At 57.3% G+C, this 53083-nt stretch overlaps 2 protein-coding genes across 2 annotated transcripts; both read right to left on the reverse strand.

The window, feature by feature from the left end:
- Window positions 1–665: 665 nt before the first annotated feature.
- On the reverse strand, window positions 666–30057 carry LOC306957752 (cyclic AMP-dependent transcription factor ATF-7; the record flags this gene model as incomplete). The annotated part of the gene is made up of 9 exons (XM_079551220.1): window positions 666–863; window positions 1640–1786; window positions 2591–2704; window positions 3796–3895; window positions 5941–6098; window positions 7003–7137; window positions 9324–9442; window positions 11113–11209; window positions 30010–30057. Coding segments are annotated over 9 exons (1116 nt in total), but the record flags the coding sequence as incomplete, so codon positions are not given.
- A 19625-nt stretch (window positions 30058–49682) lies between these two features.
- On the reverse strand, window positions 49683–51573 carry LOC306957753 (ATP synthase F(0) complex subunit C1, mitochondrial-like; the record flags this gene model as incomplete). Its single annotated transcript, XM_079551221.1, is given in 7 exon segments — window positions 49683–49925; window positions 50001–50161; window positions 50352–50429; window positions 50686–50758; window positions 51498–51502; window positions 51506–51528; window positions 51531–51573. Coding segments are annotated over 7 exon segments (498 nt in total). The 3' UTR covers window positions 49683–49810.
- Window positions 51574–53083: the final 1510 nt, after the last annotated feature.

A 53083-nucleotide genomic window follows, 5' to 3' on the forward strand; every position in this document is an offset into this window, starting at 1 on the left:
CCCAGATGGACACGAGTTTGGTTTTTGCAGACCAATCCCAGGCCAACGCTGAGGGCATTGATGAGGGGGATAACTGCAAAAGGAGAAAGGTTCCGTTCAGCTGTTTTTAGATCTGCTGCACTTCTGCAGGCAGGAGGGGAGCAGCCAGAACGGCCCAATTCTTCACAAAAATCTGTGGCTGCAGCTGCAAAACCTCCTTGCTCAGCCCTCTGCCCCATGAAGGGAACTGGGACTGCTGTGCTGTGCTGACCCTGTGCCAGCAGAGAGCTCCCACCTACGGAAAGGACATTTCCATCCTATAAACATGGCTGCTTTCATCCCGTCCCCAGCAGGCAGTGCTCTGTGCAGCTCCCCAAGGGAATCATTGGCCTTCTTGGCCACTGGAGCACACTGCTGGCTCATGGCTGATCACCGGTCAGCTGTTGGTCGACCTTTGGCCAACCAGGGCACTGCTGGCCTTCAGGGCACACAGCCCACCAGGACCTCCAGGTCCTTCTCCACAAGGCTCCTTTCCAACAGCTCAGCCCCTGACCTGCACTGATATGTTTGGAGTTCACAGCAGCACCCAAAGGCATTTTCTCTGCAGCACGGGGGACGACGTTCCCTCCGTGGTGACCGACCCGGAGCGGCCGGGCTGAGCTCAGCCTTAATGGTTACATACTCACGCTCAGCTGGATGTTCTGGGTTGTGAGCTCCTCGGCTTTCTTCTCTAAGGAAGACACCCACAGCTTGCGTTTCTGCCGGCAGCGCGAGGCAGCAGCTCTGTTCCTCTCCAGGAACCGCTGCCGGCGCTCGTCGGGATCCTCATCGACCGTCCGCCTCCGCCGACCACCGGTGCTGGGAGTGGGTTGTGCAGGGGAAACCTGGAGATGGGGAAAAGAGATGCTGAAAGGGAGCACGCAGCTAACAGAGCGCGGAGCAAGCGCTTGCCACCAGGTCTGGAGGAGAAGATGCGGCATCTTGGGGCCAGGGGAAAGAGGGATCTGCTTTGCAGAGCGGGCTGGGGAGGAACGGAACCACGCTCTGTCTCCGCTCGGGGTCCATAACCACAGGCAGAGCACAAACAGTGGTTTCTGAGTGGGCAATTTGCTTTCGAGATTAATTTGCTTTCCATTTTCTCCAAATGCCTTCAGCCAGACGCGCTCTCGGAGGCAACGGGAAGGTTTTGCAGCTCCACACCACATCCCAGGCTCATTTCAGAACAAAGGAAACGGTGGGGAGGGTGCGGGGTCCCAACCTGGTGGGCTCTGCCACTGCGGCTGCTGGGCTGTCAGGCAGCAGATGGACATTAAAACTTTTGGAAGGCGCTGCAACTGACAGAGCAGGTGGCGGTGCTGATGGAGGGCTGGCATTTGGTGAGCTGGCAGGAGCTGCCGGAGCTGATTGCCTGAGAGGGGAGCGTTTAACCCTCGTAATCGAACGGGGAGAAGGGAGCAAAATATTCTTTCAGAACTCCAGCCCCTGTCAAGCAGATGAACGCCTCGGTGGAGTTTTCTGCCTGGTGGCGTTCGAGAGCGTCAGTGCCGAAGCAGTGCTGGAAAAACAAAGCTTTTAAACTGTTTCTGCAAACCAGGAAGGTGTGAGGTTTGCTCCCCCGAGGCTCAGTAACCCCCAGCACCGGGGCTGGGCAGCAGCAGACCTGAGGCTGAGCTGGCGATGGAGCGTCGGGGTGCTGGACGAGGATCTGGCTCTGCTCTGGGCGCGCCGTCACCATCGTGCTGGCTGAGCCCACCACCAGGCCGCTGCCGTTCAGCGAGGAAGACGCCGTCAAGCTGGCCTTCAGCCTCTGCCAGTGGAGAACAAAGGACATCAGTCACCCCTTCCCTGCTCTGCTGAGGCTTAATGCGGCTCCTTTCCCACCCAGGGAACCCAGGTGACTGAGGAGTGACAGCAGCCGTTCCAAACCCAAGTGAAGCCACCACCACCGCCTGGTTTGGCTCGAGGCAGGCAGCAGCTTCCAGCTCAGACAGGTGCCTGCATCCCCAAAGTGACACAGTGCCCACATGGGGTGGGATGGGGATGGTGGAGGGCCTCCTTTCATCCCTTGAGCGTTCTGAGGTATCTCAGCCATGGTGCAGCTCTGCCCGTGAGCCTGCACACACTTGGTGGTGGCATGGAGAGGTGGCAGCGTGGAACAGCACAGCGCTGCCAGGAGGCAGATCTGTACCCCCTCCCCCGTTCTGACCAAAAAACAACGGGGTTTTGCTGCCCTTTGTTCTAAAATTGAGGTGTTTTTTTCCTCACAGACCTTCAGCCGAAGGCTCTGCACAAAACCCATTACCCAGACCCTCGGATTGCAGCACAGCATCCCCGCTCTTGGCTCCGCCATCCCCAAGCCCACCTCCAGCCCATCTGTTACCTTGGATGCAGGCAGCAGCTCTGCACAGACGACGCCAGGCTGAGCTGCGTCCCACCAGCACCGAGTGCCCACCCTGCAGGCCAGAGCCGCAGCCCCTCCAACACCTGATCCCAGCACAGAGCAGCACTGCGACCTGATTTCAGAGTGGCTCTTTGCAAAAACCAAGGGGAAAAAGCCTTCCTGGAGGGGCCAGCGCAGACGGAACGCTGCGGGCACGCGTTGCACACTCACCATTTTGGCTTCTGAGTGCACGGGGAGACCCGACGGGGAAACGGAGCCACTGCTGCTGATGGGCGGCCCGGGAATGCCAGGAATGTTGGGCACGATGGACACGGGCCGTGCCAGCTGACGGGGAGGAACCGACGCAGCGTTAGGAGCCGCGGTGCCAACGAGCTCCGCAATCATTCCCCGACCGAGCGCATTTATCAGCCCTGACAAATCTCGGCGTTTAACTGCCGCCGTTTATCAGCGCTGCTGTCAGCCCAGGGCAGCAGCCGCCCCTTTGGTGGCCACGGTTGCTGGTGAAGGATTGCCCGGCCGCAGCAGCCCCACACCTCCCTCCTCTCCCCATCCCTGGGTGGCGAGGGAGGGAACGGAGCTCCGGTTCTCGGCAGCGCTGCAGAGCTGCAGCAGCACCGGGGCGCATCGAAGCGTCTCCTGCTAAGCGAGGAGAGCTCTGCCCTCACCACGGGGAAAACAGAACCTGCACTTGCGTTAGCACGCCGCTCAGGTCCGCTGTTGCAAAGCACTGCAGCCCCAAAGCCGTGCTTGCAGGCAGCAGCACGGTGCAGAGAGCTGCGTGCCCACGAGCAGCGCGGCACTGCCTGCTCTGACAGCGACCTCCCCTCAACCTGGGGCAGCTTTGGCTGCGATTCGCTCCAAAGCCAAAACACACAGCGGGATCCGTGCCTGGGGAGGGGTGGGAGGAAGCTGAGGCTCTCAGGGGGGCTCAGAGCTGCTCCTGAGCTCTGCACCACGGGTAATTCCTCGCATGCAAAAAGGCCAACACGTGAGGAGAACATTTGCACGGCACTCTGGTGATGCTGGGGCAGGTGGGGCGGCTTTGCTGGCCTGCAAAGAGCAACACGTTAACTGCAAGCTCGGATGGTTCCGACTGCAGCACGCAGCTCCAAATGGGAGCGGTAAATCAGTGCCCCTGCAGCTCCCAGCCTCCATCCACGGCGTGAGCCATCTGTCTGGGCACGGCTTTGTTTCTTCTCCAGACTGATTGCCCTCTAGTGTGATCGCCGCGTTATTGCTGCCTTGCCAGAGCCGCCCCCCCCCACCAAACCCGCCCTCCCCTCCTGCTCAAGCCTTATCGTGCGCAGGGCGGGGAGATGCACTTTAATTTCTGCAGCATGGAAGCGCCTTGGCAGGGGCAAAGCGCCGGCCCTCCCTCCCCTCCGCCTCGCAGAGCCGTGCTGCGTTTCCCTTACCGATATCACAGACGGCATCTGCATGGGGGGGCCGGGCAGGACAGGCATGGTCTGCCCGTTTGGCAGCTGCACGACGAGCGGAAGGGAACCTGTGGGTGACCTGCAAAGACAGCGCAGGGCTCGGGGGTTATTTGGGGCCGACGTCGTCCAGGCAGCACGAATGAACTGCGGGTTTTCCCCTTTCCGAAGGGCGCTTTGTGAACTGAGGAGTGTGGAAGGTGGGGTGGAGGCGATGGGGACGGAGCCTCGTTGCTACAAATGAAAACAACCAAGCATTTTTTTTTTTTTTCCGCTGCAGATTTAGCTTGGCTAAACGGGCACGAACGGCTCTGCCTCCATTTCACTCCTCTCACTCCATTTCAGAGCGCTGCGCTCAGGCGGTGACCGTCCTGCACAGGGAAAGGGGGGGTGGAATGGAGCAACCGATGGGGAGAGGAAGGAAAACGTCCCTGGAGCTCCTCCTGCTCGGTGCAGCCGGGAGCAGAACGGTGCAGAGAGCAGCAGGGAGGAGAGCAGAGCTGCCCCCTCCTCCCAGCACAGCCCAGGGGATGGGGGATGGATGGAGCCAGCGTGGAGCGACGGCGGCGTGGGGGGAGCGGGGTCAGAGAGGGGGGCTCCGCGTGCCCATAACTCAGGCTGGAATTTTTAAGGCTGCCCTGGGAACGCCAACGCTCGGCTCTCATTCATTTCTATTGGGCATCCCAAATCCTCCAGGCTGCTTTGAAAATCCCAGGCTAACAAGGCGAGCTGTGGGGAGGTCACAGCCCTCCCCTCCATCTCTGTCACACTGACAACCCCCCCGCGGCCGCTGCGGCCCCATTATGGCTGCAGCCAAACCCCCCCCCCCCCCCCTGTGGAGCTCTGGGATGGATCCATCCCTGAGAGCTGCAGAGGACACAAAACCCCATTGAAGCCCAGATTGCTCCAGTTTGATTTTCTCATGTCTCCAAGCGAGGGGGGACTCTGCACCAAACAGCCTGGGTTACAGGCAGAATGCAGGCAGAACAAGGGCAGAATAAAGGTGGAATACAGGTAGAATGCAGGTGGAACACAGGCAGAATAAAGGTGGAATACAGGCAGAATGCATGCAGAACAAGGGCAGAATAAAGGTGGAACACAGGCAGAATAAAGGTGGAACACAGGCAGAATAAAGGTGGAACAAGGGCAGAATAAAGGTGGAACACAGGCAGAATAAAGGTGGAACAAGGGCAGAATAAAGGTGGAACACAGGCAGAATAAGGGCATCTCCCGAGGGCTGCAGCCAGCAGTGAGCTCTGTGCTGATGCTGGATGGATCAAGGGACAAAAAGGGGCAGTCGATTGCTGGGCTGAAACGAACGGCTCCCACAGCAGATGCTGAGCGTGCAGGAGGGCAGAGGGTGGAGAAGAGGCTCTGCTGCAGAGGCAGCGGCTGTCTGAGAAAATCCCAAAGCCACGAAAGACACAGACAGCTTCCTACAGATGGCTTTGCTGAGCTCTCTGCTCCGCACCAGGCTGCAAAGGCAGCTTGGGAGTCCCCAGACACCATCAGAGCTTTGGTGTGCATCAGGGCTGGGCTCATGGAAAGGAGCTCTGCAGAGAAAGACCTGGGGGCAACAAGGGAGACCGTGAGCCAAAAGTGTGCCCTGGTGGCTGAGAACACCAATGGTGTCCTGGTTGACCAACGATCGACCACAACCAGCTGTGTGCCCTGGTGGCCAAGGAGGCCAATGGCTCCCTGGGGTCACTGCACAGAGCGTGGCCAGCAGGGCAGGGGAGGTGCTCCCCACTCTGCTCCGTGCTGGGGAGGCCCCATGAGGAGCACTGGGCCTCCAGTTCAGACTGGGAAGTGCTGGGAGAGCCCCACGGAGCGTGCAGAGCTGTGGGAGCCCAGAGCACCTCCTGGTGGAAGCTTCTATGATTCTGTGTTCGGGGATTAATTTCTCCCTGCAGTGAGATCCGCCTCGTTTCATTACACTGCAACAATTAGTTCCTGCCTCCTGCACTTCCACCCCATTCTGCTTTCGCAATGAGGCCCTTATGCCCAAGCAGCCGCAGCACCTCGGATCTTCTGCCAATCAAGGAACTTCTCTGGGTCCCTAATTACTGCTCGGGAAGCATAACAGGAGGGAAGCCTCGGGGCAAGGACTCCGTGCTACAAACTCACCCGAGCTGCCTGTTGGATGGCGGGGCCTGGGTGATGACAGAGGTTGGGGAAGGCAGCGTGGGGTGCAGGGGGTCGTAGCCCAGGTGCAGGGGCAGCGATCCGGGGCGCACGATGGTTGGTGTTGGCGTGGAAATGATCACAGGCTTGGGAGTGATCTCCTAAAGGTGGCCAACAGATAAAAGGAGACACGAGGTTACTGTTCAGTTATCAGCTGGAGCTGTGAGATCCTTTCCAGCTCAACCATCCTACGGTTCTATGATCTGTAAGGACTCTTCCAGCCCAAACGCTCCACGATCCCATGATTTACCTTCACCCAAACCTGGCTGCCTGTTACAATCTGACAGATCAACGCGGTGGAAGGGCAAACCAGGAGTACAGCAGCAAAGGGACCAGAGAGAATGGGATGGCATTACAAAGGGAAGGCGCTCACTCATCTCTGAGCTGCACAAAGGAGGGATCCCCAAACAGAGACCCCTCCCCAGCCGCAGTCAGCCCTTAAATGGGGTCTAAGAGTGGCGCAGCCAGGCTCCACCTCTTCTGCTTGCACAGCTGCACTGCCTTCACCTGTGCTCCCAGGGCTGCCCGCTTCCTTTCCCCAGGTGCTCAACCCGTGGGTCAGGCAAGGACTCAGCAGTTCCCATACTTTGCCCCTTCTGGTTTCCCTCTGGTGGCTCTGAAACTTAAGGCACAGAACCTGAGGCACAGAGGGGCACCGCTTACCCAAACTGACTGTATGTCACTGCAGGGAATGGGGCACAGAGATTCTGGCTCTGGGAAGTCGTCCCCTCTGTGATTCACTGCTCCTCTCCTGCTCTGACCACCTGCTGCCCACCCTGGGGGTGAAGCTGCACCGCTGCACTTCATCCCCACCTGAAGAGCATTCCTGGGATAGGCAGGAAGCTTCTCTTCACCTCCACGTGGAGATTTAAGCGTGTTTGAAGAGCGGCGGGGAGGGAAGAAGCGATTCTCTCTCTTTCACAAACAACATGAGCCACAGTGGTACCCAAACGGGGGGAAGCTCTGCTCTGTGCAGCCTCTGCCAGGGCTGGGGGTCGGACGTACCTTCTCCTTGCTCTGCGGTGACCGTGGGTTGGAGGCAGGGCTGTCAGGGGGGGACGAGTCCACCTCCACCGGCTCCTCCTCCTTTATTTTGATGTCTGGGGTGGAGGGCAGCGACATGTCCAGGGCTGCGTTGCTCTGCGGAAAAACCAGCGATGGATTGAGAGGACAATGAGCTCACATCGCCTGCCGAACGGCCGCCCGTTCCCAAAGGAAGAGCTGCAGCTCTGAGCTGCCAAATTATTATTATTTATTGGTCCTGAAACAGCAGCTGGGAGCCCGAGGCGGAGAGCGAAGCCGCGCCGGCCCCGTGAGCGCACAGCCCCAATGGCACCTCGTGCTGAGAACACAGACCTGATTCTTTGCATCCCAGGGCTCTGCGGAGGAAAGCAGGTAACAAAGCCCTGAGCCACAGAGGGCACCTTCATCCGCAGAAAGAGCTGCAAAGCGTTGTATAAATCAGCCTGAATTATTTTACTGCCCGATTATCGAAAGCAAACAAAGAGCCATGCAAGTTATTAAACATCCACGGGCTCCCCATTAAAATGAAACCCGACTGCATGCCCACAGATGGCAACACGCCGCCAGCCTGGGCTCCTGCAGTGCCACGTGCCCCATTTCAGCTGATGGGGAGCTGGTGGGGATGGGAAGAAGGTGACAATGGGGGGGGGGGACACGAGAGAGCGGCTGCTTCTGTGGGGCTGGGAGGGAACGGAGTGGGATGGAGCTGTGGGGTGGATTCGGATGGAGAAGCCCCTGCACTGAGCGTCAGATTAAGGGCAGAAATGCCCGTAACTCAGAGCTGCTCTCCATCCCCCATCCCTGCTCGGCAGCCCGGCCCGGCCCCTAACCCACACCTCCTCCTCTGCTGCATCTGAAGTCCTCTCCAGGGAGGGAAAATTGAGGCAAAAAGGTAAATCTGTGCCTCTGGGGCTGCTCTGGCGCTGATTTACACCGGAGCTTGTGGCCACGTACCTGCCCTGCTAAGCAGAGATGGGAAGCACAAAGGAGAAGGGATTAACATGCAGGCAAATTTCGAACCACTTAAAGTGCCTCCGGGGAAGCTCCCGCTGCTCCCATGGTTTTAATTAAGGCGCTGCTGTCGGACCACCCTTGGAAACAGAGGACAAAACCCTGCAGCAGCCGTGGGGCCGCCGGCAGCCAACGCTCTGAGCGTCGCAGCGATGCAGCAGCAGCTCAGGGGGGGCACACAGAGCCGGCGGGGCTGGGGGCTGAGGGGTGCACAGAGCTTTTTGGGGAGGCTCAACGCGTCCCCTCCACCCAAACCGCCCCCTGAGCTCGGAGCCGCCGCCGTTCTCCCGACTGCTGGCGGAAATATTTTGCCTGCGGCCGCCCTGAAGAGCCAAACAAAAATCAAAAGGCAAATATCCGAGAGCTGAAGGCTGCAGAGCAACGGGAGCTGGGTGGTCTCCCCATAAAGCGAGCGGCGAGACTGCGGGCGGCTGAGCCACGCCGACCCGAAACCGCAAACGGGGCGCAGCCTCCAGTCTGAGCTGCGGAGAACAAAAGGTGGAGAGGGGAGGAAGGCCCGCACGGCCCCGCAGCGCTGAGCGGAGATGGATGGGTGCTGCCAGGAGCAGAGAGAGGCACTTTGCAGCGCTCGTTCCCAATTCCTCCGTCCCCCATCTCGGGGAAGATTTACGCCGCTCTGCTCCCGCGGTTTATTTCCGAGCAGCGCCGCTGACTGCGGGCGGACGGACGTCCATCCATCAACCCCGTAAATGTATGTGGCAGCCTAAGAGCCCCGCACGCAGCTGTGCTCCTCCGATCCCTGAGAAGGGAAGGGGGGGAGTCGTCCTTAATGAGCTGCTGGCTGATGAGATCCCGCCGTCCTTCAGCCCCGGGGTGGCGGGGGCAGCCCGGATCGATGCCGCCGGCAGCCGAGGGGCTCTTTGTTAGCGCAGCCCCTCCTGCTTGCAGCCCCCCTCCCCACCGCAATGCACCGTGCACGTGGATGGTGCTGCGTGAGCCCTGCCCTGCTCCTTTGTCGGGGGGACCCCAGAACTGCACCTTTGGGGATCTGACACCCGGAGAGGTTCAGAAAGGATTCTGCTCAGATCCCGGAGCCCCCAGGGTTGGTTCTTTCCACCCCGATCCGCACGGTATTTGGGATTACCGCCTCTTTGCCCTTTGGAATAAGGGAATAAGAAACCCTTCCAACCCGCTCTAAACGGGGCTCCCATCACACGACTGGCAGCCAGAGTCACCCCACAGGAAAACCCCAACATGGGCACAGCAGGACGTTCTGCCCTCCAGCACAGCCCCCCCAGCCCGGGCTCCCAGCGCTGCCTTTCTCCTCTTGCCTTTTTCTCCTCATCCTCGGAGGCTTTCTTGAACTCGTGCTCGAAGGAGCTCGCCAGCTCGTTGAACAGCCCCACCTCCTCGCAGTTCTTCAGGAACCGAGTCGGCGTCGGGGTCTGATCTGGGGGGGCAGCACAACGACACCAATTCACACCGTACCCCCCTGTGCCCCTCCTGCACCCCCCCGGCTCAGCACAAAACCTGATGATGTTTTCCTGGCCTGTCCCTCCCAACCCGGGGCTCTGCCCGTCCTCGGGGGCAACACCGGAGGGCAGGAGTGGGGCTGGTGTCCCCAAAAGGAGCAGATCCCAAAAGCACAGAGGGATCAGAGGAGGAGGAGGAGAAACCCACCAGCAGCAACCCGCCTGCAAGGGACCCTCCTGCACTTTCCAGCACAAAGGGGGTCCTTGGGATGCTTCCCTTGAGCCGTGGTGTATTCCACCCTCCCTGCCTCATTAAGGTTTGTTCATTAAGCACGCTTTGCTCGCCCACACCTCTCCCCATTAAGCCCACGACCAGCTCTGGCTGCAGATCTCAGTGGGATGCTGCTTCTGCAGCATTTTCAGGGCTCTGTTTGGACCATTCCCCGCTCAGCATCGCTCACCTGATGCCACAGAGCACCAGGACTGCTCCCAGCCCACCACCTCTCCCATCCCAACCTCCAGGAACTGCCCAGAAGCTCCCAATTCCCATTTCAATCAGTCCTCGCGTGGGGAGAGCTCTGTTCCTTATGACCCTCCGCATCCTCACTGCAGTGTTTTGGTGTGGGTGAATCCTGCCGCTCGTTAGCACAAAGCTAATGAGGGAAAGAGGAAGAAAACCCCGGGACAAAGCAGTTCGTGAAGCGTTTTGTGCTGGCGTCTCACCCACGACTGTGTGCACCTTTGGGAGCTGCAGAGATGAGGATTTGGGAATGGAACCACCTCATCTGTGCTGCCATCCCCTCCCAGCCAACATGGATGGGAGTTCATAGAGGAAAAGCCACCCCCCCCCCCCATTTAGCAAAGGGCTCACTGAAGGAAAACTGACCTTCAGGAAACTGAGCCTGCCTGCAGCCCCCACCCCAATGCCTTCCCCATCAACTCCCATGAGGCTGAACCCCAACCCCAACCCTACATCCCTTACACCTGAACCCTAACCCTAACACTAACCCTGGCTCACAGGCTCACAGCAATCTGAATTGCTGCTTCCCCGTCAGCCCCAGAATGGGGCTGGAGATGGAGCTGGGGTGAGCGCGTCCTTCCCAAGGGCTGCAGAAGGGATTTCCCTGCTCTCAGCCCTACACAAAGCCCCCAACCCATGGGAGACCCAAAAGAGGATCCCAAGGAAGCAGGAGAGCATCAGTAAGCAGCGATGCTTTGCTGCCAGACCCCGATCTGTGCTTTCTTTTCCCCGTTCCACACGGGCTGTGCTGACCCTGCAGCACTCGGAGCTGTTTGGGTTTACAAAACAAAAACCCCAAAAAAGGAAAAGCCGACGCCTGCGCTGGGGAAGGAGCTTCGCTGTCACATCCTGCACCAGAGAGGAACCTCCGTCCACCCATCACCCCCCCCCAGATGACAAAAAGGGGGGGAAAACAAAAGAGAGAAGGAGAAAAAACCCAACACCGCCGTAAAGAAAGCGGGGAAAAAAAACGAGCAGAAAGTCAGCAGCCTCCGGCTCCGCTCTCCTCCTGATTAAATGCAGATCACAGGGCTTTTTATGGGAGGCAGAGACGTGGCTCGCTGCATCTGCTCCCCAGCATTAATCTTGCAGCCGTGGGCATTAACGCGGCGCGGGGCTGAGCCGTACCTGCCATGATGACCGAGTCGGTGCGCGCCGGGCCGAATTTCAATGTCATCTCATGTTTGTGTTTATGAACTGCCAGGTGGTCCTCGTTTGTAAACCTCTGAAATGAAACGGTTCAGAAAAGGGTGAATAAATGCGGGTTGCGTTTTATGGGACTGGGGATGGGGTGGGGGATGGAGATGGGATGGGGATGGGGTGGGATGGGGATGGAGACTGGATGGGATGGGGTGGGGTTGGGATGGGATGGGGTTGGGATGGGGATGGAAATGGGGATGGGATGGGATGGGGTGGGGATGGGATGGGATTGGGACTGGGATTGGGATTGGGATGGGATGGGGATGTTATGGGGTGGGGATGGGATGGGATGGGGTTGGGATGGGGATGGAAATGGGGATGGGATGGAGATGGTGATAGGATGGAATGGGGTGGGGATGGGGTGAGGATGGGGTTGGGATGGGATGGGATTGGGATTGGGATGGGATGGGGTGGGGATGTGGTGAGGATGGGGATGGAGATGGGGATGGGGTGGGGTTGGGATGGGATGGGATGGTGATGGGGATGGGGATGAAGATGAAGATAGGGATGGGATGGGGTTGGGATGGGGTTGGGATGAGGATGGAGATGGGGATGGGATGGAGATGGGGTTGGGATGGGGTTGGGATGGGGATGGGATGGGGATGGGATGGGGATGGGGTTGGGATGGGATGGTGATGGATGGAGATGGGGTTGGACATGGAATGGCGTTGCGGTTGGGGATGGTGTTGGGGCTGGGACGAGGTTGGGGCACAGTGTGGTGTTTGCACACTGCTCAGATGGAAAACAGCACTGTGTGCAGTGAATGGGGCACAGAGATGGCCGAGAACCCGTTTCTGAAGACTGCAGCTGAGATAGGAAACTCAGCTTGATGCCGGCCCTAATTAGAGGCCGTAATTAGGGGCTGCTCGGCTCTTTGGGATGGGGCAGATGAGGCTCTTTGTGCCGTGCAATTCGCAGCCGGTCCAACATCCACCAGAGGCAGAACAGTGGGGAAAAAACCAAGGGATTTCTGTGGGGCCGGGGGGCTCACGGCCGCCCCACGGAACTCCGCAATGGGGCCGCGATGCTGCCAGAACACAGACAAAGGCAGAAAGGGCAGAGGGGAGGACAGGGTTAAAGCAAACCCTCCTGCAGAGGAGGACGGAGCTCCTGCTCCTCGTGGGCTGCAACAAAGCACGGCTGCAGGGCGGGCGCATCGCAGCCATGGGGATGGGGGTCAGCATGGGACGGGGTTGTTTTCGTTTTGCCATTATCTCCCACTCCCAATTCCCCATTCCCCATTATTTCCCCTTCCCCACCCCTTCTTTCCCATTCCTGGGTTCCCCTTTTCCCATTATTTCTCATTCCCTTTCCCCATTCCTTATCTCCCATCCCCACTTCCCATGATTTCCCATTCCCTGCAGTTCACCATCCCCACTCCCCATTATTTGTCCCTATTTCCATTATTCCCCATTATTCCCCACTATTTCCCACTATTCCCCACTCCCCATATTCCCCATTTTCCCCCCCCCATCGTTCCCAAGTTCCCTCCCCCCATTCCCAACCTGCACCGTTCCCACCTGCAACGCAACACAACCAAACCAAGGACAAAAGCTGCACTTTTTACCCCATTTTTCCATTAAGGGAAACTGAAATCTGCAGCACATAAACCCTCTGCAGAGATCTGGGGGGGGGGGGGGGGGGAAGGGGAGGGACCCACACAGCATTTCCAAATGCTGAAAAAAGGGGAAAAGGCAGAAAATGCTCCATTCTGCAGCTCGCTTTCTGCTGGGCGCTTTGGCACCAACCTCTTCCTCCCCCCCCGCCCCCCAACCCCATGCAGCAAAGAAACCCCGAGACGGAGCCCAGCACTTCAGCCCTAAATCATGTCATGTTACACTGAGAGCAGCGCCGGGGGGACGCGGAGGGGGGGGGAGAAGGAGGGATGAAAAAATGGGATGAGTTACGGCCGCGGCGCTGCCTTTCGTATCCAATCCCCTCCAGCAGCAGTTGAAGAGCTGCCGTGGCTGCAGCCCATTTTTGGAGGGGTTGAAGGATTCGGGGTGGGATGTCATGCATTGCAGCCCCCCAAGTGCCACGTGCAGCCCCGATTTTGCCTTTTTTCGGCTCGTTTTTGGGGCTCTGGGTAAACACGGGGCTGGGTGTCTGCATCCCAAAGGAATCTTGTTTGGAGAGAACCGAGGAGGGCTGCGGCAGCGCGGGGATGAGAGCTGTGCGTTGTGCAAACCTTTGTCTGCAGGACACAGGGATGTGCTGCTCTCCAAAATGAGCCAGACAGTAAACGCAGCTGATGCCTCACTGCAGGGCAAAACTGATTCCCAGCACCCATTTACCAAACAGCGTGCAAAAGAGGAAAACAGGAGCGTGTCCAGAGCTCCTCTGGGGCTGTGCATCTGCATGGGCTGCAGCACGGCAGGAAAAGGAGCTGGAGCTGAGTGGGGAGCAGTGCTGGGTGCAGGGCAGAGCAATGCTGGGTGCAGGGCAGAGCAATGCTGGGTGCAGGACAGAGCAATGCTGGGTGCAGGGCAGAGCAGTGCTGAGTGCAGCACAGAGCAATGCTGGGTGCAGGGCAGAGCAGTGCTGGGTGCAGGGCAGAGCAGTGCTGGGTGCAGCACAGAGCAATGCTGGGTGCAGGGCAGAGCAGTGCTGGGTGCAGGACAGAGCAGTGCTGGGTGCAGGGCAGAGCAGTGCTGGGTGCAGGGCAGAGCAATGCTGGGTGCAGGGCAGAGCAGTGCTGGGTGCAGGGCAGAGCAATGCTGGGTGCAGGGCAGAGCAATGCTGGGTGCAGGGCAGAGCAGTGCTGGGTGCAGGACAGAGCAATGCTGGGTGCAGGGCAGAGCAGTGCTGGGTGCAGGGCAGAGCAATGCTGGGTGCAGGGCAGAGCAATGCTGGGTGCAGGGCAGAGCAATGCTGGGTGCAGGGCAGAGCAATGCTGGGTGCAGGGCAGAGCAGTGCTGGGTGCAGCGCAGAGCAGTGCTGGGTGCAGGGCAGAGCAATGCTGGGTGCAGGGCAGAGCAATGCTGGGTGCAGGGCAGAGCAGTGCTGGGTGCAGGGCAGAGCAATGCTGGGTGCAGGGCAGAGCAATGCTGGGTGCAGGGCAGAGCAATGCTGGGTGCAGGGCAGAGCAATGCTGGGTGCAGGGCAGAGCAGTGCTGGGTGCAGCGCAGAGCAGTGCTGGGTGCAGGGCAGAGCAATGCTGGGTGCAGGGCAGAGCAGTGCTGGGTGCAGGACAGAGCAATGCTGGGTGCAGGGCAGAGCAATGCTGGGTGCAGGGCAGAGCAATGCTGGGTGCAGGACAGAGCAATGCTGGGTGCAGCACAGAGCAATGCTGGGTGCAGGGCAGAGCAATGCTGGGTGCAGGGCAGAGCAATGCTGGGTGCAGGGCAGAGCAGTGCTGGGTGCAGCGCAGAGCAGTGCTGGGTGCAGGGCAGAGCAATGCTGGGTGCAGGGCAGAGCAATGCTGGGTGCAGGGCAGAGCAGTGCTGGGTGCAGGGCAGAGCAATGCTGGGTGCAGGGCAGAGCAATGCTGGGTGCAGGGCAGAGCAATGCTGGGTGCAGGGCAGAGCAGTGCTGGGTGCAGGGCAGAGCAATGCTGGGTGCAGGGCAGAGCAATGCTGGGTGCAGGGCAGAGCAGTGCTGGGTGCAGCGCAGAGCAGTGCTGGGTGCAGGGCAGAGCAATGCTGGGTGCAGGGCAGAGCAGTGCTGGGTGCAGGACAGAGCAATGCTGGGTGCAGGGCAGAGCAATGCTGGGTGCAGGGCAGAGCAATGCTGGGTGCAGGACATAGCAATGCTGGGTGCAGCACAGAGCAATGCTGGGTGCAGCACAGAGCAATGCTGGGTGCAGGGCAGAGCAATGCTGGGTGCAGCACAGAGCAATGCTGGGTGCAGCACAGAGCAATGCTGGGTGCAGCACAGAGCAATGCTGGGTGCAGCACAGAGCAATGCTGGGTGCAGGACAGAGCAATGCTGGGTGCAGCACAGAGCAATGCTGGGTGCAGCACAGAGCAGTGCTGGGTGCAGGACAGAGCAATGCTGGGTGCAGCACAGAGCAATGCTGGGTGCAGCACAGAGCAGTGCTGGGTGCAGCACAGAGCAGTGCTGGGTGCAGCACAGAGCAATGCTGGGTGCAGCACAGAGCAGTGCTGGGTGCAGGACAGAGCAATGCTGGGTGCAGCACAGAGCAGTGCTGGGTGCAGCACAGAGCAATGCTGGGTGCAGCACAGAGCAGTGCTGGGTGCAGCACAGAGCAATGCTGGGTGCAGCACAGAGCAATGCTGGGTGCAGCACAGAGCAATGCTGGGTGCAGCACAGAGCAATGCTGGGTGCAGCACAGAGCAGTGCTGGGTGCAGGACAGAGCAATGCTGGGTGCAGGACAGAGCAATGCTGGGTGCAGGGCAGAGCAGTGCTGGGTGCAGCACAGAGCAATGCTGGGTGCAGGGCAGAGCAATGCTGGGTGCAGGACAGAGCAATGCTGGGTGCAGGGCAGAGCAATGCTGGGTGCAGCACAGAGCAATGCTGGGTGCAATGCTACCTGCACCCCCTGCACGGTGCAGAGCCCACTGCTCTGAGCTCGATGGGTTTTAACCTCGCTCAGGGCATTCAGAGCACACAAAGTGCTGGCTGAGCACTGAGCCAGAATTCAGCTTCAATGCAGATGAGCCTGCAATGGCACGGAGCTCCCTGCAGCAGGGAGATTTCACATCCAGGGAAGCACAAGCCCTGGTGCAGCCTTAGCAGAGCTGGGGGGGAGCTGAACCTGCTGCCCCACGCTCATCACAGAGCCCAATTAACAAAGCTGTTGTTAAGTTGGAAAGGCAGAACGGTTCTCTGCCCCAATGCGATACAGACAACACGGGAGACAAAGCAGAACGGTGACAGCACTGCAGCTGAGCAAAAAGGGCTCAGGGAGGAACCACAGCTCAGTGCCAGCACTGGTGTTGGGGGCTGCATGGCCTCTGCCCCCCGCAGTGCCCAGATACCCCTACTTCAGTGGGGACCCATGAGGGTGAGAGCCCCAGGAGCCTGGAGGTGAGCGGCGCGGTACACTGCTGCCCATCAGAGACCCTTCAGCTGCCCACTGTCACAACAACATTGCCCACTTTGTTGCCCGTTGTCACACTGAAGTTGATCACTGTTGCCCGTTGTAACACTGCCCACTGTTACACAGCCCACTTTTTGCCCACTGTTGACAACTGTCACGCTTAAGTTGCCCATTGTCTCCCACTGCTGCTCATTGTCTCCCATCGTCTCCCATTGCTGCCCATCGTCTCCCATTGCTGCTCATAGTCTCCCACTGCTGCCCATCATCTCCCATCATCTCCCATTGTGCCCCATTGTCTCCCATTGTTGCCCATCATCTCCCACTGCTGCTCATTTTCCCCCATTGTCTCCCATCATCTCCTATTGCTGCTCAGTCTCCCATTGCTGCTCATAGTCTCCCACTGCTGCCCATTGTGCCCCATCATCTCCCACTGCTGCCCATTTTCTCCCATTGTCTCCCATCATCTCCCATTGCTGCTCAGTCTCCCATCATCTCCCATTGTGCCCCATCGTCTCCCACTGTTGCCCACTGTCTCCCATTGCTGCTCATTGTCTCCCACTGTCTCCCATCATCTCCCATTGCTGCCCACTGTCTCCCACTGTTGCCCATTTCCCCCCATTGTCTCCCATCATCTCCCATTGCTGCCCATTTTCCCCCATTGTCTCCCATCATCTCCCATTGCTGCCCATTTTCCCCCATTGTCTCCCATTGCCCATTGCTGCCCATTGCTGCTCACTGCCACTCCTGCCACTCCACAATTCCAGCCCCGTTTTCTCTCTGCTGCCATTCCCTTCTCTCAGGTGGGTTTTCTCACCAGGACTGCTCATTGGGGATGCCTGCACTCCCAAAACCACCCCATGTCCAGCAGAGCCCTTCCACCAGAGGAAGGGAGAGACCACAGCTCCGTGCATCCCAGTGAGGACGAATGCAAAGAGCAGCTTTTGGGGCACTGCACCCACATAGCACATCCAGCTGTGGGTCGGGGGGCAGCCCCACACTCACAGGGCAATGGGAACACCTCTAACTTTGCTCCAGCACTTTGTCACGGAGCTCCTGGAGCCCATTCCATCCCATCCCATCCCATCCCACCCCATTCCTCCTTGGCCAGAAGGGCAGAGCATTTAGCTGGGAGCAGGTAAATAATTTAATTTACATTTCTATAGCTCTGCTTGTCCCAGAGGGCTTCTCACACACATCCCCTGTGCCGAATGCAGGTGTTGGGGGGGGGCAGCAGCCATCTGTCCAACAGCGCAGCGAGGAGAGAAGCTTTCGGCCAAGGACGGAGGGGAGAACTCCTTCAGAAACCGCCCTCAACTTTTCATTATCATTAAATGGTTTTTAATTGCTATCATCCAGCAGGCGCTGCGTCTCCTCCGCCTGCACAGAGCTGAAGTTCCGCAGCAGCGCAGCCCTGGGGGAGGAGTAGATCTGATGCTGGGCTGACATCCCAATGGGACTGAACTGCTGCGAGCACTGCCAGACCACCACCAAAAACCACCGCAGCAAAAAGGGATTTCTGCAGGGTGTGCTGGAGGATCAGCAAGCACGGAAAGGTTGCATGGCCTGAGCTGGGAGGGTCCTTAAGGATCATAGAATCATAGATCATAGACGGTCGGCTTGGAAGGGTCCTTGAAGATCACAAAACCATGGGATAGTTGGGCTGAAAGGGTTCTTAACGGTCATGGGACATTGAGATGGTTGGCTTGGAAGGGTCCTGAAAGATCACAGAACCACAGGATGGTTGGGTTGGAAGGGGCCCAAAGCCCCCCCTCCTGCGCCACCCTTTGCCCTGGGCTGCTCCCACCCCCGTCAGCCACCCAGAGCCCCATCCACGGCCCTGAGCATCCCCAGGAATGGGGCACCCACACTTCACCGGGCAAAGAGAAAGCAAGGAACATTTCCCCCTGCTTTGCAACAGAAGCCCATGTGAACAAAGGCAGAGGAGGAGCAGACAGCCGAGGTGCTCCGGAGGAGGAGGGCGGCCCAAACCCCAAACCCCCAGTTTGGGTTCAGATCCTCCCCCACACCTCCATCCCTGCCCTCCCGAGCTGCAGTGAGCGCTGACCTCCACACGGCGGAGCGTTCCCTGCCTCCTTCCCAGACGAGGGAAGGTTATCAGAAGCCCCGTATTAATTACCGCTGCCACATAACTCGAGAGGCGCAGCGGTAATTAACGGAGCTGAGCGGAGGGGCGGAGCGGAGCCCACGGATGCGTGGCTGCCCCATGGGAAGCCCTGGATGGCTCCTGCGTGGACGTGAATCATCCGTACGGCCCCGACTCGACTCCCAGCAGCACCGCTGTGACCTTGGGAGAGCCATCAATCCTCCCCCAACCTACCAGGCAGCGCACCGAGAGGGGAAAGGCAGCCGCTCAGCTTCAGCAGGGGGAGAGCAGAGCAGACGGAGCTGAGAGCGTGCGTGGAAAGGCACTGCAGGAAAAATGTTAACAAAGGAGATGGTGGCTGCGTGTCCGACAGCGAGTGCTGGGGATCCTTGGGAGCTCAGCGTCTCCTGAGAGCAAAGGGAGCTGAAATCCTGCCTGCCCTAAAGCAGGGAGCTTGATTCCTTCCTGCCTTATAGCTGAAATCCTGCCTGCCCTGTAGCGGGGAGCTTGATTCCTTCCTGCCTTACAGCAGGGAGCTGAAATCCTGCCTGCCCTAAAGCAGGGAGCTTGATTCCTTTCTGCCTGATAGCAGGGAGCTGAAATTCTGCCCTTTTTTCTAGCAGGGAGCTCAATTCCCTTCTGCCCTACAGCAGGGAGATGCATTCAGCTCTGCTTTACAACAGGAAGCTCCAGGGCTGAGCTGCTTGGGCAGCTGTGTGGCACTGAAGGAGAAAAGTGGGACCTTGTGCCATCACAGCCACCCGGTGCGAGGCTCTACCCCACATCTCACCTACGCTGCTCTGCGTTGGAATCACAGAACGGTTTGGGTTGGAAGGGACCACAAAAGGCCACAGGTTCCTCAGGCACGAGTTGCCCTTGGTGCATCCCTGGTGGTTGCCACCAATGCCCTCCTCTTTATTCTCCACGTGCCTTAGTAGGGCCCTCAGAAGGAGGCCTCCTGGCATTCTGGCCTGCCTTCCTTTCTCTTGGGATGCAGAGCTTCTGGGCTGGGAGGGGATGGTCCTGGAAGGGAGGAAGGAAGGAAGGAAGGGTCCTTGGATGCAGCACTGCAGATGGACGCCTTCTCTGTTTACACACAGAACCCGAATGCAGAACCCTTTACCTGCTGTAGGGAACCTGCTTTGGCAGAGGGGTTGGACTCGATGATCTCTGGAGCTCCCTTCCAACCCCTACAGTCCTGTGATTCTGTGTGATTCTGGGTGAGGGCTGTGCACCTCAGCTTCGGGGAGCAGAGCAAAGCCCCCCCAGAAGCCACCCCAGCTGCAGCACACCCCAACGCTCCTAATTACCCAATTCATCATCCACAGGACTGCTTAACGAGGAGCAGCCCTCCCTCAGCATCGCTGTGCGCCTGCACTGCGCCGTAAGGACGGAGCGGAGCAGCTCCTTCGGTGCAAGAAAAGCCAGAGGGGACGGAGCACAGCGAGGGCGCTTTGGCTGCAGGGTGGATCTGTGGTCCCTTCAGGTCCCTCCCAGCTCAGATCCGCTCACACGGCCGCTCTGCAGAACCTCATTTCATGTAATGGTGCCATTTAGCGGAGCCGCCGCCGCCCGATGGATTTACGGCTCTCCCACCCCCTGCTCACACGCACTCACACACAGCCCTCATTGTCTGCATCTTGGCTCTCCGGGGGGAATTTTAAGGACTTTTAATGTTTTTATTGTTTTAATCCGCCGTATCAAATCAAATCAAATCAAATCAAATGATTTGAGCAGAACAGCTGCCGCGATGCCGGCGATGTGGCGGTGCAGTTTGTCGGCGCGTCGTTAAGCAGAGTTTGTTAGTTAACACCCTTCACCCCCCCACCCATACCAGCACTGAGGGATGTCACAAAGCCCCTCCCCACCCCACACCTCTACAATTCCCATCATTACCACCCATTAGCCCAAATCTGCCCCGATTCAGCCCAAATCCCCCCGGACAGCAGAGGGGTGACGCTCCCAAAGCAAAACCCCCATTGCCGCGTTCTGCACAACGAAGGGACCCTTTTTTGTGCCCCTGGATGGAACTGCACTGCACCTCTCCCTTCTGCCCACGGCTGCGTGGCCCTTTGTGTGCTTGCAGCCTCTGCAAACCCTGCATGTCCTCCAAACCAATCCCTGGAAATAAACCCATTTATTGCTCAACAGGAACACGGCATTGCCAGCAACGGGCACAGCGGCGTGGGATTCTGTGCCTTGAGGAAGAGCTGCATCCCTGAGCTCCTCATGCAAAGCAGCAGCCACAGAGGGGGCAGAGGGGATGGCAAAAAAAACCCCTACAGCTTAAAATTTAGAAATGCCTTCTACGCAAAGCTCTGCTCACAGCCCCAAAGCTGTAAGAAAAAAAAAAAGCAAAAGAAAAATCCCAGATCGTGCTGCAAAGAGGTGTCCTACCCTCACCCCTATTCCTCCAGCAAGGAGAACCTGTGCTCTTCAGTGGGGTTTTTTTCCCCCCCCCACGTAGAGCTGTGGGCTCCCTGCAGAAGGACGCGCCGTCCCTGCGCCCATCACCGCTGCGCTGCCGCAGAGGGGCGGAGCGACCCCCACAGCACCAGAGAGAAGGGGGGGTCCAGACCCCGAGGTGGGGGCTCAGCCTTCGGAAGGGGTTTGAGCTCTGCTTGGCCTCCTGCTGCCCGTTCCTCTGTCCTGCAGAGCCATGGGAGAGTTGCACGGGGCTCAAAGCGCCCCTCTGTGCCGGTCAGCAATGGAAATCGAATCAGGGCAGCAAGGGAACACGCAGCCCTGCTTCTCCTCGGGACCCTCCTGTCGCTGAGCATCGCTGGGGTTGGAGAAGGAGGTGGGAGGTGAAGGCTGAGCCCCCCTGGATGATTTTTGTCCCAGACTGCACACAGCAAGACCTGCACGCTCACACATGTCTGGGAATTCAATGTCTCCGTGCAGGCATGGAGGAGAAGGGCTTTGTCACAGCTGCATGCTGCATCTGCGCTGCAGAACGAGAGCTCTGCTCCTGTCATAAAACACAGAATGTGCAGAGATCAGCAGAGGGGTGAGATGGGAATCTCAGTGCAACAACAACAAAACCCCCAAAGCAAACAGCCCGGTCAGCAAAAGACTGCTTTTAAAACACCAAAGTATTTGTGCCTGCAGGGTGCATTGCTGCAGGAGCACAGCCAGCATGGAGCACTGCAGGGTGCATTGCTGCAGGAGCATGCATACCTGGGCAGCTTCGTGCTCCTGTTAAGCTGCAGACCACAAGCAAGTTTTTAGATCCATCTAATTTTGAGTTAATAAAAGAGCCCAGCTCGATTTATGGCCTCGTGCTGGCAGCACACGCAGCTTGCATCTGTGATATAGAGCAACAGCTCGAGGTAAGGACCGGGCTGAGATTACTTTGTTCAGAGCAGACACTCTGTGGTCGTGGAGCCCCTTAAATCAAAAGGAGAAGAAAGCATTCCCTGCCAGTGCCCGGCCGTGCTCCTTTGTGGGTAGTTCTGCAGCCCTGATCATGTTCCCAAGAAAGGAGAAACCTTTCCTCCCCGTCCCCCCCTGCTTTGCAAAGTGGAAACTGCCTCATAATGTGGGAACCAACAGCGAGGGTATGGCTGAGGAGGAAAAAAAACCAACAGAGACGTGATCTGTTAGAAACCTGGCAGCGTTGGAGGAACTGCAGGGACGGCTCCGTGGGCTGCAAGCAGCCGCGCTGCAGGAGGGCAAGGATGGGAGCTCAATGTGCCCCTTTTGCAGCACCGAAATGGAAGTGCACCCTGTGCAGGACCTGCACCCAGCGATGGCAGCTGCTGCATACCTGGAGGCGTTGCTCTCAGCCTCAGCGCAGCATCAGAGACGGAGGGGAAAGCCACGCCGCTACCGCTGCAAATCCTGAGCTGCTATTTCTTCCTGCTAATTGCTGCTGCAGCCAATGGGGTGGAAATGCTAACGCAGCCGGAGCAGATAACTCTAAGAAATGTGAGAACTGCTGCCAAACCTCGGTGCAGCTCCACAGCGAGCAGCCAGGCGGCCCAGCTGCTGCTGCTGAGAAAATTGGAGCTAGAAAAGAGTCAACACGAGTTGAAGTCGCTCATCTCCACTACGGACACGTAAAGCAATTCGTAGCCTCCTCCCCCCCAATATACACTGAATTGGATCGGAGAGTTCTTTAGTGAAATTTGCTGCAGAGCCGCATGGAGCGGAGCCAGCAGCTCGCAGAGACCTCCTGGCCGTGGCCAAACCGTGCACTGAGGATCAGAGAAACACAGCACAGGAACTGCAGCTGCAGCGCCCTGGGAAGCAGCACCCACCCCATGGCTGCAGGTGGAGAGCAGCCCGTCCCAGTGTGGAGGGTGAGGAAGGCAGCTGGGTTAAAACCCAGGGAGGGCGCAGAGAAAAGCAGCAGCAGGAAGCAGAGCTCACTGTGCTGCCACCCTTCCACTGCTCTTCCTGCTGTCCAAGCGCTGAGCCGTGAGGGGAACAGGTGTAGCAACAGCCCCTGCACTGCAGCACTGCAGCAACCACTGCGGGGTTACTTATAAAGCCTACAGCAAAGGGGTTTGTGAGGGGGAACGGCAGCGAAAGAGAGGAATTATTCCAAAGGGGCAGGGATGGAAGGCAAGCCCTGTGCTGGGTGCGGTGCAGCAGCCGCCCTGCAGCACACAGAGCGGTGCAGGGCTGCAGGGAGCTCTGCAGCAGAGCAGCACACCCACAAGGGACGACGGCCCTCCCTGCTGTGCTGCAGTGCAGGCAGCTGCAGGTGGCTGCTCCGGGTTGAGGACAGCAGAGCTCCTCATTAATATCTGCCAGCTCCTAATTAACGCCCCGTCAGCCAGAGGGAATGCAACAAAACGTCTTCCTGCACCGGCGTTTCGAGCACACGTCGGCCCTTTGGCACGGGTTGCCATGAGTTTGCTGTGGGATTTGTGCACAGGTCCAGCACTGCCGTGGCATCCGGGCTCTTATTTAGCAGAGAAGGGGTCTGGAAAGCTGTCCGGAGCCATTTCCATCTGACAGACAAGTGTCTGCAGCGCTTCAGCGCGCGCACGTGCTTCCAATGCAAAGCAGAAATGGCCCTCTTGGAGCTGGCAATGAATCCCAGCCATAGGAATGATAAAGGCTTTAACTTACAGGAAATGCTGCTATTAAATAATATTTAAGTCTTAATTATATTTTAAAACAGCCATTTTGTAAAAAAAGAAGTTCTGTTATAGTGCTTTTGTAGTTAAAGGTCTGTCAACATTTCCATTTTAAGCCTTCATTTCTAGGGGGTTTATAATTTGGTCATAAAAATTCATTCTAGGCTGGAACTTGGCATAGAGGGGCTCAGCCTAGGAGCAATATTTTTTATTATCCAATTTGGTTTAAATTGGTTTGGCCGTTTTTAAGTTATAGGAGTGTAAAAAATAAACGTTTACTGGTTTCAGATGCCTTCTCCAGCTGATTACTATTCAAAATTAGCTCTCCTCTCCCCACCTCCAAAAACACCTTCGTGACAGGTGGGGGAGATCATTCCGCTCCGCCGACAACACACGCGAATTGCAGTTCAGATGAAGGCACTTTTTTGGTGCTAACAACCCCAGAGCTGCTCCAAAGCAAGCCCTCCTTCCCCACTGCCGACGTGCAGCCATTTGTGCAGGCGCCGCAGCTGGAAGGGCCTTAATTGGAAATAAATAATTAACTCCGCGAACCTGCATTCCTGGGAAGTGATGGAAGGCCTTTAAAGCGAGATGTTTCTCTGCAGAATTTCACCTGGGCCGTTGGCGGCTGCAGATAAAAGGGCCGCAGATGTGAGCAGACGCGGAGCTGCAGACGTTTGGCTTCCTATTGAAAACGCAGCGAAGGAAAACCGCGCTTTACGGCTCAGCTCTGCGAACCAGAGGGGCTGCAGGCGGCCGTGGCTCTGCATGCTAAGTGCAGGACAGGGGTGGCTGTGCCCAGGCATAGGGAAAAGCGAAGGGAAGGCAAGGGAAGGCAAGGGAAGGCAAGGGAAGGCAAGGCAAGGCAAGGCAAGGCAAGGCAAGGCAAGGCAAGGCAAGGCAAGGCAAGGCAAGGCAAGGCAAGGCAAGGCAAGGCAAGGCAAGGCAAGGCAAGGCAAGGCAAGGCAAGGCAAGGCAAGGCAAGGCAAGGCAAGGCAAGGCAACTCTTCGCTCCCCCATCCACCATTTTTCACTTTGACATCTGGCCGCATGCTGTCCCTCGGGGACGGGCAGGGCTGTGTGTAAAGGCTCGTGGATGGCTGGGAGCTGCTCCACGTGGGATCCAGAGCTGTGTGGGCCCCCTGGTGCCCCCTGGCACCGTGTCTGTGCCACCCCACGGCTGTCCATCCCCACCAGCCCGCTTGCGACCAACGCTATCGGCTGCCCTCCTGCTTCATCAGCTCAGGTTTCCAAAGACGAATCAGCACCGACCTCATTAAACCCGTGGCTGCCAGGAGCCTGAGCTCTCTAGGAAAACCAATCTGTGCCCAAACCGAGCCCTGCTCAGTCGCAGTGCCGAGACAGGAACGATTTCTACAGGAGGACGGGGTGCCATAACTCTGCTTAACAGCCATTTAAATTCTGCCTGCTCTCACAACAGGTCGCCAATGGGGCTGACGCCGCTCACAGATTTGATTTCAGCCCTCTGAATTTCCCGTGCTGCCCTTCAGCAGTGCCAGGAATGGAGCCTCAGGAGACAGACCCCAGCAGGGCCGTTAAATCAGCACCACGAATTAAAGTGGAAAACACTCGGCTGTAAAGCAGACCGGTGCAGGCGCCGCTCTCCCTCACCCTGCGCTGCCTTGTGCACCTCCCTACCTGCTGCACTCCATTGCTCTGAATCCAACCTGCCCCCACCGAGGGCGTTCAGCCTCTGCAGGAACGCAGGCCAGGCTCAGCCCTCGTGCTGCTCCCTGCCTGATGCTGGGACAAAGAAATATCAGCACGAATCACAGCCCAGAACACGGCACAGCAGCACCTGAGCTGCCCCAGCACCACGCATGTCCCAGGCCGCGTCAAAGTGAGAACCTCAGCAAGGAGAGCTCGTCACTGGGATGCTCCTCAGGGGGAGAAGCTGCCCATTTCTTCCCCCTTCTGCCCTGTATGAAAGGAATAATCCATATTCGTTTGGATTATACAAGCCACAAAACACACCTTAGCTTCGGTCCCACCCTGAACCAATCGCTGAAGCCGTTTGTTGCCTCGTATATTACAAAGCAATAGAGATTTAAGGGATAATGGTCATGGTGGCAGAGTATACAAAGCAATAAACTGCTTTTGAGGTTGGTTAAATGCCAAGTGATGCTGAGGCCTCAATGCCATAAACATTATTTCTATTATATGACAAGATAAGAGGATACAATAAAGCACAAAGAAGAAAAATCATTGTCTGGCCTCGTGAAAGTTCTGGGCTTTGCGTTTCTCGGACGCTGCACGAGCATCACCTCGGTGCCGTGGGCTTAAGGGGAATAAATTGTTAAATTAAGGGCGGGTTTAAAAAGCAAACGATTGTTTGAGGAAATGGCCTGGATAACTGCAGTGCTGAACGAGGACACAGCGGTGATTTGCGTCGCTTCCGAGGAGGGAAATGGTGTGGGGTGTGAGGGCAGGAGAAGCCCTGCTCCGTGCACAGCCGCTCGGTGTGATGGGCCTCCATCTGTCCGGGCATCGGAATGGACCAAACACCTCTATTGGTAAAGATGTTCCTCTCTTGCGATGCTTTGTCAGCTCTGGAGCACCCAAAGCTTTTTGGGAGGGCAGCAGAAGGCAGCATAGCAGCCAGCAGTGCCTTTCACAGCGCTCTGCTGCCCACCCCGGGCATGGCGAGAGGTGCTGGCTGTGCTGGCAGGGAAATGGACCCTGATAGGAACCCCCCCAAACTGCCCCACAGCCCAGCACCACCCACTGCCCTCCTCCCTTACAGACCAGGGCTCTGGATCCCTTCAGCATGACGGCCAAAGTTTTAATTACCCCGTGTTAATGAGTCACAGCCGTATCCTTATACAGACTCAGCCACCTTCCAACTTCACCGGCAGCGCGTCGGCTGACAGCGAGCACAGGGCTGCGCTGAGGCTGACTTTCATCTCCGCACAATAAATGGCATTAGGAGATTTTTAACGATGATTAGCGGCGTGCAGCACCTCGTTTTGCTTAATGAGTTCAACAGGAGCCTCGGTGCAGGCACAGCCCTGCGCCAGAGGAGGCAGCAGCTGCCCGCTGCCCTGCAATGCGCACAGGGGAGGGGTCAGGGAGGAACGGTCCCATATCAACCCACAGAAGGACCCGGCCCACGACCTTGGGAAGAACCCTTGTTAAAAGCATGGGGCGCATTTAGAAGTCAGCTGTGTCGCAGCAGTCGTGCTGTTGGGAAGCGATGGAACACACAGGATCCCAAAATAACAGCCCTTACAGACCTAGCAACCACAACATGTTTACGGCCCCCCCCCCGGAGTCCCACTGACCGCGGTGATGTGGGGGGTAGGCAGGGATCAGCGCATCTATTTTTGGTGGCTGCTCCCATTTCCCCCTCCTTGCTGCCCGGGAAATTCAGTCCTACGGCCTCCTTGTGCCCAAAGCAATGAAGGGAAAGCAGGGAAAAGAGGAATAAAGCCAAAGAATTGGGGTGGTGTGAGGTAAGGAGGGAAGGAAGAGGCCGACGGGTCAAAGGAACGGCACTGGGAAACAAAAGAATTCTTTCGCCTTTAAGCTGAAGTGAGAAAAATCACCACTGGCTTCATGGTGATTGCCTTCAGTCTCCTGCTCGGGTCAGCCTGGCTCTGTTCTCCCTTCTCCTGTCACCTCTGGTGCTGCTGCGCATCTCAATGCAGAGCTCACACGGGGAAGGACGCAGCACTCGGAGTGGAACGGCGCTGATGGTTGCTCTGTGCCTGCTGGTGATGGAAGCTGAAGCCACTGCGGCTGTTTGGGGCCCTGGCACCACGTCCTTGGGAACGGGATCCCCCCCAGAAATGGGGGATGCACCCAAAGGAGCTGGAGCCTGCAGGGACCAAAACACGTTGATGGATCGGGGAAGAGATCAGAGGTCTGCAAGTGAAAGGAACAGAGACATCAGAGCCACGGCAAAGGGACGCAGCCAGCAGGCACTGCCCCACACACAGTGACCCTGGTGACCAAAGTGGCTGAACATCCAGCACAGCTGCCCACTCAGCAGTACTTGTATACAAAATGCACCCAGAGGTCTTAAAGAATGAGAAAAGTGGTTGAATGCTGCAGGAGAGCCCCTCCAGCACCAGCACAGCTCTTTGTCGGGCCGGGAAGAATCTCTCCGTGCTGCTGCTCCGCTCACAGGAGACACCGGGACCTACAGGGAGAGGCTGGGGCTGTGTGTGCAGTCTGAAGGACTGCAAAGGGTGACTCCAGCGGTCGGTAAACACCCACAGAGATTTGCCAGGAAGGATTTGCTGTCTAACAAACAAAAATGAACAAGATCCGCAGCCCAGGAGCTGCAGCCGAGCAGGTCCAGACTGGAAATAAGGCAATTCTTCCCTACCAGAGAGAGCAATTAACTGTTAGAACAACTTAAGCGAGGGCTGCGGTGAATTCTCCATCGCTGGAAATATTTTAAATCAAGCTTGGATCATCATTATTTCATACATGCTCTGGTTTGAACGGGTACTGAAGGACGTTCCAGGAAGCCGTGCGCGAGGTCAGGCTGGATCACAATGAATCACAGCGGGATGAATTACCTGGATTCGAACATTTCAATATTAACATGAAGAATTGTCAGAATTACCCATAAGCAGCAGTCTGGAACAGCGAAAGGAGGAAGCAACCACCTTTATATGTCATTTGTGGGAGATTGTAGGAGATTAAATTTAAATACATTGTTGTTTGCCTTAATTGCTTGTTTGAATCCGATTTTAAGGTTGTATGATTGAGGTGCTCACATCATTAAGTGCTCAAATGCAGCTAATACATTTTATAAATGACTTGCACAATTTCACAGGCAAAGAAGTTCAGGATAAAAAGCAGCCTACAAAAAAAAAAGAAGGGAGATCACCTGCACGTGGATGGGAGCGAAGTGCAGCAGAGCCAAAGTGCTGCCGGTTAAAGAGCCGCAGTCCCCAAAACTGCAGGTTTTGAGTCCTTTTTTTTGGACCTGTTTCTGCACGGCAAAAATAAACGTCACAGAATTCGCACGGGATGCAATGTGATCCTTAATTCCAACTAAAAGGGGGACGGGGGGATCCTGCGGGGGGTCAGAGCTCCCAATGCGGTTGTGGCCAGCAGCACAAAGCGGGCACGGAGCGCCGGAGGCCTCACTGAAGGCACGGAGCCCCCTCCTCTCCATCCTAACAGTTGCATTCTGAGGTCAGAACGCTTCAGAACAGACCATGCCAGCTGTCCACACCCCACCCAGGGCTGTGCTGCTTCCTCCCAGTCCCCGTTGCAGCAGAACACACAGGGTTGTGCAATGCTCCGCTCCTCCCACCGACGCAGCACGCAGCGGCGCAGCGCTGGGATCGGCTGCAGCTCATTCCACCAACACTTTGCATGGCCACAGCCGACTCCACTTTGTCACAGAATCACAGAATCACAGAATCACAAGGTTGGAAACGACCTACAAGATCATCCAGTCCAACCCCCCTCCCATTGCTATCAGTACCACAAGCACTAAACCACATCTCGTAGCTCCTCATCCAGGCGCCTCTTGAACACCACCAGGGACGGCGACTCCACCACCTCCCTGGGCAGCCATTGCAGCGCCTGACCACCCTTTGAGAGAAAAAGTTTCTCCTCATATCCAACCTAAATCTCCTCTGGTACAACTTCTGGCCGTTTCCTCGGGTCCTTCTGTTTGCCTGGGAGAAGAGGCCAGAGCCTTTTGCACCACAGCCTCCCTTCAGGAAGTACAGTGCTATGAGGTCTCCCCTGAGCTCCTCTTCTCCACACTGAACATTCCCAGCTCCCTCAGCCTCTCCTCATCTTTGTGCTCCAGACCCCTCACCATTTCGTTGCCCTTCTCTGCACACGTTCCAGGGCCTCAATGTCTTTCTTGTAGTGAGGGGCCCAAAACTGAACACAGCACTCGAGGTGCGGCCTCACCAGTGCTGAGTAGAGGGGGATGCTCACCTCCCTGCTCCTGCTGGCCATTCCTAATGCAGGCCAGGATGCTGTTGGCCCTCTTGGCCACCTGGGCACACTGTGGGCTCATGTTCAGCCAAGCATCAACCAACACCCCCAGCTCCCTTTCCTCTTCACAGTCATCCAACCACTCATCCCCAAGCCTGTAACGCTGCATGGGATTGCTGTGGCCAAAGTGCAGGACCCGACACTTGGCCTTGTTAAACCTCATCCCGTTGTCACCCACAGAGCAAAAATTCACAATGGGGTCTTTTTTCTCCCTTTCCCTCTCTCTCTCCCTTCTGTTTTTTTGTCAAGCCCGGAACAGACGACGACAGTTTGGGGTCTGCGTAACACAAACCATCAACTGAGGCAGATGGCAAAGAACTCAACTCACACAGAGCGAACCTCTGCCCTCCTGAAAGGAGACAGCAGCGCTGTGGGCAGACGTGAATGGAGATCAGTGCGCGCTGTGCAGCGGAACACAAGGCCAGAATAACAACACACCACAAAGCACAGCAGGTTTCATTACGTTGGAGCGCTCGAGCTCGCTCATAACCGGGATTTACACACTGCAAATCCTCCGATCTGATTACCTCCAGTGATCACGTAAAACACCGCCTTTAAACTCTTTGCCTCAGTGATAAAACAGCCACTTTGATTCACAGCGACACGTTCACAATAAAGCACACTGTGCAGGTACCTGGCCGCAGCCGGGGGCGTTGCACACGAAGGGTCTGTCGTCGCCCATATTTCATGCAGCTCAGCTACGCTGGGGAGAGAGCAGAAAAGAGGAAATTGTTAAATAAGGAGGGAAAAAAAACTAAATGGATTTAAAATACCTGGAGCAGAAGCAGCCACGTGCAGGACTGTAATTAATCAGGGAGGAGGAGATCGCCGCGTCCTGCGTCGCCATCGGGGAGCAGAGATCAACCCGACCCGGCAATGAGGCGTGTGGAGGGCCCTGCTGGTTTTCATGTATGGGAAAAGTGCTGCCTGTGGGCAAAGGGCCGCTGGGAACCACGTGGGGCTGCCCCACACGGAGCTCCCACAACCCCCAGGCATCGGTCACCTCTTCGACCCCGCACTGCACTGCAGTGAGCGAAGGCAGCGATGGTCTTTGGGGGGGGGAAAAAACCCAACGTGCGAGCGCGAAGCGGTGGAATAAATCCAAGCCCTCTCTATGTGCAAGTTATATTTTCAATGGGAGAGAACTAAAATTTGTCATTTAATTAATTAAGGGATTATAGGAGTGGTGCTCCATTTTACAAGGCAATAATCCGGCTCCCTAGTGGGTAAACTACGAGGCTGACGGCAGGGGCAGTTTATCACAGATTACAGCCAAGGATAACAAAACACTCGCTCCTATTATGCTCCGAGTGAAGCCACTCTTATTAATAAGAAATAAGAGTAAATAAAGCCGCCCCCACCGCCCCAAATTGGAGGAATAACCATTCCCTCCACCCACTGCTATTTTCATCGCGGCGTTTTAAAAAGCCATCACGCAGCAAATGCTCTCCCTTTGCTTTGCAAAGAATGCCATGGCTGCTCCAGCAGCTCCGTGCTCCAGGGTTGGGTGCAGGAGCAGAAAGCACAGCAACCAGAATGCATCCATGGGGAGGGAGGCACTGCTTTTAGGAGCTGGGTATAGGACGGTGCCCTGAGAACGCGACTTTGCAGCGCAGGGTGAGCACACGGGGTGCAAAATGGTCCCCTGTTGCTCAAAATCGATGTTGTTTAAGGAGGAATAAAGAAATTCTTTTGGTAATTTCCAGGCGAGGCTCCAACGCGTGGCTGCAGGGCGGAACCTCCCTGCAGCACAGCACAGCACCAACCCAAAGCCGTGCAGAAGCGGCTGCTCGTTGCTCCCCATCCAAAAGGAGGAGGGGGATCCCACAGCATCGAGGTTTGGATTTATGGAGCAGAATGGCAACACCTACACAGACCCACAAACATCCTGAGTGGAACAGAACGCTCCAGAATGGGACAAGAGTAACAGTAAAGATGGGCAAAAACGTCCCAGTGCCACCTGAGGCGCAGTGGGGCACTGAGAGGCGACAGCACTGTGCAGGGAGATGCAATACCAGCAAATGCCCCAGCACAGGGCAGCACAGCAGCTGCTCTGAAGGCACACAGAAGCCCTGAAGATGAAGCTTTACCCACAACGCAGCCTCGAGCAGGGAGAGATGGAGAGGTCAAACCTTCCCCCGGTACCAAAGCGCTGCTCGCATTGACTGCACAACGCTGCAAATGGAATGCAGCACGGTTGGGCTGGGAGGGATCTCACATCCAACCCCAAGCCCTGCCGTGGGCTGGCTGCCAACCACCATATCAGGCACCAGATGCGGTGCCCAGGGCCTCAGCCACGGCCAGGAGCACCTGCAGGGATGTGGCACCCACAGCTTTTAAGGAGGAGGGAAGCAGAGAGTCTTCATACGTTGCGTCACCTGCACTCAAAGTCCAGAAGAACAGCATCTAATATTGCTGTTAGCTGAGCAGAGCAACGCAAGGCTGGGTGAGGCAAGAGACAATCCTTGCTCACCAGTGCTAGCACAGGGCCACCCAGTCACTGCTCCTCCTGTAAGGGAAGAACAAAGGATAACAGCTGGGATGCTGTAGCTCAGCACTGGAGTCATTTCACTGCAGTACAGGGGCTGGTAAAACTCTGCCATGAGGATACAGAGCGACTAAAGGGGTGATAAGTGCTGTGCTGGGCAGCCTGGATCTTGTTTTCCCATCACAGCCTCACTTTGTGCCTCACGGCACTCAGCACACGAGCTGCAGGCAGCGTTGTCCATCACACTGAAAGTAGAAGCAAGTCATTATTTCCAGCCTCTCCGCTCTGCATTTAGTCACTGATTCGTGCAGGCTTTGACAAGTTGCTTCCCTGCTTCCAGAGCCGGGGGCACAAGTTTGCACTTGTGGGGCTCAGAGGTTGAATGTCTGAAAAGGATTCCTGGATGGAAATAGCAGCACGGCCATCCTAAGAGCCTGGAAGCTCCTCCTGGAGCATAAGGAGACCCTTGAGCCTTCAGGGCTCCCAAACTTCAACCCCAGACCCGAAGGCTTCCAGGCCAGCCCACATTACAGCAGTGATGCTGCTGCCCCACGGAGCCAGCAGTGAGGGCACCGAGCTGCAAGAAAAGCCATAACACACCCTGCTGTCAAAGAGCTCAGTGCTGGAAGTGTTTACACACTGCTTAAGTCACCCTTGTATGATTGTGTGGGATGAGGCTGGGGATGCATCTGTTTCATCAACAACCAAATCTTATTGTCCAACGCGTGGCAAAATTATGGGAAGGAGCTGCTGTGTCTCCCAGGGCAGCCAACGCTGAGCTGCTAAGGTTGGAAATCTGTCCATCCCACCCTCTGCCTTCCCAACAAGAACAGCAGAGCCCAAAGCCCACAGTTCCAACGTGAATTAAAACTGCCTGAGAAACAAAAGAAACGGATCTGCCACAGCTGCTGGGGCTCCAATGGCCCAAATGAGAAAGGGGGAAACCAAAGCAAAGCAAAGCAAGCCAAAGGAAACCAATCCGAAGCAAAGCAGAGCCCGGTGCTGCCGTGTGCTGTGCCTGCCAGCTCCATCCCATGGCACAGCTCTGCCACAAACTGGGGACAACACGCAGTCGGAGCTGCTGGGCCGGCAGCAGGAAGGTTTCCTCCTTCTTTAAAGGCAGATTCAGCCTCTCGTTCACGACGGAATAGGGCTGCTATGCACATACATGTGCTCAGATTTATATCGCATTTAGTCAGGATAAATTGCTTCAATAAATTCTCTTCTTAAGAACAGGCAGGATAAGCAGATGATTGGATACCAGCAACACGCTCCCATCCCTCTTCCTGCGGCGTGGGACAGTATTTCACTGCTTTGATGATTTTTAGCATGTTGGGAATGGTGAGGGGAAGCGAGGAAACGCAGACAGATTACCAAAGTGCGCTTCAGAGCTCTGTCAGCACAGAGCTGACGGGCAGCTGCGGCCATAGACAACTGGAAAGTCACTTCCAAGCCAAGCACACCATGCTGCCATAGCTCACGTGTGGTTTCCTCTCTTGCCCTACTAACAAGCACGCAAGTACGGGCCGCCTGCAAGAAGCAAACCCAAAGCCACGCTTCAAGGCGGTCCCCAGAGCTGCACTGCCCAGCAGCAGCCCTGGGTTGGGAACCAAGGGATGCACAGCATGCAGGAAACCACCAACACCAGCCTGGCTTCCAACATCTCTGCAGCGGATCTCATCCCCACCTTCAGCTGCAACTTGCAGCCAAAGCAAGTGGAGCCTCACAAGAGGACGCCCCCAAAGGCAGGACGAGGGCACGCTGCTCATCTCTGCACTGCTCACCACTTCACTGCTTACCCACGGGTGTCAGCGCTGACGAAGATGACTTTTTCCTGACGTTAAGCTCCCATTATTGCTCTGATGAAGCACTGGAGATGATCTACTTTATTTTGAGGCTTTGGAAAATCTGAGTCAGGAGCGTGAAGGCGGCGGTGCAGACGCGGCATCAATTCTGCGTGCAACTCAGCAAGCAGGCTGCAGGCTGCTCACTAAACCACGCGCTCAGCGGACCCACCTGCAACCTGCCAGCATAATTCCCTCGTGGAGAGTCGAGAGAATTAAAACACAAAACCCTCAAACAAATCCAAGTATCAAATCAGCACCTGCGGAACTCAAACCGTGCGAAATCCCTTCAGAACAATTCGGGCGCACATGGAAAATCCATCCTGGGGATGGCAAGTCCAGAAGGTTGGGTTCAATGATCCCAACTGGTCTTTTCCAACCGTAAGGACCCCATGCAGCCCCTGCAATGGGAAGGCAGGCAGACACAGGAGTTCCAGCCCTAATCCTGCCCAGCGCCGTCCCCTCGTGCAGCTTTGCAGCTCATTTCCCTCCTCTGCTGTCCTCACAGAATCACCCGGGTTGGAAGGGACCTCAAGGATCATGCAGTTCCAACCCCCCTGCCTGGCAGGGCCACCAAACATCCACATTTAGATCAGGTTGCCCAGGACCCCGTCCAACCTGGCCTTGAACACGTCCAAGGACGGGGCATCCACAACCTCCCTGGGCAGCCCGTTCCAGGGCCCAACCGCTCTCCTCGTAAAGAACTTCCCCCTAACGTCCAACCTAAATCTTCCCTCCTTCAACTTGGATGCATTTCCCCTAGTCCTGCTATTGTCAGCCCTTTTGAAGAGGTGTGGGTTCCCTTTAGGTATTGATAGGCTGCCATGAGGTCGCCCCGCAGCCTTCTCTTCTCCAGGCTGAACAAGCCCAACTCCCTCAGCCTGTCCTCACAGGGGAGCTGCTCCAGCCCCCTCATCATCTCAGTCGCCCTCCTCTGCACCCTTCCCAACATCTCCCTGTCTTTCTTGTCCTGAGGGCTCCACACCTGGACACAGGACTCCAGATGGGGCCTCACAAGAGCCGAGTAGAGAGGGACGATCACCTCCCTGTCCCTGCTGACCACCCCTCTCCTGATGGAGCCCAGGATCCCATTTGCCTTTCGAGCTGCCAGAGCGCCCTGCTGGCTCATGTGAAGTCTCTCGTCCATCAGGACCCCCAGGTCCTTCTGTGCCGAGCTGCTCTCAAGGCCCGCTCCTCCCAGCCTGGACGGGTGCCTGGGGTTCTTCCGGCCCAAATGCAAACCCTTGCACTTTGCCGTGTTGAACCTCATCAGGTTCACCCGAGCCCAGCTTTCCAGCCTGTCGAGGTCCCTCTGAATGGCATCCCTTCCTTCCACCGTATCAACCGCACCACTCAGCTTGGTGTCGTCAGCAAACTTGCTGAGGGTGCACTCAATTCCCTCATCGATGCCATTGATAAAGATGTTAAAGAGCACCGGTCCCAAGACAGACCCTTGGGGGACACCACTTGTTACCGGCCTCCACTTGGACACAGAGCCATTGACCACCACCCTCTGTCTGCGGCCTTTCAACCAATTGCTTATCCATCGGGTCGTCCACCCATCAAATCCACTTCCCTCCAATTTGGAGATGAGGAGGTGGTGGGGGACCACGTCAAAGGCCTTGCTCAGGTCCAGGTAAATGACGTCGGTCCTCAATGCTCCCTGATCCAACAGGGAAACGCTTCCCCACCATTGCACCCCATCCCTGCTGCTCCCCTGGCACTGCAGCACACACCAAGGTGCCATTCTGGGTATTGAGGCTGCGGTGCTGGGCTGGCTGTGAGCTCCCTTCGTTTACCTCAGCCGTCAACATTTCCCTTTACTGAAAAGTTTCCTTCTTCCTGCAGATATTAAAGCCAACCCATATGCTGCTTTCCCCCCGGTAAATCAGTCCATAAACCAAAGTGGTCCCAAAGCACGTTAACCAACCCATTAAGAACAAAACCAAGCCCCTTATCCTAGTCTAGACAGACACCTAGGGGTAATATTTTCACTCCCTTAAAACAAATTAGATGTACTACACGCATCAACAGCAGCAATGAAAGACCAGCCTTCCTGAACGGGATTTCCCCCAGGACGGCGCTGGCACCTCACGGAACCCATTTCGAACAACTTCCATTTGGAAACACTTTAGGAGAAAGAGACAAGAAGCAGGACGCAGGTTTTCCAAAGCACTTGTGGCATTTATGGACCCTTTCATCCGAGATGCTCTGCATCTTTTCAGGTCAGCTTTACACAGAAGGGTTTCTGCAGCGCGCCGCAGCCCTGGGACGCGGTTTTGGCCGCAGCCTCGGTTGGGCAGCGCAGGAACAGCCACAGCCTGACTGCTTTTCTTTGCTACAGTTTGTTACCCAGGAGGACTCTTCCACAAATGCATCTCACTGCAAATATCTCACGTCCCTCCGGGTGCCCACGATGGCCCTCATCCGTGCCACCATGCAGGTAAAGCTGTTACAGAGCTGCTCCAGCCAACCACCGACGAGAAGTCGAGATTGGAAAGCGGCGTGAAGCCAAGATCTGCAGATGAGAGTCACGATTTGCAGAAGCAACGAGCAACCACGGCCTGCAGACCAGGATAGGATGCTCCTCAGCCCCCCCAGAGCTGCTGCCCCACGTCCAGCTGGCCCCACACACAGCCCTCAGCCCTGCATCACCACAGGTCTCCAAACAGCGCACGCTTCACAGAGCCCCACTGAAAACCTTCCCCTTAACATCTCCAGATGGCACAAATCCCCAACCACAAACTGCTGAACGCTGGGGGACAGGGCTGGTATGAAAAACACTCTAAAAATAAGGCTCTATTGTTGTGCTTGCATGTGACTATTGTTATTGCAGGAATGCCTGTGCCCAACGCTCTTACATCTGTGTCTTGCAAAACAAGCTGAAATACTTCAAATCCCAGCGAATCTCGGGTGGATGCAGAAATTGTTCTGTTGCAAATGTGCCAGCACAGCCCCACAGCACAGCACAGCCCCATAGCCCAGCCCCATGGCACAGCACAGCCCCACAGCACAGCACAGCCCCATAGCCCAGCCCCATAGCACAGCACAGCCCCACAGCACAGCACAGCCCCATGGCACAGCCTCACGGCAATGGCACAGCCCCACAGCACAGCCCCACAGTATAGCCCCATAACACAGCCCAACAGCACAGCACAGCCCTATAGCCCAGCCCCATGGCACAACACAGCCCCACAGCATAGCCCCATAGCACAGCACAGCCCCATAGCACATCCCTACGGCACAACACAGCCCCACAGCATAGCTCCATAGCACAGCACAGCCCCATAGCACAACCCCATGGCACAGCACAGCCCCACAGCATAGCCCAACAGCACACCACAGCCCCATAGCCCAGCCCCATGGCACAGCACAGCCCCACGGCATAGGCCCATAGTACAGCCCAAGAGCACAGCACAGCCCCACGGCACAGCACAGCCTCATAGCTCAGCCCATGGCACAGCACAGCCCCACAGCATAGCCCCAAAATAGAGCCCAACAGCACAGCACATCCCCATGGCACAGCACAGCCCCATGGCATAGCCTCATAGCGCAGCCCAACAGCACAGCATAACCCCATAGCACAGCCCAGCCCCATGGCCCAGCCCCATAGCCCAGCCCCATGGCATAGCCCAGCCCCATGGCCCAGCCCCATGGCCCAGCCCAGCCCCATGGCCCAGACCCATGGCACAGCCCAGCCCCATGGCACAGCCCCATGGCACAGCCCCATGGCACAGCCCAGCCTCATAGCCCAGCCCCATGGCACAGCTCAATGGCACAGCCCAGCCCCATGGCACAGCGCAGCCCCATGGCACAGCCCCATGGCACAGCACGGCTCCCCGCCCTGCAGGGATGCGCTCCCTGGTTTCCCAGCACCAGCACATTTATGGTTCGTTCCCATAAATCAGAAGGATAAACTTTATATTAATATGACCACAAAATTAAAGCTAGAGGTTTGCACCAACTATGAAACAAAACCAAAAGAGCTGCAGAGCTACCTCCTAAAAATAGGCTGAAAGTGGAACAGAAAACAAAAGCAAACGGCACGCTCTGCTGACGTGCTGTGTGCTCTCTGCTACCATTCACACGCCCGAAGGATGAGCTGCAAAATTAGCAGAACCACTGGAGATGGGGACACGGAGAGAAAGGAGGTGCTGTGAGCTGAGAGATGCAGAGCACGAAGAGAAGGCCTGCTGGCTTCGGGCAGGGAAGCACATGGCCGTGGGTGGGATCAGCTCTGTGCTCTGTACGAGGCTGCTGCGCTCCCACCCGACGTGTGGCTGCTGTGGGTTGAGTCGTTCTGCTCTTCAAAACGACAACGCAGCTCTCATCAGTGCGTGGCAGCCCAGCAGAGCGCAGCCCGGCAGCCCAGGGCAGCCAACAGCCCGAGCGTGCAGCAACAAGCCTGAGCAGGGCGCAGCTGGAGGCAAGGTGCCTTTCCACCGATGGGCAACAGAGAAAAACCTGTTTGCGGTCCTCCCGTGCTGCCAAACAGGGCAAAGAGCTTTTGAGAAGGGTGGAGGACGTGGAAAAGGGGGGACGGCTTTTGTGAGAAAATGCCAACGCGGCGAGGATCCCCGCATCCTCCTGCAGGGAGCTGGGCCAGCCGGGAGCACTGCAGCGCAGCTCCCACCTCCCTGCCCACCGCAGCTCTTGTGAAAGGCAGCACGGAGCGAGGAGTCGGGTTTTGATGAGGCTGAGCTACATGGGATTAATTCTCGCAGACTAATGAGTCACAAGGCCATCCCAGATCAATTTGGGTAACTTTGTTGAGACCTGGGAGCCATGCCAAGAGCATTAACAAGCGGAGCCTCGATACAAACAAGCCTATTCAAACACAAATGGTGCTCAAGACACCAGAGGAGCCCCAAGGACAGGCAGTACATCGCTACTGGGAAGGAGAGATAAAACCACAATAAACGAGATTATTATGGATGGCTGCACAGGATCTGTGCCGCGGCATACATCTTATCCAGAGGAATAGACGAGATTGCAGGCAGGCTCGGTGCAGAATCGGTAATTGCCACTGGGAGCAGGAGCTGCGAGGGGGAAGGTTGAGTGCAATGAAAAGCAAAGCGCTGCTGGATGAGCACGAGGGAAGGGAAGGCAGAGCGATGGCCATTTCTAGGCCACTGCCCAAAACAGAAGGAAGCGTAAGGCACTGCCCCAGGCTTTCAAAAATAGTAAGAGATTTCCCACTAAAATGCAAGGAAGGAAACATGTTGCTTTGAGACCGTTCCAGGAAAGGCTCTTTTATTATTTGTCTAAGTGCAGCCATTCACAGCTCTCTGCTTTGTGTTTCCTGACCTTCCAAACCGGCAATCAGCTGAAATCTGGAGCCAGAGAGCAGCAGCCCCTCAAACAGCCGCCCTGAAAGGCACAGAGGGGCTGCATTTGGAGCTGCCATCCCCACACCAACACACAGCACTGCTGCGACGGCACGCAGCCCCACCAAACCCACCTTCAGGTGCCATCAAAAACGAAGAGAAGTTCTTCCTTTTTAGGCAGAGCAGCCGCTTGGATGCACAGCAGGCACAGCCCGGCTGCCCGAGCTGCCCTCAGCTCCTTGCTCAGCTCCACTGGAAGCGGCTGCCGGCTCTCAGCCCTGCTTTGGTGCCTGCAGGCTCTCAGGGAAGCTCCCCACTCCTCCGCTGAGCTGCCCAGCTCTCTGTTCACCTCCCCATCACCATCATCTCATGCCCAGAGATGTGTTGAGATCCCTCCAGCTCTGCAGGGAGGACGGCACCCAGTGGGAGCATGCAGGCTGCTGGGAGCCCCAGGCTTTGACTTCAGAGTTATTCTGGGGTGTGAGGGAAGGAGGGAGAATGTTTGCTTTGCAACCAAAAAGCGACAGGCCAGCTTAAAGCTGTCAGCTGGGAAAGAACGCCAAAAGCCAGCGCTGTAAAATCTGCTTCAGAGGCGCAACACCCTGATGCTTTATAAGCTTGATAAAGTAAACCCAACTGTATAAACTGGAATATTGGCAAGGAACTAGCACGAGGTAAATCTCCCATGGACACGCCATATTTAACAAGTCATTACGAGTTCACCTACGGCTCGGAATAAAAGCAAAAGTCCAATTGGGTCCTTCCTGACTGCGCGGCTCTGAGCCTCCCCACAGCCTCTGCTTCCCTCCTTCGTGCCACCACCAATCGCAGCCTGCAGGAAAGGACACTCGGAACAGCACAGCTTGGAGAAAGATGCTCGGAGCTTGCACAGCACGGCCACGGGATAATCCTCAAGCACAGGCCTGCTGGCGAGCTGTGGGATCCACACAGCACCCAATGCATCCTTGCTCCCTGCCTGCAAGAGCCACCCAGCAGCCCTGGAGCTGCAGCACCGCTGTGAGCAGCGGCTGTCGTCAGCAGGATGTCCCTTCCTAGCAGGCAGCACGAAGCAGACAGCAGCACGTGGAGCAGCACAGCGACAGCCCAGCCGCAAACGAGAGCATTCCCACAGGCTTTGGGAAGAGGCTCACACCTCACACCAAGCAGCAGCCGCCACCAAGAGCTGCTGTCCTCCTCCACACACACAGATGGGACAGGGAGGCACTGTCAGCGTCCTGTCAGATGTAAAACCCCAGCACAGGATTACCAGAGCCCCGGGGCAGCACATCAGCCAAAGGCACCCGGCTGGGACTAGAAAAGCTTTCCCTTAGAGTAAGATCAACAAACCCCTCGGTTTAGAGCCCAGGGCAGCCAGAATGCTTTCCCCAGCACAGCTTCCACCAGTCCTCCCAGCCACACAACTGACTGTTTATAACTCTTGTAAACAGTCACAAGTTTACTGTTACCATAACAGAAAGTGCCATTCCTTAACCCTGCTTCCATGCCAGGGGCTGGCAGGATAAGAGCCGTTAGCAGAGCCTGGATGTCCACCGTCCTCCTCGCCCTGGCCAACCTCCAGATCAGATCTGGCCTGACCTCTGATGTGGGAGAGGTGTTATGGAGGTCCCACATCAGCTCCCAGCCACGCTGCAGGGCTGCCCACACATCACAGCGCGAAGGGAAGGATGCTGGGGGTCACACGCAGCTGAAGGGTGAGGGAAGCACGCAGGTGGGTTTGGGGAACCCCCTCTCCCCCCCCCCCCCCCACCTCTCCAGGCATCTCACAGCAAAGTTCTGCCTGGGTTTTATTTTGTGCCCATCACCCCTTGTCCCATTGCTGGGCACCCACTGAGCAGAGTTGGCCCCGTCCTCTTTGTATCCTCCTGCTCCTCCCTTTCACGAGCAGATTGCTGGGAAACAAACAGTGGCTTCTCTTGAAATGCCTTCCCTCACCAAACATTGCCAGAGCAGCCCTTGCTTGGCACAACAGGCTTTAACACGAGCAAGGTTTCTCTAGTGAAGTGCCAAGTATCGGATTCCTAACACAAAAAGGCATCTGTCCAAAGGGTCTGGAAGCCTTTGATGAATATGAGACAAAATCCAACACAAACCAGCAAGTCAGCAACTTCCCCAGGCAAGAAGATGGAGAAAGATCATTTCTAAACCATAGTCCAATTACTCACAAGGCAGAATTGTGCTTCCCCTTCCAGTTTCTGAAGGACTCCAGCAGCGGGCAGAGCGCGGCTCCTTGGCACCAGGATATGATTTGGTGGGAGCACAGAGCAGCTCCTCAAGCAGCAGCAAGGCTCAAATCATGGTTCATCACCGCTGCAGGACCTCTCCAGCTTAGGGGAGCTGCACAGAAGACCCTGAGCTGGAGGTCAAACCAACTGAACTCCCAGCTCCGCCACTCTGAGACGTGGGCAGACGCCGCTCCTCTGCTAAGCACATAGGGAACAAAACAACCTGAGTGTGAACCCAGAAGGACAGCAGGGGAGAGCAGAGCTGCGCCCAGCACTGAGCATCACAGCACAAACCTCCCCACAACCTCTGCTTCCCTCCTTCGTGCCACCACCAATCGCAGCCTGCAGGAAAAGACGCTCGGAACAGATCACCGGGTGGGATTTCTATGGGCACTGCCCTCAGGTCTGCAGCAAACAGAGCAAAAAGCATCTCCAAAAAGCAGCCGGCAGCCCCGGGTCTCCCCACGCTCCTTCGTTAGCAGCAATACATCTTTGGGTTTGTGTGTGTGTGTGCCTTCACAGCGTGCTGCAAGAGATTTGCTACAGGAGAGAGAAATAACTCAAGTTGAAGAAAGGGAGAAAAACCTCAGAGAGCCACTGCTTCTCACTGAGCAGAGATAATTGCTGCAGAGCTGTGACAGGCCCTGCGGAACGCGCCGCTTTATCGAGGAAATGCCAAAGTGACCTAAAATTGCAACCCATTTCCTGAAATTATTCAGTCCGTAGGAGCCCATGTTTCAATGGAAGTGAGAAAAAAAATAAAAAGCTCCCAAAAATGGGACCGAAGAGCCCGAGTGAAACTCAGATGTGTTCTGCTGGTGACGGTGTGTGAGCAGCTCTACTGCAGATCCCAGTCAGGGCTGCGTGGTGCTGCAAGGCTCTGATGGAAGCGCTGCCTGCGGATGAAGCGCTGCCCAGGAATGAAAGCCATGGGAGCAGCACCAGCAGGACGGGGGGCTCAGCACAGAGTTCTGTTGGGGGCTGTCGTAAAGGAAAAACACTTTGTCCCACCTGTTGTTATTTACGCCGCAGGCGGGCGTTTGTATTGACTCAGCACTGGGAGGCGCAAGGCTTTGTGGAATCATTACTTGATACGCGAGGCCTAAAATCAGAGGGGAGTAAGAAATCCTCCAAATCAAAGGCATGGCTGCAAATTCAACACGTGACTGTTTGACCGGAGCTGCTTTCCACCTTTGGAGCGATTTGCCTTTCAGCCGTGAACGCAGCAACCGTTTCCTACATACAGTACGCATCCATTCCAAACCTCACGCAGCTGATGGATTCAGCGACCGAAACGCTGCTCATACGAGGGCACGGAGCTTCCCAAAAGCAAAGGCAAGGCAGCAGAGGGCAGATAGATGAAAAGCATCCAGAGGAAGGCGGCGCGGGGCCTCTCTCAGCAGCTCCATCACAGCACATCTGCTGGTCCAGGCGCCGGCGGCGCTCAGGGTGACGTCCACAACCACGTCTTGTTGGCTTTGCTCAGCGTGAGCACAGCGCAGGTGATGAGCAATGCTCTTCTATAAACTCCTTCCAATCCAGCCAAGCTTGCAGGCAGGCCTCCTCGGCCCCATTTGCAGGCAGTAAATCTGCACCGCAGGCGCTCGCCGTGGCTGCTCTCACATTTCGCTGCCCCAACAGCTGACCCCCGTTGCCATCACCCCCCCCCCCCTTCCGCTCCTCACCCAGCCCTGTTCCACCACCACGCACACAAAGAGGGGGACGTTGCTGCCATGGGGACGGCAGGAGAACGGCCAACACCCCCCCATCCTCCCCAAAGCTCCACTGCAACGAGAGCAACGCGGGGGGAAGCAAACTCCACGTGTTGTTACAGCTGTAATGCAACGGCAACCCATGGCTGCTCTGCCAGCAGCAGCCCCTCACCTGCAAAAAACCCCCATGGATTTCCAGCATCTTCGACCAGGGCCACGACCAGCAGCACCTGCTTTGCACCACGAAGGCTCGGTCCTTCTGCACACTCAGCACCAACGAAAGCGTTTGGCAGCAAACGCAGCGCCGTGTTCTGCTCTAAGCCTACTTTACTCACGTTGGAAGCAGTTAAAGGGTAGAACGCAGCTCAGCGCAGTCACTCAGGTATAAATACACCCTGCTTTATTCCCCAGCGCTGCCAAGTCCACCTCCAGCCAAGTCCTTCATACGCTGGTTTGTGAAAGGCTGCCTTTGGGGGTTTTTTTTTAATGTTATTTTTAATAGCAACAATGGTATTCGGAGCGAGGGCTGCAAACAGCTCTAGAAAAAAATAATAGGAAAAAAATGAGAAAGCTGCATAAGCACTGGGCGAGCAGCAGCACTGAGAGCATGGCAGCCTGTCCTCAACGGCAGGGAAGTGGAGAACTTTGCAGCTTTGCTCTTCGGAACCAAAAGCACAGTGAGCATTTCACAGCAAAGCAGTTTGAGAAAGGGGGGAAAACACCTTCGTGGCGCTTCTCCTGCAGGGGCTGCTCGTGGCTGTGCCTCACAAAGAGAGCTCAGAGATGAGGCTGAGCGTGCAGGGAGAAATCCCTGCATGGCGCAGCACGGCCCAGCGCTTTGTTTGCTGGCCAAGCAGCTGGCACTGCATCTCCTGCACGAGGGTGGGACGGCACAGCAGCGTTCCAGACCGCTGCAGGGCCAGCTCTGCTGGCAATCCCTGCGAGCTGAGCTGTTGGGAAGTGCAACAAATGGCCGTGCTGGCATCCTGGAGCTCAGCTCTGCCTTGGTCCCCGTGTGGGACAGCAGTCCCTGCTCCTGCATGGAGACAGGAGAGCTCACCACAGCTAGCCGGGCCTCCCAGCCGAGCGTGCAGGGCTTGGAGAGAAGAGGTGCAATCCAAGAAAGTTGTTCCGCTCAGTAATTAGCCAGCACGAAAGCTGGGTTTAGCCCTGGTGAAACCGCACCGCGTTGGAGTTGTTTAAGGCACTGAATTAATCATGTTTTAAAAACAAATGTCAAGCTTTGGCACGCGGCGCGGCGCAGCGCGTGCTACGCAGGGGCTGCCGGATGGCTGGGTGCGCTCACGCGTGTCCAACCAGGTGTGGCAAAGGGTGGAAAGAACAGCAAGAAACCTCCTGGAAGATTACAAAGCTGAGCTTCAGAGAAACAATTAAGGTAGGCTCCCAGCAGCCAAGGCTAATTGCAGCCAAACAGAAGAAAAACACGAGGGAGAATGAGGCTGAGCAAAGAACATCACCGCAGGGCACGGCCAGGAACCCAGGGGCTGCGGGCGCAGTGTGGGCACCCCTCTGCTGGGGACTCCCAAGGGACACGAGCCGGGGATCTGTCAGCAACGATGAGATGTGGCAGAAGCTGCTGCAGCACCGTGTGGCGGATGGGAACCTGTGGTGGGCTCAGAAGGATCACGAATCTCAACCCCCTGCTGCATGCAGGGCCACCAACCTCCCCATTTCACAGCAGCCCAGGCTGCCCAGGGCCCCATCCAGCCTCCAACACCTCCAGGGATGGACGGGGCATTGCAGCCTCTCTGGGCAGCTGTTCAGCCCCTCACCGCTCTCACAGCACACAACTTCCCTGACATCCAGCCTCCATCTGCCCTCCTTCGACTTCATTTCCCCTCGTCCTGCTGCCATCTCCCCTTGCACAGAGCTGCCTCCCCTCCTGGCTGCAGGCTCCCTTCAGGCACTGCAGGCTGCACTCAGCTCACCCCCAGCTTCTCTTCTCCATGCTGAACGAGCCCAGCTCCCTCAGCCTGTCTTCATAGGGGAGCTGCTCCAGTCCCCTGCTCATCTCCAGCTCCTCTGGCCCCTCTCCAACAGCTCCCTGCCTTTCCTGTCCTGGGGGCTCCAGCCCTGGACGCAGTGCTGCAGATGGGGCCTCACAAGAGCAGAGCAAAGGGGGACCATCACCTCTGTGTCCCTGCTGCCACCCCTCTGCTGATGGAGCCCAGTAAATAAAACCAAAGAAAACGAATCCAAAACGATATCCAACCAAAGAGATCCTTTGGTAACGCATTCTGTACAACACTGTGCACCACCAGCACTGCCCCACGCGTGCTGGGTGGCCATGTGGCCATGCCCTGCTGTCCCCAGCGCTATGCACACCCCAAAGGGCTCCTGCAGCTCTCAGCCACCACCCTGCGCTGTGCTGATGGAGCTCAGTGAGCCCTGCTGGGCACGGGGCACCGCTCTCCTCCCTGCTGCCAGCCCAGCACCCAAACTTCCCCCTTTCAGAAGAGGGGAAGGAAACCTATTGCCTGCCCCACAGCACGCACAGACCTTCCTACAGCCCTGCTCCCACAGCTGAGATCCCAGGGGCTCTGAATAAAGACACTGGTGAGAAGTCACAGCCTTGCAGCCGGGTCCCATTATTCCTGCCTGCTCCTACGCTGCTCCTCTACACGCTGCTGTGCCACACGGACTGCAGCTCATCCAGGCTCACCACAGCCCCACGGAATTGCTGAAGAAGGGCATCACAGGCACAGCAAGGTGTGTGCCCAAGTGCAGCGCTCAGCACGGCTCTACAGGAAGTTCGTTTTCACCCAGCAGCTCCAGAAATCACAGCGAGCGAAAAAGAAAAAGAAAATAAAATATCAGAGCACCAAACGCACAAATGCTGGAAAACCAGGAACCTCGAGAGAGCAGAAATACGAGCAGAGTAAGAATTAGTACAAATTAATGCCAGTAACACCCCTCAGCGTGGGGGAAAGTTACGTTGGAGCGAAACTCGAAATGCAATTGGAAGGTTTCGACTCATTTAAAAGCTTTTGTAATGCTTTCCCTTCTTCATAACCTGGGAGGCAGCGCAGAGCCTCAGCGCTGCAGGGAGCCACGTCCAGCTCAGAGCCACCAGAGGGATTCTGGCAAACTGGAAGGCATTCAGGAAAACGGAGTTAAGCAGCTGGAGGGATTGATTTACAGGGGAAGATTAAAATAACTGGGCGTGGAGCTGGGCTGAGCGCTGAGGAAGGTGGACAGAATCATTTTTAGCTGGTTGACAGGCAAGTGCCAAAAGGCAGAGGAAGTGTTTAGCATTCTGCAATTAGGTACAAGCAAAGGATTGGCACACAATTAAGGAGATTCGTGGCTGCGTTGTAAAAGTTCTCACTGCAGTGAGCACCGCTGGGGGCTGCGCATTGTCCCACTTTAGGGCTTCCAGGCTGGGAGAGGGGCAGAATAGAAGGTGGTGCTAAGAAGCAGAGCTCCAGGAGGGGGAAATCTGACTGAGATGCGGGAATTCTTGGCAGTGCAGCCCAGAAGTGTGGGTGCCCCATCCCTGGAGGTTCACAGGGATGGGAATCTGGGCGGCTGATGGGGGTGGGAGCAGCCCAGGGCAAAGGGTGGGACTGAGGGGGGGCTTAAGGCCCTTCCAACCCAACCGTCCTGTGGTTCTGTGATCTTTCAGGACCCTTCCAACCCAACCGTCCCACAGTTCTCTGATTTCCATTGCTGATGTGCTCCCCATCAGCCGAGCCCGCAGCTTTTGGGGTTGCTTGTTCTAACACCAAAGGCAAGCAAGCACTCCAGCACTCTCCAGCCCGCAAAGAGATGATGCTTGGTTGACACCAACCCCTGCACTCGCGTCACAGAAGGCAAATGCAATCTGTCACTTCACAGAACAAGGAGCGAGGACGTTAACCTACTCATTTTCAGAAATCTGGCTGTCGAATCCACCTCCCACAGACTTCTCCTCCACTTTTAAACAGTGAAGTTATTCTTAGCCCCCACCGAGAAAATCCCAATCCAAGAAAACCATCCAACAAAGCCCGTGGTTCAGAACTGCAGCCGAATTCCCCTCCAGAAACGACTGCATTTCAGTGACAACTATTTTTAAAGCAGTTTGCAAAGAACCAGACAATCCCTTCAGACTTCAGCGCCGCTGGCCAAAAAAAAAGAAAAAAAAAGGCCCTACTCAGAGAGCGAGGCAAAGCAAATCGGGCAGCCTGCTGAAGTGAGAGCAACGCCTTCGTGTTGGACTCCTCCATGTTACGCTGGAACGTCGTCGTTGGAAGGGGCCTGAGCAGGGAGAGAAGGGATAACTTCACAAAGATAACGGTGGGACGCAGCGAGGAGAGGGCAGCGCAGAGCGCTGGAGCTGTGCAGGATGAGGAGCTTATTGGCACAACACACCCCTCAACCAGGCGATGACAGAACTGTAAGGGTTGGAGGTATTGATCAGCACCGAGCAGATCCCCTCTCACCTTCTCTCCCCTGAGGTGCTCAGCCCCCGGGGCTCTCAGTCTGTCCCCACAGCTCTGCACGCTCTGTGGGGCTCTCCCAGCACTTCCCAGTTTGTCCTGAAGTGGGGAGCCCAGCACAGGGCCCAGTGCTCCTCATGGGGCCTCCCTAGCACAGAGCAGAGTGGGGAGCACCTCCCTGCCCTGCTGGCCGTGCTCTGTGCGGTGACCCCAAGCAACCATTGGCCTTTTTGGCCACCAGACCACACTGCTGGATCGTGGTCATCCTGCCGGCCACCAGGACCCCCACGTCCCTCCCTGCAGAGCTCCTTTCCAGCAGTTCAGCCCCTGACATCAGCCTTCTTTCCCCCAGGCTGAACAGCCCCAGAGCAATCAGTCTTTCCCCATCAGAGAGACGCTCCAGGCCCCCCACCATCTTTTCAGCTCTCCATTATAGCTGCACGATCCCACGCTGACAATTCTACAAAGCAACTCTGAAGCCGCGCTCACAAACTGGAGCTGCCCAGAGGCACCGCAATGCTTCAGTGCTCCCAGAGCCCCCCAGCGAGAATGAGCCACTAGGGTCAGCGCTGGGGAAGCAAACACCAAATTCCCCACATTCTGCTGCTTGCAGATCTCCCTCTGTGCTATGGGGATCGCCCTGGAGGTGGGTGGGGTGGGGGTTGGCACAGAACCCCCCACCTCCCACCCCAACCTGGGGCACTCACAGCTGCGTTGTGGCCTCTGGACGCTGCCTGGGAGCTGCAGGTCCTGCAGCACTCCGGGGAGGGCTCACAGGTCACCCCCCCACCCCACAACACCCCCCCCGTCCCCTCGGGGTTCCCCAGCTCTGTCTATCAGAGCCTCTCCCAACCCTCAGAACTCCTTCAAATCCCCTCTCCTGCCCCCCTCCCCCCCCCCCCCCCCCCCCCCCCCCCCCCCCACGGGACCCTTCCACCTCCCTTAGGAACCCCCCACCTCACTGTCCCACCATATCCCCATATGGAGACCTCCACCCCCCTTTTACAGCTCCTCCACACCCCCTTCCACTCATAGATCCCCCCACGGCCTCCACCCCCACCAAGAGGCCCCCACTCCAAAGCCCTCCTGTACCTCCGAGCCCCCCCGGGTCCCTGAGCTCCCCCCACTCTCCCCTTTTTCCCCCATCCCGTTCCCTTCCCCCCCCCCCCCCCCGAGGCCTCCCGGCTCCCCCTCCGGCACCGCCCGGGCCCCCTCTCAGCCTCCCGCAGCCCCGCCCACAAAGGGAGGGGCGCTCCCCACTGGCAGCACCCATCCACGTCGCCACTGGCCGAGACGCCCGTCACTCAGGGCCTACCGCGCAGCCCATTGGCCACTGCGCGCCGTCAGTCAGCGGAGAGGCGGGAAGAGGGTGGGGTGGGGGTAGGGGGGGCAGAGCGGCCGCCTGAGGAAAACTCGGGGAGAGTTGTGGGGGGAGGGGCCGGCGCTCCCCACCGCCCTTCGTTCCCTCCGGGGCTGCCCCAGAGTCACCGGGGAGGCCTCACCGAGCACCGGAACCGCCGCGTACCTCAGGGAGGGCCGCTGCCGCCGCTGCCGGGGCCTCGCGCTGGCTGCGTCTCGCGCTCGGGCTCCCGCCTCCCCTCAGCCGGGCCCGGCCCCCCCCCCCCCCAAACCCCCGCCCGCCCTGCGCACCCGAGATCTCGCGAGACCCGAGGGGAGGAGACGCCGCCGCGGGCACCAATGGCGGAACTGGGTAGGCGGAGCTTCGCTGTAAGGGGCGTGGTTTACACATGGGCGGGGCTTTTGGCCACGCCCTTCCCCTCGCGGCGTTCTTCCGCCCGCTGCGGGAACGGCGACGCGGAGATGTCGCGACAGAACAGCGCAGAGAACTGGGTCACGCTGGGGGCTGCAGGAAGGGTTGAGGAGGTGCAGGAGAACCCTAGGAGAACTGGGGACGTGGCCGTGACTCCCCCAGCCCAGTGACAGGTTGCACCCAGGTCCTAACCCCAGGTGCTGCTCAGTGTCACCGTGGGGATGTCCCTGGGAGGCAAACATGGAGCTGACTCAACCTGGACCGATGCCCTGCGGGCTCCTGGCTGTCCCCAGCACGATCACCGATGCCTCCAGCCTCTTGAAAACACAGCTGAGATCCCTGGAGATAAGAGGACTCAGCACAAGTCTGGGGACACCGTCACTCACCAGAGCACCCAGTGGGGCTGTGCTCTCCCCAGGCCAGCCAAGTGACAAGGCCTGGGGCCACCAAGGAGGCACGAGGACACAGAGCCATTATCCAACCGTATTTATTCCCCAAATCAGTTGGGGCGAGGGTAAGGAGCAGGGCTCGCCTCTCCCCACGCCGGACGTTCACAGCTGTGCCTGGGCTGCAGGCACTGTCACCGTCACCGCGTCACTGCCATGGCTCTGTCACATGGCAAACAGGATGAGGAAGGCCACCATCAGGCAGAAGAGCCCCATGGCCTCAGAGAGGGCGAAGCCCAGGATGGCATAGGAGAAGAGCTGCTGCTTCAGCGAGGGGTTCCTGGGGGAAAGGGGACACGGTCAGTGGGACACAACTGCTGTGCCTTCCCCTGCCCTCCCCTCGTCTCCTCCTCACCTGGCATAGCCGATGATGAGGCTGCCAAAGACGGTGCCGATGCCGGCCCCAGAGCCGGCCACCCCCACTGTGGCTGCACCGGCACCGATGAATTTGGCAGCGGTGTCGATGTCCCTGCGGGCCACACTCGTCACAATGGTCCTACGGGCACTGGGGTGCACCTGGGGGATGGGGCGGTGGGGACAAGTGGTGGAGTGGGAGAGGCAGCTGCAACACACCTCCCTCACACCTTAATTTCTGTCCACTTGCAACCTCCTGAGGACCCCAACCAGGACACGGGGTGAAGCTCCTTCCCCAGGTCCACTCAAGTCAGAATCCCCCTGATCCCTATTTGTCCCCCCACCACGTTACCTGCTCCATCCGTGCATTGGGAATGCTGAGCAGGGAGGCAGAGAGAGGCTGGCACAGCACCCGCGGGCTCCTCCACACCTGCAAGGCACGACTGCTGTCACATTCCTGGGAGGGACATAACACAGCCCCCCCAGCCACCCCCAATCACAGCGCCAACCACCCCAATCTGTCGCCTTAAAGATGCAAAAAGTGTCCCCAGATTTCTCTCCCACCTGAACCCAGAGCACCACTTCGTGTCATTCCTGTCCAGCCCCATACTGGAGGGACACGATGGGATGTTGGGGTTGAAGCTTTGTCACCCATCAATGCTTTGTCACCAGCTGCCACCACTCACCAGCGCAGGAACAGTGATGAACTTTGTACAGGTGTACATGGTGAGGGAAGAGGGACACACGTGTGGGACACAGCTGGAAGAGACACATGGACACAGGAGAGTGAGGGGGAAGGTGGCCCTGGGGACAGGTAGGGGGACGAGGCAACACCAGGAGGGCTGAGCCACATGGGTGGGACGTATCCCTGCCATCCAGGGGACAAGGCCAGCTGAATGCTACCTAAGGGGTGGTCAGAGGGTAGGGGGCAGAGCGGGGGGCACGGATCTGATGAGGGCCTGGGTTGGAGGTCATAGGGATGGGGTGAAGGCAGAGCAGGGGGAGGGGACATGAGGGAGCTCAGAGGGACGGGATGGGGGTGAGGGTCCCAATGGGGGCTTCCAAAGTTTAGGGTGAGGGGGGTGATGGCAGTGTGAGGGGGAGGTGACCCCAAGATGCACGGGGGCTCAACCTGAGGTGCAGTGCAAAGGGCTCCCCTCAAAGCAATACGAGAGGCCAGGGAGAGCCTCTCAATGCACCGTATGGGGGGAGGGAGGGGGGAGCCCAACACGCACAGCAAAGGGGAAAGGTCACCCCAAAACGGGGGGAGGTGCACGTGGGGGCCGGGAGGGGGAATCACCCCCAGCCTCATAGCGACGAGGTTCCCTTAGAACTCAACGTGGGGGTGACCTCACCGCAAAGCAGCCCCTCGGGGGATTCCCCCCTCCCTGTTTCCAAACCCGGGACGGGGGGGTTCCCTCTCCCTCACCCTCACTCACGATAAAGCACGATTCTCCCCCAGCGCCTCGGGCCCACCCGCAACCCCGGACCTTCTCACCTGGCTCACCGGCAGCGGGCAAACCGCGGGGCTCCGAATGCGCACGCGCTTCCGGAAGCGCCACCGGAAAAACCATAGAGCGGGAAGGAAGGAGGCGGGACATGTGCACAGAGCGCCACCTTCGGCCCAGCAGCGCCGCCTGCCGGGCTGGAGGACGAGCAGGAAGGGGGTGAGCGTGGAGGCGGGGCAGAAAGGGGCGTGGTTAAATGGTCGGCTGGCCCAAATGGGGGCGGGGCCAAATGGTCGGAGATGCAGCGCCCCCTGGCGGCTCAGCGGAGAACAGCGAGCGGCGTTCCGGGAGGGCGGGGGGGATGCAGTGTGAGTGTGAGTGTGAGTGTGAGCGTGAGTGTGAGTGTGAGTGTGAGTGTCTGTGCTCATACACACACGTGTGCACACTTTCGTGTGTTCGTGTGTCTGTGTGTACGTACATCTGTGTGCATGCCATGCATGCGTGTGTTCGCATGTGCATACAGGTCTGCACACACGTGTTTGTGCACATGTGAGCATGTATGCGTGTGTTTGCATGCGATTATATGCATAAATGTGTGTTTGCACGTGTGTGCGTGTGCTTGTATGCATGTGCACGCCTGTATGCATGTGTGTGCACATGTGTGTATGCGCGTGCCCGTTTGCACGCGTGTGCATGTCCACACGTGTTTGCATGTGTGTGTCCCTCTCTGTGCATGCGTGTGCTTTTGTTTGTGTGCAGCTCTTTGCGTGTGCATGCATTTGGCATGTGTGTGTGTGCACCCGTGTACAAATGTGTGCATTCACACACGTGTGTGCATGTTCCCATGTGGCCACAGCGGTGGGGGGGGGGGGGGGGGGGTTTGGGGGGGGGGTCCATCGCTGCTGTCGGGGGGGATTTATGGGCCGCCCAAATGCGGGAAGCCATAAAGCCGGAGTGCGCCGCTATTAATTAAATCATTGTTATAATTAACTTTCATTAAAGGAAAATCAATAGCGAGGAGCCGGGCTGGAAAGAGCCCATCCATCCGTCCGTCCAGCTGTCACAGGGGGGGGGGGTCCATCCCCACCCCCTCCCCTGACCCGATTCCCACCAACCCCCATCGCTGTCATCCCCCCCCCCCCATTATTATACCCCCCCTATTATTATGCCGCTCCCCCATCCGTTTTTTTCTCTCCTCATTTATTTTTTAATTACCGTTTTCCCCATTTCCCCCTTTATTCCCTGATTAAGCCCCGGCTCCATCCGCCACCATTGACCTTAACGGCTTAAATTAAAGCTCAGTGTCTGCGCTTCCCCCCGAGGGCCCCCCCCCCCCCCCCCCCTCCCCACCTCCCCCCTCCGTCCCCCTCCGCCGCCGCCGCTTTAATGTCACTGCGATGGCTTTGACCTTGGGATGAACGTCGGCTCCAAAGCACCGCGGGGGACAACGGCTGCTGAGCCCACGTGTGGGGTCTTTATGGGGTGGGGGGCTGATGGGGGAGGGGGGTGGTGTCACCCCCGGGTCGTTGTCACTGTGGTGGTGGTACCTGCTGGGTCCCAGTGAGGGATGAGGGTTGGATGGGGATGGGGAAGGGAATGAGGAAGGGAATGGATGGGATGGGGATGGGATGGGGAT

This window comes from Tetrao urogallus (assembly GCF_951394365.1).
Source record: "Tetrao urogallus genome assembly, contig: scaffold_111, whole genome shotgun sequence".
NCBI lineage: Eukaryota > Metazoa > Chordata > Aves > Galliformes > Phasianidae > Tetrao > Tetrao urogallus.